Here is a 60,948-nt window from a genome sequence, read left to right as displayed (position 1 = left end):
ACATGTGGTCCTCAAATGCCCCCGACAGTGCAGCATCTCGTTCTTTCCAATAGACGCTGATTTTTCTTAGTGTGCTTTAAATTAATTCCATGCTTTTAATTGCTGTGAATGACCGATTAAATAAATAGTACATTAACCTAAATATCTAATGAAAGTGCACTTCTCAGCTTTATTCTATTGCTGCGGTGATTGTCTGTAATTTACCAAGACAATTGGGGGCCATGGAGTAATTGAAAATGTATGAATGTATGATGATGTCATTCTGCCTCGCACCTTTTTTACACCTACCTGGATACGTTATTCAAGATTGACTCACTCTCACAATAGAGTTTGCATGTTCTCCCCATGTCTGCATGAACTAGTTTCCTCTCACATCTCAAAGACATTAGATTCACTGATACTTTTGTGTAACCCTGTATGTCTGAGTGCATGTGTCGCTTTATCAGAGAATGTGGGCAAGTATGAAGTGCTGGTGGCAGAGTGTCAGAGCAAGGGATGGAAGGACAAGTGTCATCTAATAGAGGTAGGCTTCACAGGCCAGTCTCTTCACTGAACCCTGAAACTCCTTGACATGTCTGGACCTCACAACATAAGCCATCAAGAACCATCTTTAAGGTCCTGAAAAGGTTTCAAGGTGGCTTTGGATCAGAAGGGCTGAATCTTGATGTAGGATGCTATTTGCACAGAAGCACTGCCTTGATCATTCCGGGTGATGGTGTCTGATGATCAAAAACCCCAAACATTCTGAGACCTGAGTTCATCCCTGACAACTTGTTCAAGTTGCACTGCAAGGTGTATTACAAAATCAGAAAACTTCCAGGGTATCCCATATATTTGGTTCCTGTGTTGTACCCACCCAACTTAACCAGGACTGGTTCCTACACCCCACAATTCTGTTCTCTGGGGAGGGGGGTGGTTAATGGCAATAAGTTAATGATTAAAAGGTACAGGACATAGCAGATGGATAGAAATATCCAGGGATAACTTCAGCTTTCTTCCACCAACCCCAGGAATGCTTCTCACTGGATTAACAGATACAGGGGGTTCTCAGGTTACTACACAGTTCGATTCCTACAACAGCGATGTAACCCGAATTTTGGTGTATGTCGAAACACACCCTAGCCTAAGTCGCTTACCTATCTTAACACATTTGCAAAATCATAATCTAGAACATAAAAACAAAACTAAGCCAAAGAAAAAGGAAAAGGACATAAATATACTGTATTGTGCACTGTACTGTAGTAACAGAAAAAATGAGTGTAAAAAAAATCCTTACCTTTATTCTTTCTCACATCTCAATTTTTTGAAAAGTTTTTATGGGAGTGAGCGTTGAAAATTTGAAACGTTGTATGTCGAGACGTTGTAACCCAAGGACCCCCTGTACATTAAAACACATAATTATGAAAGTTTTTTCACTGTCCAAATACTTATGGACACCCAGCCCAGGGCTCCTTCATTGTGCCAACTACTTAGGGTCAAGTTTAGGTATAGAAGGTTGCTAGATTTGCTTAAAGAGGTCACATGGCACATTCCTTTGGTATGTATGTCAGCTTTTTTGTTTATTTTCTTGTCAGTTCCAAAAAAAAAAACATAACCAGACAGGTCTGTTCAGTTCTTAACATCTGTTCTCGTCACATCCTTTGTTTAGTAATTAAGAGATAACCCCATTATGCATGACATTTTTTTATGTGTGTCATTTACAGTACAACAAATATGGGCCCACTAGGGGGCAGATGTTTTCATCAGCAAACATGGGAAAAAAGGAAAGGACTGTTATGGATACTCATGCCCACAAGATGGAGATCTACTATAAATCAACACATTGACAATAATAGATAGATAGATAGATAGATAGATAGATAGATAGATAGATAGATAGATAGATAGATAGATAGATAGATAGATAGATAGATAGATAGATAGATACTTTATTAATCCCAATGGGAAATTCACATTCTTCAGCAGCAGCATACTGATACAATAAATTAAATTAAAGAATGATAATAAGAATAATTGAAAGTAAACAAAGTTTCTCGCAAGGTGACAAAAAAGCAGGAATTAAAAACATCTAAACAATGATTTATTCCTCAAGTTTTTCTGCTTTCCTTTGCTCTTTAATGGCTGTCACATTTTGGTGTTGGCCAAATATCTTATTATCTTATTTCAATCCATGAGTATCTCATTTTGGATGCTGCAGTTCAGCAGAGTGGTCAGCAGATGGACACATCTCCATCCTAGACTGAAGGATCCCTAAGGAAAGCTAATTCTGTTCCCATGGTACGCCCTCTCTGCTCCCACGTCTTCTCACAGGATATCAGGATGATTGTTTTATCAGGCTTGGCTAAATGTTTCTCTGCCCATGGATCAACCTGCTCTAGGTGGAATTTACACAATCACAGTATAGAATAAGCAGGAAAATGAAGAACAATAATAGAGCAAATAAATAATAATAAATAAATGAGTCGAAAATTGTGAAAGAAAAAATATAACAAAAAAAAAGAAAATTATACTGTATTACCAAAAGAACAAAAATGACTAATTGCAATAACTTACTTAATAGGTGTATAAATACTGGGTGATGAAAGAAGCAATCCAGTGGACAAACATGTATTTAAAGAGAAAATGAATTATTTTAAACAGAAAAAGTACCCATCAAAGGATATCCGAACAGCATAATAACAAGGAGTATTACTAGGATAATAAATACAAGAAAAAGAAATGCATACATAAAAAATGTTGAAAAATAGTAAGATACAAAGTAGGTCACATAGCAGTACCATTAATATAAAAATGACATACAGTAAATAATTTAAGTAAATGAACAGGGGGAAAAATTTTAATAGAATACCCAAATATATTTACCAAAAAAGGAAACAATGGGGGAAAAAATAATTTTCAATACCGTAAGATACACTTACAATACAGAATATGGAACAATCTATCCACATTCAAATAAAAGGGAAAAACAGAAGGAACGGAGTATTATGAAAACAATGAATGTAATAATGATTTGTTAGCAAACTGAATTGTCCAATTCATACTTAATTTTTAAAGTGGCACATCTTAAAATCCTTAAAAGAGCTTTCATTTCCACTTAATGACTGTTATGTATTATAAAGGACAACGTGCATGGGTGGGTGTCCCAGCTGGGATGTTGCACGGTTCCTTACCTGGACAGGAGGCCAGCCCATTTGAAGGTCAAGAGGGACAGACAGGGTGTACCAGCCAGGAGGCCAATGTGACAGACAAACTAGGGGCGACATACTCTCCCAATACATTAAATAGCAGCATCCCTGGGCAGCGCTACCTGTATGGACACCTTCAAGGTATGCTGGGAACTGTAGTCCCATGGTTCAGAGAGTGCTGTGAAGGATTGTAATCCCTACTCTTGGGAACTTCTGATTGACCTGGACGTGCTTCCATCAAGCTATGCCTTAGCATCAGAAGTATGCCCTGGTCTAAGGTAAAGGATGCTGCTCAACCTGATCCAGGCAAGTTGGAGTCGAAAGGAGCCTGACAATACTTGCCTTGGAGGAGTGGAGGAATAAGCGAGAGAGAAAGAGGGAGGAGAATAGAATATTTGTAAAGACATATAAAATCCTTATTGTGAGGTACTTTAGTTAATAAACTTGTTTTGTTTGAACCCGTGACTTGTGTAGTGTGGTTGTGTTTGAGACTTAGGGTGCTGTAACACCCCATGCTGGTCACAGTGTATTACATGAACATTGTGAATATTATCATTTATTTAATAATGGTGAGTTTGATCAGATGGTACAGTATAAGGATGAGACCAATTATAACATGCAGCTGATTTCATGCAATAGCATACTTTGTCCTGAAGAAGAGGTGTCTACCTCAAAATGCATTGGCCAGCATACCATATTGATTTGCTAAGATTCCAGTGAAAGCATTGCTATAAAACATGCCAAGTGATTTTCAAAACAATTTAAGATGTGCCAGTTTATAAGTTGAGGACAAATATTTTTAATACGTCTTTTTTCTTATTTTTTCCTTTTGAAATTTTTGGACTCATTTATCAACTTAATTTTTGCTCAATTATTGTTCTTAGTTTTTCTGCTTCTTCTATATTGTTGCAGTTGTCTGTATCTATAGTTAGCAGGTTCATTTTTATATTTTTTGGATTGCATGGTAATTTGTTTGGGTTACACAATCACACTATACAGTTTACGAAGGCAGCTGGCTTATCATAGTCTTCTGGAAAACCATTTGTTTTCAGTTCCATAATACTGTTTATTTATTAAATGGACCTCCATATATTATTTATAACAGCTATCATTTTAGTAAAATATTTATTATCAATTAAAGTCGTAGCATACATTCATCTGTCAAAAAATAGAATAGGAATGTTTAGCTAGATTAAAAAAATTAGCATTAGATATTTCTGTAGTAAACAAAACATGCTTGTTTTTATAAGTAGGTTCGTGCTTAGAATTGCTTCATCTTTGATATGGCATTCTACTTATTTTTTTGATCAAAGGTCTATTATTTTACTGCTCTGTTTTAACCATCCATCCAGTATTTCAAGTCAGGGTCTTTGGGAGCTGGAGATTATTTTGGCATCATCAGGCACATAGTGGGATCCAACCTTGGAGAGGGTTCTAGTCCATCACAGGGCTCATACATAATTATGGGTGTTTTAAATCCTAGAAGAGCTGCAGTAGTTGCAAATTTATACCCTTCTATTTTCTGAAAACAGAACATAGCACTGCCTTCTCATGGGGCCAGTGTCCTGGGTCTGAATCCCGCACAGTTGTCTGCCCATGTGGAGTTTGCATATTCTTCCCCCATGTGCTTGGGTTTTCCTCCTTACATCTCTGGAGATGTGCCAATTAGGAAAATCATTGAGTCTAAGTTACCTTGTGTGGATGTGCATTTAAGTGTGTCCAGTGATGCACTGGCACCCTGTTCAAGGCTGTTTCCTGCCTTGTTCCTGCTCAGTCCTAATGGTGACCCTGAATTGGATTAAGCAGGTTGGAGAATATTTTTTTTTTTTCTGAAATCACATTTTCTACTCCAAATTTACCAAGAATAATAGTTTCATCCCTGTTGAATCAGCCTCAGGGAGTACAGCTCTTTAGTAATCCACTAGAGGACACCCTTATTTTCTCACAATGGGCCAAATTAGATTCAACGGTCAACCTAAATGCATGTTTTCAGACTGTGGACAGAAACCAGAATCCCCAGAGGAAACCTCCACTAGCATGGAAGGAATTCACAAACACCACATGGAGAAGGAAGCCAATAACAGAATGAGAGTCTGAGTACTATGAAGTGTGGCAAAGATGCCTTCTGCTGTGCTGAAACCTTCCACTGCAACCTGTGTCTGTATTCAGTTCCTTTTTATATAGCATTCTTCCACTGATGATTACAGGGTGATGAATATATTTAAGTATTGTATGCAGTTAAAATCAATCACACTATACCGTATTAAACCATCCATTCATTAATTTTCTAAACCTCTTAACCTAACCACACATTAAATGACTTCTAGCCAGCAGTGATGTTAAACTTGACGACCACAGTTGATAATCTCATCGCCCAAGGAGGTTAGAATTCATGACTATATAAGATGCAACAAATTACATGACTCTATGACAGCTTTCCAGCACAGTTTCACATTTCCAAGGTATTGCAAGTTCGCCTGTTTTCCTGACAGCCAAAAATCTACTCATTGACTGCCAGTGCTGCACGAATGCTTTCCAGGTCTTGCAAGTTCAGCCACAGTCTTGACCTTTTTATGCCATTCTATGGTGTTACATAAAACACAAGACATCAGATAGACAAGCTTTTCTTCTGTTTTCAGAGTCCAAAACACACAATTTCCCTATTTCTTTTCATGCATTGTACTGACCAATCATTAGTGCTCAACTGTCGCACACACTGCCCCTGCCCTTATAACTTAAAGACAGTCAAAAAAACTGTTAGACTGAGTAACAGGGGATGTCTAACTATACGAATGGCCATCACAGGAATGCACTACAACAAATGAAGTCTGCAACTGAAAACTACACAAAAGAATCATATAGTGTGAGGAGGCCTTTAGTTAACTACAGGGTCCCGAGGGGATCTGAGGCTTATCCCAGCAATAACTGATGAGCTGAATGAGTCTTCTCTTATTTTGGTAGTTAGGTTGTTCTAGAAGGGCGGCGCGGTGGCGCAGTGGTAGCGCTGCTGCCTCGCAGTAAGGAGACCTGGGTTCGCTTCCCGGGTCCTCCCTGCGTGGAGTTTGCATGTTCTCCCCGTGTCTGCGTGGGTTTCCTCCAGATACTCCGGTTTCCTACCACAGTCCAAAGACATGCAGGTTAGGTGGATTGACAATTCCAAATTGCCTCTAGTGTGTGTGTGCACGTGTGTCCTGCAGTGGGTTGGTGCCCTTCCCAGGATTGGTTCCTGCCTTACGCCCTGTGTTGGCTAGGATTGGCTCCAGCAGACACCCGTGAGCCTGTGTTCGGATTCAGCGGGTTGGAAAATGGATGGATGGAGGTTGTTCTAGAATTTGGAGGACCTGTGGCCTTAATGCTACATTGATTTTGTTCATCCTGCATATCTTAAGGAGGTGCTCTAGCGTGTAAACTTCAGTTAGTTATGTATCATCCAAGGATTGGACCCAAGAGAAAAACATTGCTCAGGTGTCTCAGTGCATGGAAGTGTGGTCATGGATAGAGAGAGCACTTACCTTGAAGCAGTTCCCTGCTTCAAAAATCTATGGCCACTTACAGATCATGGAAGATCCTCACTTGGACTGGTTCATGGAGTTGTTGAAAGTGAGGCAGATGAAATAGTGGGGAAGGTCAGATCAATAACAGCAGCATTGGAGGTTGGCCAAGGAAGGAGACACAGGTTTCAGCTGCAGAAAAACAAATAGTACTTTTAAGGGTCACCTTCTGCCAGCATTGTCTGAATGACAGTTTGAGGTAAGGTAGTTTGACTCAATAATAATGGAGCTGGAGAATAGCAGTGTGTTTAATGTTGATTAACATGTGTAAGTATAAATTTCACTGTACACATGGCAACAATGACCCTGCAGACCTTATTGTCCTGGTGCATTGTGGTAGTGACAGGCAGAACGAGGTAGCAGAAGCAACAGTTCTAGTCCACAGTCTGTCTAACAAGATTATCAAGCTTGCCTGGTGTTTTTATTTGAACCTACAATGTTTCTTGGCCACAGTTCAAAGTTTGTAATCATAAGGAAATATTAGGTAAACAATGTTACATAGATCATCTAGCAATGTGAGGTCATGGGGAACAAGAATGAATGAAAACACAAAACTTCATCTGATTAAATAGAACACACAAATCAACTGCCTCAGTGTCCTGCTTACTCCTTAAAGCTTTCTCAAAACACTGCATTTTCAGTTTGTTTAAGGCTTGTATGAAAGACCATTCTCCCGCATTCAGGAGTCAGTTGCATTTAATGCATAGTGTTTACTTGGATATTTTAAGAAGCATATACTACAAAAAACAACATCTATGTAAATCTGAGTTAGCATCCCCCTTACAAAGGATACCAAATAAGATGTGCTTCCCATCCTGCTCAATGTATATTTATTTTTGAACTACATTTCTTCACACATGGGCATCACGGTGGCGCAGTGGTAGCGCTGTTGCCTCGCAATAAGGAGACCTGGGTTCGCTTTCCGGGTCTTCCCTGCGTGGAGTTTGCATGTTCTCCCCGTGTCTGTGTGGGTTTCTTCCGGGCGCTCCAGTTTCCTCCCCCAGTCCAAAGACTTGCAGGTTAGGTGCATTGGTGATCCTAAATTGTCCCTAGTGTGTGGGCTGGGGACATTCCATTTGTTTTTTCCTTTACAAATACTTGGGTAATAAATTTGTTCAGTTCATTTGCTTTTCCCTTATCATTTTAAATGATTTCTCATTTTGTATCCCTGAGGTTTACTTCTTTTCGTTTGTTTTGCTTTTCAGGTTCTCTTTTGACCTTTTCAAGATATTTATTTTTTGATCTCGTGCTGTAGTGTCCAGTATTCTTCAAGGTTGGAATTGATTTGTCTGTTTTTATTTTTCTTGTGCAGTTATCTTTGCAGTTTTCATTTTTTAGTAAAGCCTTTATTTATCACCTTTGGTAGATTTGTTTAGGTTTATTGGCTGTAGAAATATAGTTATTTTAAGCCTGGACCAGAAGTGACACAATCTGTAATTTACAGTTATTGAGTTTTTGCTTTCCCATTCTGTCTTTTCGAGATGCTTCTTAAATCCTGTAAATTTGGCTTCTCAAATTAATAAAAGCCTTCGTTTTGGTATACATTAGCTTGTTTTCAAAGATAATCACTAATTTTTCCATGGTATGTTCACTGTTATTTAAGGTATCAGTAACTTTTTTTTATTGTTTAAAAAGAAGGAATCCAGACAGGAGGTTCTGTGTGTTGGGCTTGAAACAGACTGGGTGAGAAAAGAAACATTTGCTATTGGCATGCTATTTTCATCAGTTTGGTAAGAAAGAGAGAGGGAGTGAGGTAAAACAAGCAACTTTATAGGTTTTCTGTCTAACCCCTACAGCCAATAGGGCGTCATGGTACTTAAAAGCTTTTGATACAAGCCAATTCCAAACAGCCATACTTCAGACAAATGGGGCAGAGAATACCTTCACACCTGCCACTAAAACCATATGTTAAGGTAAAGCTTGGCAGTTAGGCAGCCTGGCTTTCCTGTGAGGGTTGACTGAGAGACTTTTAGCAGAGAAACACTCGCCAAACTTGTTTGAGGTACTTCCCCCAACCCTGTCGTAAAATTACAAAGAGACTCATTCCTAAAAGGGGGATAAACATGAATGCTTCTCACTAATGTAACATTAATATTACATTGCTTTGCCTAAGTTACAAATAAAGAAATACAATATTTATCAACGGGCGGCACGGTGGCGCAGTGGGTAGCGCTGCTGCCTCGCAGTTGGGAGATCTGGGGACCTGGGTTCGATTCCCGGGTCCTCCCTGCGTGGAGTTTGCATGTTCTCCCCGTGTCTGCGTGGGTTTCCTCCGGGCGCTCCGGTTTCCTCCCACGTTCCAAAGACATGCAGGTTAGGTGGATTGGCGATTCTAAATTGGCCCTAGTGTGTGCTTGGTGTGTTTGTGTGTGTCCTGCGGTGGGTTGGCACCCTGCCCAGGATTGTTTCCTGCCTTGTGCCCTGTGTTGGCTGGGATTGGCTCCAGCAGATCCCCGTGACCCTGTGTTCGGATTCAGCGGGTTGGAAAATGGATGGATGGATGGAATATTTATCAACTTATTGAGTGCTTGTGTGTGGAAGGTCTGAAAGTGCTAGTGCAAGAATGAGTGAGTTAGAAAGAAAGTGCACCAGTTTAGGAGTTGGTTTGAATGAAACAGGACAAGCCAAAGAACAAAGGATGGAGGATGGTGCAGCAGGAAGGTTTAGAAGCTCAGACAGCAAGTCAGGAATTTACAGGGGTGTGAGGGTCCTAACAGCTCTGCTAGGCCCAGCAGTAACTAAAAGGCACACACAGTTAGGTTCCGTAATTCAAAACTTGACTGACCAGTTGTTTAAAAAGACATCCTATAAATCTCCCTGTAATAAAATGAGAAGAGTGAGCTGGTCTTGAGTAATGAACACAGGTCAATTTTAAGAGAGATGCTGGACTTAGCACTTGGATTTTGGAGAGGTTTTAACCCACACTTTCAGGTAGCAGTTACCATACAATAAAAAGGACATACAGGCAATGAAAAAAATAGAAGGATTAGTTCAGGAAGGCAGGAAAAGGAAAGTAGTTGTTTCTTTTTCAATTTCCTGATCTTTTGCAATAGTGGTACTTCTTTTGTAAGGTTTTATGAACTTTGGGTTGGTGCAGGTAATAAATAGTGAAGGCAATTAGCAGAGTAAAATCCATGCAGGAGATTGGGTTACAACTAGAGCATTGGAGTGGAGTGGCACTAGTGGTCAAGCTGTTCCAATGAATGCCCAGAAGCAAAGTTTGAGTGTTGGCACCAAGTCAACAACCAAGAAGATGAGATGGACAGAAACTGCTTTGTCACCTTCCATTTTGTAGACCTGCCTACATAGCAGAATGAATAAAGAAGCTAGGAAAAGACAACAAGCAAAGACTAAAGACAAAGACATGAAGAAGAACTGAAGAGATAGCAAGAAAAAGACACTTACTGGGGTTTAAGTGAGTAACAAGTCCACAAGTCGTGCAATAATAGGACTAGTCACAATAGCTATAGTTTGAAAGGAAAGGTTTGTTCATTACTGCAGCAAATTTGTATTTCAAGGGGTGGAAACTGAGCAAACCAGTTAGGAATGCCAAAATAAGGGAATTAATTTAGGGTTCATAATGTATAGATTCTGGGTATTAATTAATTAAGTGGGATAATTAATATAATTAATACTATTATTAAGGAAAAGATATACTAAGAAAATTGGTGAACTATTCAGAAGAGCAGGAGCAGCTGGTACATTTGCAAGTCATATGGGCTCCGATGTTTAGGTAAAGTTTAATTGGGAAATATGGAAGCCCTGCTGAGATTGTCGGCTGTGGTACAGGCACAGGACCAGTGGGCCAATTCTGAACCGAGTTATTTAGCACAAGTATGCATATGGTGAGCAAACAACTCTAGGGGTGGCCTACAGGGGGAATGATGAGAGTTGCATAGCTGTGATGTCCCATGGTGGTGATGCCAGCCTATACTGGTAAAGGTTGATGGCAGTCAAAGATTACACCAGGGTAGAAAAGAACAAGAGGCAACTAAGTCAACCCCAACTGTGTGAATTGGGGCCACACATGTTGGTTTGTGAACAGTTTATGCAATGGCACATGTGCTCTCACATAGGCAGCAGTGGTTGTACTGGCACCTGTGGTATGTTACCTTTGAAATTTTGATGTTAATTGTACAGCTGCATATGCTTAAATGGGTAGTTTGGGACAGGGGTCTAATTAGCAGTTAGACACAAAACCAGTACAGATTAAGAAAATAATTCACACAATAGACTTAAATTTCAGTGGGCTAGTTTAGTGGAAGGTGTGGACTTGACTCATTTTGAACCACCAGATCTGATGACATATGAAGACTGCAAAAAGCTAAAGAAACAGTTGAAGCAAGTCAGGGCAGATACAAGTCATTAGGAGCGCATCCAAGTTCTTCAGATTGTCTTTGAAATAAAGAAGATTTGTAATGGACAAATGGTCACGCACAACTTTTAACACTGGGAGAGCAAATACTGCAATTCAAAATACAAGTTATTCAACAGACTCTTCAAACAATTAAGACCGTTTAATTATAAAGACATTGTACAAAAGATTTATCGGGGTGGAGTGTTGTGATGTGAAATTTTGCATACAAGTTGATAAATATTTTGTATGTTTTTATTTGTAACTTAGGCAAAGCAATGTAATATTAGTGTTGCATTAGTGAGAAGCATTCATGTCAACCCCTAGGACTAAGTCAAGAAAGTGAATAATACGACAGGGTTGGGGGAAGTGCCTCAAACAAGTTTGGCAAATGTTTCTCTGCTGAAGTCTCTCTGTCAACCCCCACACAAACCCAGACTGCCTAACTGCCAAGCTTTACCTTAACATATGGCTTGGGGGCAGGTGTGAAGATGTTCTATCCCCCATTGGTCTGAAGTATGGCTGTTTGGAACTGGCTTGTATCAGAAGCCTTTAAGTACCATGATGTCCTATTGGCTTCTAGGGGTTGGACAGAAAATTTATAAATTTGCTCACTCCCTCACTCTTACCAAACTGATGAATGACCATCTCACACACCATGAGCTGAAAAGGACAACACAATGAAGAGCACAGCTCGGCAGCCATATTGAGACAGACATGTGGCCTGTTCTAAAGACAGCTGACCACCAATGATGCCTTAACTACAGCCATTTTAAGTAACTAACATTTATCAGGTTGTATGGTTGCCAATATTCAAATGTACTTTGCATATTGTTATTATTTTTGTTTTGAATATTATCAATAATACATTGTTTAAATTATAATTTAACTCCTGCTGGTCTTTTACTACACCTAATTGCCTAAGGTTATAGGTGTAGAAGGGAAGGTTGGGAGAAGTTATATACTATAATACCTTATAAACAGTGGCAAGTCTGTGCGATCTGAGGCATTCTGACAAAGTCTACATATTAATAATACAATAGGGGAAAGTAGAGTAAAATATTACTGTACCAAGGCAAAACAGTAGGCTACACAACTCCTTTCTGGCAATGAAGAACTCTACAGTCATGGCTAAAGGTTTTGAGAATGACACAAATATTAATTTCTACAAAGTTTGCCGCCTCAGTTTTTTTATGATGGCAATTTGCATATATTCCAGAATGTTATAAAGAGTGATCAGATAAATTGCAAAGTCCCTCTTTGCCATGAGAATGAACTTAATTCTAAAAAACCCACTTCCACTGCATTTCAGCCCTGCCACAAAAGGACCTGCTGACATCATTTCAGTGATCCTCTTGTTAACACAGGTGTGTTGACGAGGACATGGCTGGAGATCATTCTGATTCAGTTAGAATAGAGAGGTTCAGTTGTTGTAAAGAAGGTTTCAGAGCGCCCAAGAAAGTCCAGAAAGTGTCAGGGCTGTCTCCTAAAGTTGATTCAGCTGCAGGATCAGGGCAGCATCAGTGCAGAGCTTGCTCAGGGCATGGCAGCAGGCAGGTGTGAGTGCACAGTGAGGTGAAGACTTTTGAAGGATGGCCTGGTGTCAAGATAGGCAGCAAAGAAGTCACTGCTCTCCAACAAAACATCAGAGCCAGACTGATATTCTGCAAAAGGTACAGGGATTGGACTGTTGAAGACTGGGGTAAAGTAATTTTCTCTGATGAATCCCCTTTCATCCTGCCAACAGTAAAGCTTCTTGTGACCACTCATGTGTAGGGTTGCTTCTCAGCCAAGGGAGTGGGCTCACTCACAATGTTGTCTAAGAACACTGCTATGAATAAAGAATGGTACCAAAACATCCTCCAAGAGCAACTTCTCCCTCCCAGCCAAGAACAGTTTGGTGATGAAAAATGTCTTTTCCAGTAGGATAGAGTACCGTGCCATAAGGCAAAAGTGGTAACAACTAAGTGGCTCTGGGAACAAAACAAATAAATTTTGGGCCCATGGCCAGGAAACTCCCCAGACCTTAATCCCATTGAGAACTTGTGGTCAATTCTCAGGAGGCGGGTGGACAAACAAAAACCCACAAATTCTGACAAACTCCAAGCATTGAGTTTGCAAGAATGGGCTGCCATCAGACAGAATTTGGCCCAGAAGTTGATTGAAAGCATGCCAGTCTGAATTGCAGAGGTCCTGAAAAAGAAGGGCCAACACTGCAAATATTAACTCTTTGCATAAACTTAATGTAATTGCTTGAAACTTATGAAATCCTTGTAATTTATACTTCAGTATACCACAGAAGCATCTGACAAAAAGATCTAAAAACACTGAAGCAACAAACTTTGTGAAAAACAAATCCTTGTGTCATTCTCAAAACGTTTGTCCAGGACTGTAGAAATGATATCAAGAAGAAATTCTTCTGACTTCAATCTGTACATACATACATACCCACACCTACTTAATACAATTCAGTGTTGCTGTGAGGCAAAAGTTTATGGCAGCAGCACTAAGACAAGCGTATGAAGCAATCCTGAGCAGTGAGCCAGTTAATTGTAGGGCACACATTCACACTGGAGTATTCTAGAATCACCAGTACTCAACAAACAGGTTTGAGGAGAATGTGAAAACTCCAGACGGAGAGACTAGGCATGAAACAGCAGCACTAAGAACTGTGCCATCACGTTGCCGTCTGCCTTTATCAATAAAATATAAGAGTCACAAATCCTTCAAATCCTGAATACAAATCTTTTGTAAAATGAATTTGTTTAAAACAGGTATTTAGAAAACAGAATATCGGAAGAGAAAAAGTCAGAGTAGCAAAACTTTTAATACGTCATTAAATGTTCCATACAAAAAAGGATGTTATTACAACATTAAACTGGTAAAACAAAAATCTGGATTAGTTCTTTTTTTTGTTTTAAATGCAAATGGGTGCAATGTCAATATTAAAAAAATAAATAAATAAGAACAGTATGAATGTCAAAAAAAATAAACTCCTTCATAAAAATACTTCCAAGTCTGTCTTCTGAACAGTCATGCAGGTCATCAAGTTTTAATTAATGTGGCGCTGAGAAATTAACAGCCAAGTATTCTTTACAGACAAAAGATGTTAACATTTTCTCAAATGAAACTATGCCAACAGGAGTTACATTGTGTCTAATGTCATATAAATCATGCATTGCAGAACAACACAATTAAGACACAACAATAATCGTTTTATATTGATCTGTACATTGGTCACAATTGTACAGTGGAACCTCGGTTCACGAATGTATCGGTACACGTACAAATCGGTTTACGACCAAAAAGTTTGCCAAACTTTTGCCTCGGTTCACGACCACACACTCGGTATACGAACAAACCAGTTTCCCTTTCCGTTTGTGCATGCGCCAATGATTTCCGCACGTGTTGCATTGTTCTCGGTCAGACGTGCGTGCTTTCGCTGTTAACTCTTTGTGCTCTATTTTATTTCCCTTCCGGTTCGTACGCGCCAATTACTGTATTTAAGCACATGTTCAGCCTCTCCCTGTTCATTGTTCTCAGTCAGATGTGCATGCTTTACCTGTGAACTCTTTGTGCTTTACAGTATTTTGTGTGCTTTTGCAGTTAACCATGGCTTCTAAGCAAGTGAAGAGTGGTAATAAGAAAGTTTTGCAGAAAATTGAAATCGAAGAAAGAAATTATTGAAAAGTATGAGCGTGGTGTTTGAGTTACTGATCTTGCCACCGAGTACAAGAAGTCAAAATCTACGATTTCGACTATTCTAAAGCAGAAAGAATCTATTAAAGCAGCCGATGTTGCAAAAGGAGTTACAGCGTTAACCAGGCAGAGACCTCAAGTGCTGGAAGAGGTGGAAAAACTATTGCTAGTGTGGCTGAACGAGAAGCAACTTGCAGGGGATAGCGTAAGCGAGGCGATGTTATGCGAGAAAGCAAGGAAGATTCATGGCGATTTGCTGCAAAACTATCCTTCTACGAGTGGCGAAAGTGAGGAATTTAAAGCCAGAGAGGATGGTTTGAAAAGTTTTGCAAGAGAAGTGGCATTCATAGTGTGGTAAGGTATGGAGAGGCTGCTAGTTCCGACGCTGAAGCTGCGAAAGAATTTGTGATAAATTTCACAAAATTAGTGGAGGACGAAGGCTACATCCCGCAACAAGTCTTCAACTGCGACAAGACTGAATTGTTCTGGAAGAGGATGCCGAAGAGGACCTACATTATCCAGGAAGAGAAGGCTATGCCCGGCCATAAACCAATGAAGGACAGGTTAACCGTTTTGCTGTGTGCTAACGCTAGTGGCGACGTAAAAATCAAGCTGCTGCTTGTTTACCAATTTGAGAACCCTCGTGCTTTCAAGCAGCACAATGTAAACAAAGCCAGACTGCCTGTGATGTGGAGGGCAAACACGAAGGGGTGGGTCACAAGGACCTTGTTTTTGGAATGGCTGCACAAGGCTTTCGCTCCTGCCGTGAAGCGATATCTCGAAGAGAATAACCTGCCTAAAAAATGCCTTCTTCTGATGGACAATGCACCGGCACACCCTCCAAATTTGGTTGACGATATGGTCGAGTATGACTTTATTAAGATCATGTTCCTCCCTCCCAACAAGACTCCTCTTCTGCAGCCCATGGACCAGCAGGTTATTTCAAATTTTAAGAAGCTGTACACCAAAGGACTATTCGCCAGGTATTTCAATGTGACTGAGGAGACATCTTTGACCCTGAAAGAGTTCTGGAAGAACTATTTTAATATCGTTCATTGCATCGGCCTCATTGATAAAGCCTGGGAAGACGTCACACACCGGACCTTGATCTCGGCCTGGAAGAAATTTTGGTCTGAATGCATTCCTGAACAAGTTTTAGAAAGCTTTGAGCCTCCTGTTGTGGATGAGATTGTGTCCATGGGCAAGAGCATGGGTCTTGAAGTGGACAATGAGGACATCGAGGAGCTGGTCCTGGATCACAAGGAGGAACTGACGACGGAGGAACTTGCTGAACTCCAGCAGGAGCAGCTTAGGTTGTTTACCGAGGAGCAGTCCGCCGGGGAAGAAGAGGAATGGGCGGTTATAGAAAGTGATGCAATAAAAGCCATCATGGAAAAATGGAACGTGTGCCAGGATTTTTTCCAAAAAGAACCACCCTGACAAAGCGGTTACGAACAGAGTGATAAACATGATGAACGACAATGTCATCTCACATTTCCAAAAAATTTTAATGCGTAGGAAAAGGCAAGTCACATTAGACCGTTATTTCGTGAAGTCTGATCCACCAGCTAAACAGCTAAAAACACCAGAAACCCAAGAAATCACAGGGAAAACACATGAAGGAGAACATCCCTCCATCGCGGAGCCGGACTCTCCCTCAAAACTGTCACCTCCTCTCCACTCAGTTCCTCCTCACTTCCTTCATGTCAGAACTCGACTCATGCAAGGTGAGTTTTCTTGGTTTATGGTTAGTTTTTGTATTACGGATTTTTCAAATGTTAATTTTTCAGTTCGTAGTGTGAATTGTTGCAATGTTACCTTTCTTGGTTGTTTATTAAATTTCTGATTTTTCAAATGTTTTTTTCCCTGTGCTTAGAACTCATTAAAAAAAAAGTTTACACAGCGATCGGGTTGTAAGGCTATTAGCGTCAGCTCCTGCAATGTTACTTTCGTGGTGGTTTATGTTTGTTTTTAAATAAAGTTCGGATTTGTTCAAATGTTCCTTTTTTCCCTGTGCTTAAAACTCATTTAAAAAAAAAAAAAAAAAAAAAAAAATCGATCAGGTCATAAGGCTACAGTATAGCGCGAACTCTTGCAATGTTAGTTTTCTCTGTTATTCAATGTTTTTACATTGAGTTTACTATTACGTTGTGCATTCTATGGTTTAACTAACTATATTTGTGCTTAAAAACTTAAAAAATGTATGTATTTACATACAGTTCGTATGATCTGGAACGGATTAATTGTATTTACAGTACATACAATCCTATGGGGGAAATTGCTTCAATTCACGACCAAATCGGTTTACAACCAGAGTTTTGGAACTTATTATGGTCGTGAACCGAGGTTCCACTGTACCCTTTTTTAAACCTTCTCTTCGATGGCTCCCTGGGTAACATTCACTTTATAGGCATTATAAATCTAATTATCATCATCTAACAAGAGGTAAGTTTTGTTAAGTGCCACGCTAACTGCCATGTGCACGAGTGCTATCTGAAGTATACATTTCCCCTCTCCCCTTTTACATTAGCTGACCCTTTCAGATGCTTATACAGGCAAGTCACCAGGGGGGGAGGAGACAAAGTTTTCCATTCTGGTGACAAGTCAAGTCTAAGGCTATGTTCTGAATAGATCAGGGTATGTCTGTTAATTCACTAACTGCTGAGCCAATGCTGAAGTGATTTTTAAATTTGTGTTCATACAATGTTAGTGTGTGGACGTGTCCTCCATAGGTTTCTGCTATTCACAGCAAATACTGTAGGGAACAATGCCAATTCTGTAGTTAACCATTAGAACCTAAGAATAATAAAATGCTACTCCTTAAGATAAAGTGCCAAGGACTTGAGTCTTCATATCTTACCAGTTAGCGTACTTATCTCTATATTACTTATTAATCATCTTCTCATTCCTTACTGAATAAAACTTACTCAGCCATCTCATTTTTTTTTCTCTACTTAAACAGTTTTCATTCTATTAGGAATAATAACTTATTGAGCACCTTTGATTAAAAAAATTGTGATTCTTGGATAATTGTTTTTTTAATTTTCTGTTTCTCCAATTTCACAAATCATGTTGGAAATCAGTACTGGGTGAATTTGTCCTGCCTCTTGGCGCAAATGTGAGGTGTAATGGACTGAAGTTCATTCAAAGCACTTGTGATCTCTTCCTATTGCACGAACTGTTTTTGGTTCAGCAACTCTCATCAGACTCATCTGCCTTTAAGTCAACAGACATTTCCTATCTATAACCTTCTGTACCACTCTTAAGTGGAATATTCTGTGCTACCTCTGCAAAGAGGTTGTGGGTATGAGTGGCACAGATTACAAATACTTTAATAACGAAAATATGTAAAAAGTTTAGACCAGATACATTACTGTTCTGACTTTAAAATGTATATATAAACAGGGAACAGCAATTACTTTGATAAAAAAAATTAAGGCACCAGTAATAACTCCTAAAAATCATGGGGGAATAAAGGACAAAAGTCAGGATCCCATAAACCAAACAGAAACAACCCAAGAGTAAATGACATCCACCCAATAATTTGTAAATTAATGCATGTAAAACCACCAGAACCCTAAGATTTCTATCAAAGGAAAATTATTGTGTTTGGTGGTTAGGAGTCATTATTGTTTCACACTGCTGAAGACTTTTACAATACCAGAATTTTGGTTATTTATCTAACTAAATAATGGAGAGCAGAATGCAATCCAATTCCCTTTCTTTACTATCTAGTGATGTAATTTATGTGTGGCAAATTACTTTGTGCGATAGTCAAATGGTAACTGATGTTTGTGGCCACTTCTCACCAAGCATTATATCAGCACATGCAAACTGCAGAGTTTTTATACACCAATTCAATATGGTGTGGCCTACACTTTCCCTTTGGGGTTTACGACCCTTAAGATACCTTAACTTTTACAGTATTGATGTACTTTGATATCCCAGTGTGTAACAGGACAAAAATACAACACTCAGTTAACAGTGTCTTTTTTTCGTCTGAATGGGGACTTAAGTCTTTTCCAGACTGATGCATGTTTCCGATTCTTCCTCTCCAGCGCAAGGACAGCTTCTTTATCACGCTGACGGATCTGTCGTACAAGAGCAATGAACACATCATCTATGTAGTGCCGTAAAGCAGCTGAAGTCTCAAAGAAGGGACAGCTGAACTCCCTGGCCAGTCCTCGGCCCTCGTCTGTGGATACCTGTGGAGCATAGCAGCATATTAGTCACACAATTGTAACTACAGCAGCACAAAAAAAAAAAAAAATGTTGAGAGTTAAGCAATGGGAATATGCATCAATACCTAAAATATATCAACTCTACTGTACTTTCCACTGAATAAAATAGTTTCAGCATGATTTAGACATACTGCATACCAGTCTATGGTAATTATGCACCATAAAAGAACTTAAAATCATGAGTAAGCAACCTGCAAATATCTCCCATATGACAATAAAAAAAAATCTTGAGTTATAACTTTGTAAGCAGCCTTCAATAAATACACAAAGCTCACTTTTTACCATACTTAAACTTGTTTCTGGAGGTTAATTCACTTTCACAAGAAAACACAAATAATTTGAGATGAAAAATAATATTACAAATCATTACACCCTACAAAAAATGTACTGAAATTAAACAGAAAAGACGGGTTATGAAAAGTTACATGTTTCTTATATGTATTCGGTTGCGGCAAAGGTCAAGTTCATAATCAGTACAATTAAAAAATGAAGTGTACACAATTTAATGAACAAAATCTTAACGTGCTGTCTTTCACATTGCATGTTATATCACATCCACATGAAGATAATGGAAATAAATTGATCTTAACATCTAAATGCACGGTTTTTATTACATATAAAGCAGAAACGACTCTACAGGTTCACAATTTTAGAGGCAGTAGTCTCTCTCCACCCCTCTCCATCAGGTTTCAGGCTGTTAGCTATTCCAACTAATTTATGAAATTTTAATGATTAATTTGAGAATTCTTGGATTTCAAGTATATTATGCTTCAGCTTTCATGTTTCTCCATGGTGCCACAAAACGGTTCTACTTAATCCTGCATTAGCGAATATCTTACATATTACTGCCTCTACAGAAGACGAGAGAGGAAAATACACACCAACAATAGCAAAAGAGAACTGTGACCAGAGAAAAAGGGTATGTGACGTATTGCAGTTAAATGGATCATTTCAACATCACCCAAGTATTTGAGGCAAGATCAATACATGCAAGTTTTACGGTAGTTCACCTTTACCTAACTCATCCCGCACCCTTCTATCTGTCTCCCTTACCCCTTCTGCTGTAGTTGCCCACCTATCTGGTAATTCTTCAGAACTCTACCTTAAAGTCTTCCTTTTTCAACTTCCATCATTTCATCCTTGGCTCTGCCCTTGCTCGTCTCCTCTTCTTGATCTCCAGCATCATCCTACAGAACACCATCCTATACTGCCTAACTATGCTTTTCCCTGCCACCCTCTTGCATAGGATATAATCCACCTGTGTGCATCTTTCTCCACTGTTGTACATCAACCCTGTGTTCCTCCCTCTTTTTAAAATATGTATTCACCACAGCCATGTCCATCCTTTTTGCAAAACTCACTATCATCTGATCTTCAGCATTTTTTCTTACTTGACACCATACCTACTCATTACCTCCTCATCCCCTTGGCTCCCTTCACCAGCATGTCCATTGAAATCCGCTCCAATCACCACTCTCTTTCCCTTGGGATCACTATCCACCACTTCATCCAACTCACTCAAAAATGTTTCTCTCTCATCCATTGCATATGCACTGACAACAGTCATCATCATACCTTCAATTTCTAGCTTCATAATCATCACTCACTCCAACACTCACTTTTCACCTCCAAAACTCTTGACATACTGTTCCTTTAGGATAATCCCTACCCCCATTTCTCCTCCCATCCCCACCATGGTAGAACAATTTGACCTCTCCCCCACCCGATACACCTGGCCTTACTCCCATCTGGTCTCTTGCACGCACAATATATCAATCTTCCTTCTCTCCATCATATCGACTAACTCTCTCCCTTTACCGGTCATACTACCAACATTCAAAGTTCCTACCCCCACTTCCACTCTCTTAACTTTCCTCCTGCCTCCCCCCTCTTTTTCTCCTTCGGCCAATAGTAGCCCAATTTTCCCTAGCAACCCTGTTGGCTCGGAGTACTGGTGTTGGCTGTTGTTAACCTGGGCCTGAACCGATCCAGTATGGAAATCTGTATTGTTGCCTGCACATCTGGAAAATGCAGTTTATTGTAGAAATGTGCAAAGTGCTAAATATGGGCAAAAGAACAATTATAAATACAATATGGGAAACACCAGCAAGCTTGCTTGCACCAGCAGCAAGCAAGCTTGGAAAAGGAATTAGGGGTTTAGATTGACACAACATTATCAATGACTATTAAAGTAATTAAAAAGGCAAATAAAATGTTGGATTACATAACGAAAACTGAGCATAATGTCCCTTGTCTTAAATTCAACAAACTACTGTATATAATGCACTAGAGAAAGACCACATTTGTTCGTTGGAGATCAACCAAGTGCATCCCAGGCCTTAAGGACATGTCCTACTCTGACAGACTCAAGAGAATTAAACTTGTTTAGTCTTGACCAGAGGAGTCTGTGTGGGGACCTAATCCAGGTATTTAAAAATCATCAAAAGACACTGATAAAGTAGATCCAACAACATTCTTTCGGATTAACAATGAATCACATCCTTGAGGACAGTTAAGGGGAACTGTGTTTACAACTTGACCCAGGAAGCACTTCTTTAGGCAAAGAGTTGTGGTACTCTGGAGCAAACTACCAAGACATGTAGTTGAAGCAGAAACCTTGACAACCTTTAAGAAGAATCTGTACGAGATATTGGGACAGCTTAGCTATTTGCTAAACAAATGAGATTGATGGTTTCCTCTCATTTGTCAAATTTCTTATAGTTATTTAGAAATATAAGAAACATAAGTGAAGTGAATACCTTTAGAATCAGTCATTTTACTGCATTTAGAGGAAGCTACTAAATAGTGTTTTCACCTTGATTTTTGGTTTTATGTAGGTAAATAGCAAATTAGCAAAAGTCCCCCCACCCCCAAAAGAGATGTCATTTTATAACAAGTGTAAAATGTCAAAAAGAACAGTTGAATTGGTGTTTTCTAAACATTGCGTCACTTGCTAAAACAAGAAAAAAAAAAAAAGCACAAGATTTCCTTTACTCATCTTATTATGTCAATGGTGATTCACAAATTTTACACAGCAGTTGGCTTTTTCTACATATTTAGCTTTTTTTTTTTTTAAATTTTCACACTGCAAGGCAAAAATTCATGTTAATTTATGGCATTAAACAGCATTTGAGCTGATTTAATAAACACTTAACAATTCAATCTGGCCAACATCATAGACAGTGGTTAGTGCTGCTTTTGCTTCCAGAATCCATGGTTCGATTCTTTCAATAAACAGACTTTTTATTCTTGTCCCCGATGATGACCAGATAGCCTATAGCTACCGGGATCCATGTAATTAGAAAAGGCTGGGTGAAAGAACAGTTCAGCCAGGTTAATGTCCCAGTCTTTCCGCCACTGAACTATCACCCCTCCCACTACTTCAACAGGAAAACAAAAATAACACATTCTCATACCCACTTAACACTAGAATTACCAGAGTCTACAAAAAAACTCATAAATCCTGCCCACCTTAAATCCCTTCGCACCTCTCCGTCAGCCTATTTTGTCTTCTAAATTTGTCGATAAGTCCAAGCAGCCTGCTATACCATCTCCCCCACCACCTCAGAAAGGGCAAGTTCTCCTCCCAGTTCCTGCCTTGATTGATTATCTGGAAGTGAGCTACCCAGAACTGTAAGGGGAAATAATTTGATGCGTGTTTTGTGTCTACAATAATCAATGTAAACACATTGTTAAAACAGAAACATTTTTCATGTTTTAGTAATAAATAACAGAATGTAGACATGAACTGTATAATGTGTGAAGGCTGGCCAAATATCAAATAAACACGTTCACAAAAGGTGCAAGTACAATACGCCAGCTTCCGTGGTGTAGCAGTAAGATCCGCAGCCTTATAATCCAGAGGCCGTGAGTTCAAAACCAGCTCCCCGGCAAATTTACTGTTTTTAGTAGTGAGCTGCTCTTATTGTTAATATTACACAATAAAAACATATATTTGATTTGTGTCTGTAATAGCCGATGTAAATTTATAGGACTTGTAAAAGTTAGCGCTTTTTTTTCGCTTTTATTCTCTCAGTCACGATCATGATACAACAGCCCCCCAGATCTGACATGGTTACTTTTTATCTGAAACTGGGAATAACTTTAGATGTGAGTTGTTTTGAGACAATGGAACTGGAAATTCTCTGATCTGGATGGATAAAGGCTGACACACAAACGCTGGTGAATCTGCAAGCTTCATATCTGACATTATGGACCATAAGGTGCATACTAATTCGGCGTGAGCAGGAACACTCAATAAAACTGAATTTAAAAAAAAAATTCAAGTGATTTTGAGATACGAAGAAGGCAGATTCACCAGCATTTGTGTGTCAGCTTTTACCCATCCAGATCAGAGAATTTCCAGTTCCATTGTCTCAAAACATCACTTACATCTACAGTTATTCCCAGTTTCAGATAAAAAGTAACAGCGTCAGATCTGAGGTGGGGGGGTTTGTTGTATCGTGATTGTGACAGAGAATAAAAGTGAAATAAAAAGCGGTAACTTTTACAAGTACAGTGGAACCTCGGTTCATGAACGTCTCGGAACACATACAAATCGGTTTACGACCAAAAAGTTCGCCAAACTTTTGCATCTGTTCACGACCACACACTCGGTATACGAACAAGCCAGTTTCCCTTTCGGTTTGTAAGTGTTCAGTCTCTCCCTGTGCATTTACTGTGCAGCGAGCAAGAGAGAGAGCAAGACACACACACGAGAGAGAGAGAGAGAGAGAGGCACACAGGCACGCGCAAGAGAGAGAGACACACACACACAGACACACAGGCACACGAGAGAGAGAGAGAGAGAGGGCTGGACACAAGGTAGAGAAGGCAGTTAAAGAATGCACTGGGCTAGATTTTGTTTTCACTTCTGTTTACAGCAATCGGTTCGTAGCGTGCATTATTGCAATGTTACTTTTCTTGGTGGTTTATTAAATTATGGATTTTTTCAAATGTTCATTTTATTCCCTGTGCTTAAAACTCAAAAAAGTTTTTAGCCAGCGGGCTGGTAGCACTATAACATGGACTATTGCAGTGTTAGTTTTCTCTGTTGTTCAAAGTTTTCTCAGTGTTATTCAATGTTTTTACATTTAGTTTACTATTATGCTGTGCATTCTATTGTTTAATTAACTATATTTGTGCTTAAGAACTTAAAAAAAATTATTTACATACAGTTCGTATGGTCTGGAACGGATTAATTGTATTTACATACAATCCTATGGGGGAAATTACTTCAATTCATGACCAAATCGGGTTACGACCAGAATTTTGGAACGAATTATGGCCGTGAACCGAGGTTCCACTGTACTATAAATTTACACTGGCTGTTACAGACACAAATCAAATGTATGTTTTTATTGTATAATATTAACAACTAGCTGATTACCCAGTGGCTTCGCTCACTGAATGCAAGGGAAAAAAACTAAAATGTAGTATTTATAAAATAAGTTTGCTAATTACCAATGTTATTTTTGAACAAATAAAGAGCATTTACAATAAATAGAAATGAAATAAATATTAATTAAGTAGTAAAACATTTTGATAAAAGAATTTGAAGAAGATATAAGAAGCGTATAAATTATTGAACAATCAAACATTAACATTTAAGAAGTAAAGATACATTGAGTACTACTGCAGTGGTTTCAGGCAAACTACCTGCTTGACAACCTTGCACTATGTGCCTATGATTTAAGCAAAAAATTATTCTGAGAAATGTGGAAGCTGCCTTTCCGTGCTTAACGGGCAGAAGGTCCAAACAATTCCCAAGTCTAATACTCAACATGAAGAGGTCGGTACATCATTTTAGATGTAAACCCTCCATTTTCTTAAAAGAATTCATCACAAAAGCAACCTTGAATGTTGCGGGGTTTTAGTGACCCGAATTCATCTTAAGGGACAGTAAGTAGCCGTGCACCGCAATTTACCAAGAGTGTCCCTCTTCAATAGCGCTGATTACACTTATTCGCAAAGATTTCCACTGTCCCAGGAGCTGATGGGGCACTTGAAGTGTGAGAAACAGTGTGAGAAGAGAGGACGCTGCCAGAAACTGCGAAGATGTTGACCAGGAGGAAAAGCCCGACATTCCGCACCTCCCAGCGTCCACTTTATTCTTACGACCCCTCCCCGCTGAAGGCGGTCTCGTCTTCACATTGTTTACAGCTTGGCACAGTTAAAAAGTAGAAAGACGCAAAGCTGTTTTCTTCATCTCTTTTACTATCAAGGTGTACCACGTTCCTCTTAAGTTGAATGAGGAGCCCAGCACACAAAAATCTCCTACTCTTAGGAAAATTAATTCTATTAAGTACAGAACCCAACCCAACCTTAGCCCCAATTTGATATCCTCATCTGAAGTTATCTTTTATGAATTTAAACAAAGGAAATAATCACCCCAACAATTCTTTAAACAATCAAAAAAGAATATATTATAAATCAAACAAAACAATAAACACCCTTTAAATCCTTGTCAAATCTATAATAACTACACAAACCCTAATTAATATGCCACCCCCTTAAACGGCAAAACAGCAAAGAAAGAAAGCAAGCAAGGAAAAGAAACAGAAAATTACCCTATTTACAAACAGCACAAATATATTCACAGTACTTAAACCTACATTACATCTATATACAGATATAAATTAGACACACACACAATCCCCACACGTTCCCCAGTCTCTTTTATATTAACTTTAAAATAAGGTCTAAATTCACACAGCCTGGGAAATGTGCAATGAATCCAGTGATCAAGTCAGATACATTCTGCTGACTCGTATACAGTAATCCCTCCTCCATCGCGGGGGTTGCGTTCCAGAGCCACCCGCGAAATAAGAAAATCCACGAAGTAGAAACCAAATGTTTATATGGTTATTTTTATATTGTCATGCTTAGGTCACAGATTTGCACAGAAACACAGGAGGTTGAATAGAGACAGGAACTTTATTCAAACACTGCAAACAAACATTTGTCTCTTTTTCAAAAGTTTAAACTGTGCTCCATGACAAGACAGAGATGACAGTTCCGTCTCACAATTAAAAGAATGCAAACATATCTTCCTCTTCAAAGGAGTGCGCATTGGGAGCAGAGAATGTCAGAGAGAGAGAGAAAGAGAGTGGAAAAAGCAAACAAAAATCAATAGGGCTGTTTGGCTTTTAAGTATGCGAAGCACCGCCGGTACAATGTAAAGGTAGTCTTTCAGCATTTTTTTAGAGGAGCGTCCGTATCCTCTAGGTCAGTGTGCGAACAGCCCCTCTGCTCACACCCCCTCCATTAGGAGCAGAGAATGTCAGAGAGAGACAGAGAAAAACAAACAATCAAAAATCAATACGTGCCCTTCGAGCTTTTAAGTATGCGAAGCACCGTGCTGGAAGCATATCGCTTGACAAATCAGCCATATGTAAGCCCAGCAAGAAAGAGAGCAATGTGAAGGTAATCTTTCAGCGTATATTGAGGAGCGGCCGTATCCTCTAGGGGTGCGAACAGCCCCCGTGCTCACAATATATTTGAGGAGTTTTATTTAATACGTAATACGCGCTCTGGTTGGGTAGCTTCTCAGCCATCTGCCAATAGCATCCCTTGTATGAAATCAACTGGGCAAACCAACTGAGGAAGCATGTACCAGAAATTAAAAGACCCATTGTCCGCAGAAATCCGCGAACCAGCAAAAAATCCGCGATATATATTTAAATATGCTTACATATAAAATCCGCGATAGAGTGAAGCCGCGAAAGAGCGAGGGATTACTATAGATAGATAGATAGATAGATAGATAGATAGATAGATAGATAGATAGAGAGCAGCTCACTACTCAAAACGGTAAGCTTGGGCTTATCGGCAAATTTAGAATACAAAAGATGCTGACGAAAAGGTGCAAAGGGATTTAAGGTGGGCCGGATTTACAAGTTTTTTCGTTGGCTCTGGTAATTCTAGTGTTAATCCAAGCACGTCATTCTGCAGTAGCTTTTTTTAAACTGTTTCTCAAACTTGAATAGGAATTTTAATGTTTTATATTAGATTATTATGCTGTATTATATTATAGAATGTAAAGCAAATTAAAATTCAAACAGTGCACAAACAAACTGACATTGTATTAGTTTCATTCTTTCAATTTTAGATGCGTTTGCATATAATGCACAAACCACCTATTGCAATAGCCATGTCTGCCTGTCCGCATTAAACAACTGTTGAAATGTGGCACACTTATTCTTCAAGATTTGTCAAGACAGTTCAATTTTAGTCGAGATATCTCAAACAACTTTTATGAACCTGTTTATCTTAAAATGGAGAAGTATTGTAAGCGACTTCAACTACAAATCAGTTTACTGTTTCAATTCTACCTTGACAACATTTACAACAACTTGTATAATTTTGTAGATTTTCCTATTTTTCTCCTCTGACAGCTGCTAAAGATGGCAACCAGATCCCATGTTTATATATTATTATGTTGTATTATTTTATTACTGAATGTAAAGCAAATGTATAATTTACCAGCAGAGTGCCACATTTGCCCAATATCCATAATGGTCCATAGCTATAATAATGTTTGCCTTCCACTTCTGTTATTCTCCAACATTTGTCCTATTTCATAAAAATTACTCTGGCCTGACATGCTCAACCAAAGAAAGTTTATTTTTTATTTTTTAAATTAGATTAATTGGCAATTACAAAATATTACTGTGTGAGGGGTGTGTGTGCATGTGAGAGAGTATGGTCTTTGCGATGGACTAGACACTTGTCTACACCGGTTTTCAGCTTTTTGCTTAATCCTGGTGATAAAGTGTTTGGCCCCCACCCTCCTGAAATGTATTGAGAAAAGTTCTAGAACCCGCCCAGTGAATTCAGTCTATTGATAGCCACAGCGCTTGCACAGCTCTTCGAACGCAACCGAATGTTACACCATGCTTGCATTTTCTAATTGCTTATTCCAGTACAGAGTTGCAAGTGGCCAGACCCAGTTCTGGCAGCATCAGATGCTGGACACAAACCAGTTCTATACCAAAGTCTGTCTCAGTGCACAACCATACACTCAACAACATCCAAATATTTTCCTCATGAATACTGTATACATGGATCTTGCTTTACAGTGCAAATGACTACGGGGTTCTCTTGACCTACTGCTTATCCATTTATAACATTTACTTTTGTCTGTTGAGTATTTAAATCCTCTGGAATTATGTTCCGACACCAAGCCTAAGTGGAACATATTGTGCCTAGTTTGCACAGTATTCATGTTAAAATTGCGTCTGCACTTCTAAGATTTCTTTATATCCCTGTCCCAAATAGTCTCTTATAATAGTGTATTAAAGAATTTAATAACACGCTGAAACGTTTTAAAATTCTTTTTTTAATTTTGCACTGAACGGGTTAGTTATTTGAACATCTTCCGTAAATGGCCACAAGGCAGCAGGATAGAGATCACAAAAAATCCAGCTTACAAAAGCTATATTACTTGCCTGAGAAACATAATTGTGGTATATCCTTATACATAGTACAAAGCAATTTTTCCACCCCTCTGAAAAAAAAATTCTGTATAATTAATTTTCATTTCACCTTTCCTGGCAATGGTACAGGTCTTCCTACCCCCTGCAACATCTTCCAGTCCTTCTTGTCGAACACCCAGATGCTTTCAGGACAATCTGAAGTTATATTCCTTCTGCTGTACCCTAAATCCACCCTTTCATCCTTTCCCAGTGGACTGTGCTTTACACACACAAACACACACACCACCTCAGCTAGCTCTTCTTGATTCTGTAAAACACCAGTGCTACTTAAGATCCACCCATATTTCCGAGCTTCTCATCCAGTCGGAGAGAAAGAACCCAGCAACCCTGTGCATAAACCTCATTTTGGGTGCTTGTACTAGGTTTTCATTCTATCAGCCTCCCAGCTATTGACCATAGATTAGTACAGGGATGCAGTCTAAATGATAAACTGACAGCTCTCACTTCAGTTTGTTGTAACTACCATCACTGCACCAATTCGCCAGTCAACCTCAAGATTATCTCTACCTTTATTTGTAAGCAAGACTCCAAAGCACTTAAACTCCCCAACATCTGGGAGCCATGCCCCCTAGAAGTTCCTCAAAATGCCGTTTCTATCCCTTAACAAAATCTCCATTGGGGGTCAATATTTTACTACCTTTGCAGAGAAAAGCTTGAAAGATGTTACACCTGTTCTCCCTAAATAGTTTGCCAGAACTTTAAGAACATTTGAAAGTTATGACTTTACTAAACTCACACACAGGCTGCTGCTTCGACCACTGCAGCAGCTGCCACATTTTTGGCCATCCAGTGACCGTCAGCCAGAAAGTGTTATGCTGACATTGCACAGAAGCTTCAACCTGACAATTTCCCTTACAGCTGTTGCACACAAGCAAGTTCCATGTTGGCTTTGGCCATCCTCTTTGGTTAAATTCCTTGTCCAAATACATGGTAAAATATGTAACTGTGCAAATGAGCTGCTGAAACACATTCAGGTGCTCAGTGGAGAGTTATGGCTATTATGGAGGTAACCAAAGTCATTTATTTAGTACAACAGAGGTTCTAATTGAAGGATTTTTTTAATTGCTATGCCCTAACGATTACATTGACAGGTGCAAACACAGTTCTAATTCTTTCAAGATAAAATGGCAGAAGGTCACTTCTGCATCATTAGTGCTAACTGGCTACTTATCAAGGAGGCACCAGCAAGTAAAATTATAACAGGAACTAAAGCCAATGTAATTATTAACCCAAACAACCTATCAAAAAAAAAAGGTCCTTACAAAGAAATTGTGCATCAAACATGTCATTGTATGAATCAGTTATGAGGTTTCTGATTGGGTGGTACACAGTAGGGAAAAAAAAAACACACATGAAAACTGCTACACTTAATAAATCATCTTCAAACTAATACTTATCCATATCCTTTGATGGCTCATGCATCTTCTATATCACCCAGAATATTACTTCAAGTCTCCCTCAAATCGCTGCCACAAACTCTTCAGTATAAAAAAAAAAATAAAAAATCATTGCACACCTCAAATATGGATGATCTTTTTTCTCAATTCTTAACTGAAAAGTATGATGAAAAACATTACTGTGGTGTAACTGAACAGCTACTTTAAGAAACTAAAGTTGAACTCCTTTCCACCATACATTACAGACAGTGCATTCAACACTTCCCTTCATTAAATTAGTGATCCTTGTTTGCCCTAGCTGGGGGTGAGGGGGATCTAGTTGCTTCCTAAAATTAACTTTATTTTTTATAGTCAGAGCACTCACATTTCTCAAGCCACAAGCGCTTCGGTTAGTCTGTGCAGTTTGAGTATTTCTGTTTATTTGCACATGCACACATTAAATTGTGCTTTACTTAAAATACTATACTTTTAAGATTTAGAAACAACAATGACAGACAAACTTAAACATAAAAAATTAAGTGTTTTGCATAAACTGAACAGGTTATCTAGGAAGTTACTCGTGATAAATGTTTGCCTACTAATAGTCACCAATATAAAGCAATGACTATGCTTAATTGTTTGTATATATGAAGCAACTTCAAATCACATTGTTTTCACACAGTTTATTTTAGCCTGCAATCATCTGTTATTTTAGTTGTACAGGATTTGTTGTGGAATTTTAAATGTTTTGTTCACCCGTCTAAAACTAGAGTCACAAGATTAAAACAAAAATGCCATTTTACTTTTAGTATACTGTCAACAGTTAAACTTAATAAATTATGTACAAGGGAAGTCCATCTGTCTATCCACATTTTTTAACCATTTGAAAAAGCAAAAAATATCATTAATGGAAGTGTACTGCCTGCATGTCATCACTTGGCTATTTGTCGCCTTATAAACCATTGAGTGATATTTGCTATCACATTATGAAGCTTTAGGGAAAAAATGCCTGCTTTGCTCTAATAGACAATGAAACATATAGTATATGTAGAATTAGATGTTAAAAGTGATTTGTAAAGGAATACTGGAGAAAAACAGAACGTGACTGATCACTTAAAATGAACATGTTTACACCACACAGTTTCTTTCAGAATTTGCAAGTGTCAAGTTTTAGTTCCTGCGAGTATACTAATGAGTTTTATTTAGTCGAGTGGAGGTGAAAGCCAAATATAAAATCAGCAGTGGTTAACTTTGAATGAACTGTGGACCGTCTAGGTCAGATTCCTTTTTTGAATTCATGCAGCAGCCATTATACAACTACAAGGACTATGTTGCACTTATGTGCTAACTGCCATCTGAAAGTCATTTTCCCTGCCCTCACACAGGTTTTCACTTCATCTACCGCTGTACCTGCTGGCAGGTTGGTAACTTTCAGGAAAATATAGGGAATCCCCTTGCGAACACCGCATGGAAGACCTCTCTCTTCCGCTTGACAGCTTGCAACCCTGACAGGAAAATGTAGGTTTTGGCCACATCTTCTTGCAGCTGCTTCCTCTACTGAGATCTTGAACACACTCCAGAACTATTTTCCCAACCTCTACCAAGATGCAAAAGAAGCTCTTATTTTGGTAAATGTTTCACACACCAAGGGCCAGAATAGATGCATTAGTCATTCCCAGCAAACACTCACTACTCAGCTGTTCAGTTTACTCCTAATGTCCAGTAAAATACAACTTGTGATCACATGACACATTTATAGAGCCATTAACTGAACTTTAGCCTAAGGTACTCTGATACCAGGTGCAACAATGAGCATCCCTGCCTTCACACATTGTGTTATGGACAATTCAAGACTAAAAGAAATATCAACATTTTACCACTCGGATTTGGATACAGGCAAGCTGTTCCGTTCAATCACACACCCCCAGATACCTCCATCATTTTCAACATGAATGCTAAAATTACCCAGAAGCTCTCAGAATTTGGCATAAGCAATTAGGACTAAAGAAAGAGGTTTACGCTTTTAAAGTTCAAAACTTTTAAAACACAATAATCACAAAGGCTACACTACACCACTGTAGTTAACAAAGAAATATTGAACAGATTTTTGTGTCTTTATCAAATTACAAGGATGCCTGTTTGTTTTTGTTTAAAGGTTTTCAACTTTCAGTTTTAAACTCTGCATCTTCAGTGTATGAGTTGGGGTTGTAGCCCCAAGACTTTTTCAGCAGTGTTACAGATAGTACAGGTCTTTACCATTACCACTACTCTAATGTTTAATTCCTTAAAAGAGAACTTTCAGACAGAATTGTCACCAAAAAAAATGTATGGATAGAATGGGTGTCAATTTCTGCTCTCTATCAAAACAGGTGATTAAAACATTTTGTTCTTCACTATAAACTAAACAATATAAGTAACATATTAAAAAAACACTTTTAGGTGAACCATACCTTTAAATAAAGGAAAACACATAATTAACACAAATTCACATAGTTAAATATAAACGGACTCATTACTTAATTGTTCAAATGGGTTTTCACTTCATCTACCGCTGTACCTGCTGGCAGGTTGGTAACTTTCAGGAAAATATGGGGAATCCCCTTCCTGACAAAAAAATTTTAAGGCTTTAAAAAATTACTTCAAGTGTACAGAGTATCTTCTTCTATAATATGCTATCGTGGCTGTTCGTTTATCTGTCCAGGATTTTAAATCACCTGTAGCTCGCAAACTGTTTTGACCTATTGACCTGAAATTTGGTACATATATAGTAACGTGACGTCTACTATCCACTTTCGGAGTGATAATTGACCTCCAAGGTTATTCCTCTTTTTATTTTATTGTAGAATCAACTCTTGGCAGCGGCCAGCATGCGTATGGGCGCCGTTCTCATCCCTACCGCCTTCGCTGTTACTTCCCCTACCTCTTCATATCTTAAATCATTCTTGAGGTAGACTGAAGACTTAAGTGCCAGCTTAAGTGAAAAATTAAGGAAAACGTACTAAGTAACTGCAACACAAACACTGACTTAATCAGTTTTAACATGAAAAGATGCCGATGAAAGAAGAGAAGAAGCTGGCCGCTAGGGTGGAGAAAAGAAGAGCTGCTCAGGAAGCAGCAAGCGCATCAAGCTCTGAGTAAACGAATGCTAAACGTACAGAGAAAGAGGATGAAAACTATAAGTCAAGTGTACTCACTGCACGTTATCATGCAGTATAATTGTGCTTAGGCTCTGAGCTTACTTAAAGTAGTGTGTACGCTCATGCTTCAGCTACTGTGCTTATATCCTCACTGGTTGGCTTACTCAATCTATGATTCTACCTGCCTTGATTGTGTATTTGTGTAACAGGTAACAGTAAAGCTATTATCTGTATATGCAGTTTTTGTTCATAATAAAAATGAAAGACTCACCTGTCGAAGGTGAACAAGGTCAGATTTATTCCCCACCAACACCACAGGTGTGTCTACAGTTCTACGAACACGATGAATAAGTTGTTTGAACTCTCGAGCCTCATGAAAGCTGCATCGGTCAGTGATAGAATAAGAAATGATAAAACCTTCACCAGCACGCATATACTGGTCTCTCATTGCTGTAAATTCAGCCTGGAAGAAAGAAAAGTACTATTACCTAGACAATGACAATGTTAGGAGTAAGTAAAACAAATAGAACACTACCACAGAAACGCTGCAAGTGTGGCAAAGTCACAGACATATCAGTCTTTGGGGAAAAAGATTATATTATGCACTTGTCATCAAAAATTCACATTTTTGAACATATTAAACATCTTGTACTAACCTGCCCTGCAGTGTCTAGGATATCCAGGTTGGCTGGCTCATCATCAATTCGGATCTGAGTTTTGTATGCATCCTCTGAAAGTATGGATACAACAACATAAATCTTCTAGACTATCTGCAGTAGTATTGTCTTGCTATACTGTAAAGTGTTGTAAATTCCAATAATCTACCACCCCATATCAGAAAAAGTTGGGACAGCATGGAAAATGCAAATAAAAAAAATGCAGCGATTCTTAAGTTTACTTTGACTCATATTTTATTGCAGACAGTATGAACCCAAGATATTTTATGTTGTCTGATCAACTTCATTTAATTTGTTAATATACATCCAATACTGTAACATATTCCAAAAAAAAAGTTGGGACGGTAAAGCATTTGCCATTTTGTAATGTCTTAAGTGTTGTGGTAAAGAATGGCAACATTTTGGCACTGAGAATACCAAGCAATGAAGCGTTTCAATTGTCACTTTGTCCTATTCTTCCTGCAAAAACAGTCGTTCTCCACACATTCTGTATTAGAGACAACTCAGGACTGCAGGCAGGTCAGTCCCGCACTCATACCCTCTTCCTCCGCAGCAATGCCTTTGTAATGTGTGCAGAATGTGGTTTTACTTCGTCTTGTTGAAAAATGCACAGATGTCCCTGGAAAAGATATCATCTTGAAGGCAGCATATGTTGCTCTAAAATCTCCATGTACTTTTCTGCATTAATGCTGCCATCACAGAAGCATAACCCCATACCATTGCAGACTTTGGCTTTTCGACTTGTTGCTAATAAGTCTGGATGGTCCTTTTTTGTCTTTAGTTCGAAGCACATGCCTTCCATTTCTTCCAGAAAAGATCTGGAAAATTGATTCATTTGACCACAATACACATTTTCACTGTGTGACAGTTCATCCCAGATGCCTCCGAGCTCAGAAAACTGGACGTTACTTCTGAACATGATTAACATAAGGCTTCTTTATTGCACAGTAAAGTTTTAAGTGGCATTTGTTAATGTAACTCCGTATTGTAGTGCTTGGCAAAGGTTTGCCAAAGTAATTCCTTGCCCACATGGTTATATCAGCTATTGATGAGAGACAAACTCTTAATGCAGTGCTGCCTGAGGGATTGGAGATCACAGGTGTTCAGATTAGGTGTGCGCCTTGCCCTTTACGCTTTGAAATTCCTCTAGTCCTTGAATTGTTTAATGATATTATACACTTTGATTTTCATATTTCTCCCTCTATTTACAATATTTCTTTAAGGAACATCCATCCATCCATCCATTTTCCAACCCGCTGAATCCGAACACAGGGTCACGGGGGTCTGCTGGAGCCAATCCCAGCCAACACAGGGCACAAGGCAGGAACCAATCCTGGGCAGGGTGCCAACCCACCGCAGTTAAGGAACATTGCTTTTAAACATTTCAATGATTTACTCACACGTCTGTTGACAAACTGGAGATAATCTGTCCATCTTTGCGCTACAAAGACTCAGCCTTTTGTGGATACTAACTACTTTTGTACCAAGTCATGATTTCAATCACCTGTTTGAAATCGTATCATTATTTTTGCCTCATCACTGACCTTAATTTGCCCCCATCCCAACTTTTTTTGAAATGAGTTGCAGACATGAAATACAGGAATGGATGTATACAGTGATCCCTCGCTATATCGCGCTTCGCCTTTCGCGGCTTCACTCTATCGCAGATTTTATATGTAAGCATATTTAAATATATATCGCGGATTTTTTGCTGGTTCGCGGATTTCAGAGGACAATGGGTCTTTTAATTTCTGGTACATGCTTCCTCAGTTGGTTTGCCCAGTTGATTTCATACAAGGGACGCTATTGGCAGATGGCTGAGAAGCTACCCAACTTACTTTTCTCTGTGTCTCTTGCGCTGACTTTCTCTGATCCTGACGTAGGGGGTGTGAGCAGGGGGGCTGTTTGCACACCTAGACGATACGGATGCTTGTCTAAAAATGCTGAAAGATTATCTTCACGTTGCTACCTTCTGTGTGCAGCTGCTTAGTGAAGCGACATGCTGCACGGTGCTTCACATACTTAAAAGCTCAAAGGGCACGTATTGATTTTTCACTCTGTTTTTATCTGTCTCTCTCTCTCTCTCCCCCTGCTCCTGACGGAGGGGGTGTGAGCTGCCGCCTTCAACAGCTTTGTGCCGCGGTGCTTTGCATACTTAAGCCAAACAGCCCTATTGATTTGTTTGCTTTGCTCTCTGTTTCTGACAGCCTGTGCTCCTGACACGCACTCCTTTGAAGAGGAAGATATGTTTGCATTCTTTTAATTGTGAGACAGAACTGTCATCTCTGTCTTGTCATGGAGCACAGTTTAAACTTTTGAAAAAGAGACAAATGTTTGTTAGCAGTGTTTGAATAACATTCCTGTCTCTCTACAACCTCCTGTGTTTCTGCGCAAATCTGTGACCCAAGCATGACAATATAAAAATAACCATATAAACATATGGTTTCTACTTCGCGGATTTTCTTATTTCGCGGGTGGCTCTGGAACGCAACCCCCGCGATGGAGGAGGGATTACTGTATTAACAAATGAAATTAAGTCAACCAGACAAAACATGAAATATTTTGGGTTCAAACAGTCTGCAATTAAAGAAAAGTTGTCACATACATGTGCATGTGAGGCAGCTAAAGAGTCTAAATGAGAGTAATTTCACACCAGACCATGGGGTGGCAGAGTGCGCAGAACTTTTTTTCTCACTTTCCTGCAGACTGTTCACGGGAAATCCTGCCTGGCCCTGATGATGTCACATCCTTTCCCAATCATCCTGATGACATCACTCCCGGTGTGGAACCCATGAACAATGAGCCTTCCGGTTCAGGCCCTTTTGATGATGTCATGTCTGGGTCCGAGCCTATAGAAGAGGACCCTTCTGCTTCCAACCTGAATGACCTCAATTCCCTTGCTGGCCTTTGAAGCCGTCATATTTACCCTAACATATCAGTTCTGTTCCATACTGAGCACATTAGTGTGAACAATTTATCTTTTTGGAGACAGGAAATATTATACAGGTGGCTGGATGCCTCAAACCTTTTTATGACTCTTGCGTCTATTTTTTGTGACAAACCAAACTAAATTAAAGAATCATTGTATTTTTTTATTTGCATTTTCCATACTATCCCAACATTTCTGATTTGGGGTTGTAATATAATCCAGAAAACTAATACAATATTTACATGTGGTGATGTTTTCATGGAGTAGTTCAGTTTCTAAACTACAATACATAAATGCTTTGAGACAATGACAAAAAAAACTCATAAAAGATGCAAAAGGCTGTTACAAGCGGAGATCTTTCAGATATTTTTTTTTGTATAACCAATCAAAGAATTATTATATAACCTTTAATTTTAATCTCACCAATTGTGGGGTCATGGTCCTCTGGAAACCTGTGGCTGATGAACTGCATAATTATTGCTGTAAAAAAAGATAAATGGAACCATTGAAAGATTTGTCAAGATTGACCTCAATAAGTACATTAAAAAATAAATAATATTTCATATATATATATATATATATATATAGATATTAGTCACACACGTGTGTTTAGGAGACAGCTAAAGGGCTTAAATACATGTGATTCCATGCCAGACCAGGGGGTGGCGAAGTGCACTAATTTTCCCGCCCGGCTCTGGGGCAGCCACTGACATCACTTCTGGTTCCGGTATTAATGACATCACTTCCGCTACTGGCCTTTAAAGCTGCCATCTTGCTTCATGGAAATCAGTTCTGTTTTGGACTCTGTTGAATGAGCATGTCTCTGCTTTTTGATCAGTTTTGCAGCCGTAAACAATTATATGGATGGCTGCCCCAAACCTTCTCGATGTCTTTTGGTCGTTTTTCTGACAGTTGCATAGTCGGCAGGATTGAGAAAACCCAGAAGAGAACGAGACCTGACCTGAATCATGTCCAGGTGGGAGAGTACCTGGGCCGAGCTTTCGGGTGGGGAGTGCGTCTTGGATTTCGGAAAGAACCGATGCAGACTTCGCTCCCTTTGTCTATCTCTGGGTCACCTAAATTGAATAGGGAGAGTGTCGATGTGATACACAGACGTGGGCTGGTCTCTATGGGGGAAACAATGGGGACTTATTATGCTCTCTCGGAGGAGAGAGCTGTCCTTCCCACCGGGGCTAAGGTCCCAGAGGAAAGTGGACATTCCCCAGACCAGCAGGTGAGGAAAATACAAAACTGGAGGTTTGACTCTGAACGGTCTACCCAAGAACAACTGGACGTTCTCTGGGAAGAGATGGCAGGCTGGTTAAGGCCCGCTGAATGCACCACCTTCCAATTAATGAAAAAAGTGGCCTGTTTTTTATTTATAAATAGCCTGCCAGAGCATTTCACCCAGCCGGTCTGGTAAGAATTTTCAAAGCCTCAAAATTTGGGAGAGCGGAACGGTCCTTAAGTGGAAGCCGTAGAGATTACGTCCCTTTTAAACTGCCCTCTCGACATAAACCGGAGTTTGCACCGGAGTCCCCGATTCCGCGGACGCGGTCCTCGCTCGGAGGTGAGGCGGAATGTAAATGGAGAAAGAGGGATGGATTGTGTGCACTTTCGAACCCCTTGTTAATGGCTCATAAGGGAGAGGTCATTGTAAATGGTTACAAGGTAGAAGCCTTATTTGATTCCGGCAGCAACATTTCTATTATTGATACGTACTACCGCGACAGTGGTTAAAAACCAAAGACCAGAATTACCTGTGTACACGGAGACGTCCGCTCCTATAACTCCGCCCGATGTTTCATCTGCCACGGAGGATCACTCAAAAAACTCACTGTAGCGGTCCTTCCAAATCCACCGTGTGCTGTGATTCTCGGGCGGGACTGGTCTGACATTAAAAGCGGTGAAGTACTGATCTCGCCTTATTCGAAATTGGGCCTAGTAACAGACGGGAATCCACCGTCTCAGGTTGTCTCCACACCATGTACGCAGCCGGTGGAGAGAGGTATGGGAAACCACGAGGAGGATGGCGAACTTCCTGGGCCATCGCGGACTAATACGTCATCAGTCCGCACCTCGCCAGAGCGGGAGGATTCTCCGCCCCTTGAGGTCAACCCAGACCCTCTCTCAGATCTGAGCTTTCAATTCAGACAAACACCGGCATCATTTAAAAGGGAACAATGGAATTACGATTCCCTTAAGTTTGCTAAAAATGCAGTAGTCCTCGTCAACGGCCAACGCACCATTCAGCCCATGCCACAAGGACCCCACTTTATGATAGAAAATGACTTATTATATCGGGTCAGTGAGAATGAGGGGGGGGGGGGGGGGTTAGGGTGTGGAAGTTGTTGCTGATCCCACAAACTTTCCGGCGGCAAGTTTGTGAATTGGCACACGCCCATCTCCTAGGAGGCCACTTGGGCACCGAAAAAACTTTAGAGCATATTAAGTTCCGCTTCTATTGGCCGGGAATTAACGAGGAGGTTCGCCGCTTCTGTATTTCGTGCCCGGAATGTCAGCTGTGGCAAATTCCTAGGAGGGGCCGTGCTCCTCTCGTTCCCCTTCCCTTAATTGATGTTCCCTTTGAAAGGATAGGGGTCGACATAGTAGGACCCCTGGAACTCTCGGCCCGAGGACATAAATATATATTAGTCCTCATGGATTATGCGACCCGATATCCAGAAGCTATTCCGTTGCGCTCAGCTAATTCTAAAGCCATCGCACGGGAACTAATGGGAGTCTTTGCGCGAGTTGGGGTCCATAAAGAAGTCCTTACGGATCAAGGGACGCCGTTTACCTCACAGACGTTCAAGAAAATGGCCAAGTTACTGAAAATAAAGCACTTGAGAACCGCGGTGTATCATCCTCAAACCAATGGTTTAGTAGAGAGATTTAATCAGACTCTCAAAACAGATGCTAGACAAGGTGGTCAGCGGGGATGGGAGGAATTGGGATCAACTCCTCCCCCTCGTGCTCTTTGCCTACCGGGAAGTCCCTCAAGCCTCAACAGGGTTCTCACCCTTTGAATTATTATATGGACGACAACCCCGGGGCATATTGGACATTTTAAAAGAAGGTTGGGAAGGAGAGGCTCTTCCCTCGACTAATATTTTGGAATATATCGCGCAGTTACGCGATAGATTTGAGAAAATTCGGCACATATTAAAAAGTCACATGAAAGAGGCGCAAGCAGCACAGGGCCACTATTATGACCGTGGCACGACACTTCGGGAGTTCCAGCCGGGGGATCGAGTCATGTTATTGGTTCCCACCTCACACTCTAAACTATGTGCCCACTGGCAAGGGCCATACGAAGTTAAAGAGAGAAAGGGACTCGTCGACTATTTGGTGAAACAACCCAATCGTCGACCGAGTGAGTGGATATATCACGCAAATCTGCTGAAACCGTGGAAGGAAAGGGACCCTGATCCCACCTCCGGCCAGCCCCGCTCCTTCTTTGCTCAAAGTAACACCTTTAACTTCGGGTCTAATTTGAATAACCGACAGAGGCGAGAGCTAGAAACAGTTCTCGTCCGTCCCGGAGGTGGTGGAACGACCCTATCGACTTCCCAAGGCAAAGAAAGCGGAAGTGGAACTGGAAATCAAGCGCATGCTGGACCTAGGAGTCATAGAGGAAAGTCATAGTCCCTGGTCCAGCCCAATTGTCTTGGTTCCTAAGCCTAATGGGAGTTGGAAGTTTTGCAATGAATTCCGTCGGCTTAATCAGGTCTCACAATTTGATGCTTATCCAATGCCTCGAGTGGACTACTTCCTTGAAAGGCTTGGACAGGCACAATACCTGACCACACTTGACATGACCAAAGGGTACTGGCAGGTTCCTTTAACGGACTCCGCAAAGGGTAAAACCGCGTTTAGCAACCCTAGTGGGCACTGGCAGTATCGTGTCCTTCCATTCGGGTTACATGGGGCCCCTGCAACTTTCCAGCGTCTGGTGGACAAAGTGCTCCGCCCCCATAACACGTATAGTGCTGCCTACCTGGATGACGTCGTCATCTATTCCAGCACCTGGAAGGAACACCTACAGCACGTCGGAGCGGTATTGCGGGCGCTGGGTGAAGCCGGTCTTCGAATCAATCTAAGGAAATGTTTCTTTGGATTGGAGGAAGCCAAGTATTTGGGCTACCTGGTGGGTCGTGGTACGGTGAAGCCGCAGTGCTCTAAAATAGAAGCCATTTTGACATGGCCCCGTCCGTGAACCAAGCGGCAGGTCCAGGCATTTCTCGGATTGGCGGGGTACTACTGCCGGTTTGTACCATGTTTTTCGGAGAGAGCCATGCCCTTGACTAATTTAACAAAGAAGAGGGCTCCTAACACTGTGGTATGGACTGATATGACTGAGGCAGCCTTCAGTGACTTAAAAAGGGCCCCAACGTCGGCACCCGTTTTAAAGGCGCCTGACTTTCCACGGCCTTTTATCCTCCAAACGGACGCTTCGGACACAGGCCTAGGGGCAGTGCTGAGCCATAGTGTCGATGGTGCTGAACACCCCGTCATGTTCCTGAGCCGGAAACTGTTGGATCGGGAGACCAGATATGTGGCAGTGGAGAGGGAGGCTCTTGCGATTAAGTGGGCGATTACACAGTTGAAGTACTACCTCTTCGGTCGGGAGTTTACACTAGTCACGGACCATGCACCTTTACAGTGGATGGCCCTGCACAAGGAGTCTAACCCACGAGTCACGAGGTGGTTCCTCGATCTGCAACATTATAAGTTTTCGCTCATTCATCAGAAGGGTTCTCTACACGCCAATGCCGATGCTCTCTCCCGCGTTCACGACCTCTCGGTGCAGAACACCCGACCCGACAGGTCTGGGCTAAGGGGGGGGCCCTGTCACACACGTGTGTTTAGGAGACAGCTAAAGGGCTTAAATACATGTGACTCCACGCCAGACCAGGGGGTGGCGAAGTGCACTATTTTTCCCTCTCGATCTTTTGCAGACAATTCTAGGGAAATCCCACCCGGCTCTGGGGCAGCCACTGACGTCACTTCTGGTTTCGGTATTAATGACATTACTTCCACTACTGGCCTTTAAAGCTGCCATCTTGCTTCATGGAAATCAGTTCTGTTTTGGACTCTGTTGAATGAGCATGTCTCTGCTTTTTGATCAGTTTTGCAGCCGTAAACAATTATATGGGTGGCTGCCCCAAACCTTCTCGATGTCTTTTGGTCGTTTTTCTGACAAAATTATATATATATATATATATATATATATATATATATATATATATACACACACACACATACATACATATACATACATACACACACACAGCTACTACCATGTTAGAGCCAAGCAGTTGTTTCATTTATAGCACTTTAATGGGAAACTGCCAAATTTAATGACAGCTTACCATGCAGAAATCAAATAAGTAAAAATTCATCAGTAACTAAATAATACTAAAAAAATAATAAAGATACAGATCTTCTACCACTTTGAAACCTAAGCTAACCCCTTGTACCAAATTATAGCTCTGTGTTTTAGGATAAGCAGGATACATATCTTCTTCTCCTATTATGCAAGGTCGGAGTCTGTAGGTGGAGCCAAACATAGCTCTCATCTGACACAGGCCAGACTGCTGAGCAGTGCAACCTGCTTAAAATTCTGCACAGAATTAATTTGGTGTGGCACGTCTCCAACTGTAGACATAAATGTCCTTGCAGTATATTTTTTCCATCAAGTACATCAACAAGTACTGTGACTCTTAAAAATGGTATCAGAAAGAAATTATCTAGATTAAAAGCCATTTATTCAAGATCTTTTGAGTTTCCATCAAATCTCAAATTAGCCAGACTAGGGGCTCTGGAGATTAATACACCTAAACAAGTAAACAATATGAACTAGCATTAAGTCCAGCTCTAAACCAGGAACACCTGCTCCAGGTACAGTTCGTTCCCATGCAACCTGCTGTCTTTCCGCCCCCACTAGGGTCTTGATCCACTGTTGCTAGGCAATAGGTAGCTGCATAGCAACAGGCTTGGGGGAAATGACAGGAGAATTAGATGCTGCAAATCTTGCTGATTTTTTATAAGGAAAAAAATACCAAAGACTGCTAATAAATGAAACTCAAAAACACTTCCTATACAAAGCAGATTTAGCACAAAGGTAAAAAAAATTTAAGTGTAACCAGACACTTACCAAAAGTCCACTTTGGAACACACTTTACTCAGATTTAAAAATAAATATGGTGAACAAAGTAAGATCATCACAATATTAATGAGGATAGATAACTGAACTATACATCCACTACTTTTCTAAACCTGTCCCAAATCCCATTAAATCAGGGAAGCAGACCCTAACCTAGCAATGAGGGGCATTTGGAAGCAACCAACCCCAGGCAAGATCCCAGTCTACTGAAGGGCACAGTCATTCCCATGCTCATCCACACTCACTTGTACTATTCCAATTCAGATGTACAGGTTAACCTAGCATGCACATCAGTGGGATATGATAAAAGGAGCAGGCTGGTAATTAAATTCCAGTCCCTAAATACACTACTGTAAAAATCAGAAATTGTAAATTAAAAAAAAAAAGGAGTTGTCAAAAGTAAACCATTTGCTTTTTATGCATTTCAAGGTCTCTAACAGCCAAAGGATACAATATCACAGACAGTAGTAGGAGTATGAACATGCTGCAGACAAGATAATTATATAAATCATTTTAATAACATAAAATGTAACAGTCACACCAATGTACTGGGCTCCGATACCAGAACCTTTTCTTTATGTAGTTTTTACTACAAAGAGTACTTACCACTCTTCCCAACACCACCTTCTCCCAGCATGACTAGCTTGTATTCCCTGGACTGAGAGTGAGACCCCGAGTTTGTCTGTCGGCCAGCACTGGAAGAGCACGAATCCATTCCTTAGCCAAGGTGATGTCACAATGGACAGCCTATAGGTTCATGAAGAAAAGAGTATATTTCATGGAAAAAAATGCTTCTTCTTAGGTGAGATATGCAAGAGTGACTGCAATACAAATTTTCACACATGTATGTAATTTATGCCTCAGATACAAATATGTTAACTGGTTTTCACTTGGTATAAAGAAAGAGAAAGTAAGAACAAAAGAAGTATTGACTAAACCTGTGACTTAGTGGTTTCTACTCCTACTCCTTGACCACAAGGCCACTTCTCATCTTCTAGCCCAAATACTAACCAGCGCTCCCATGAGTAATGGATTGCAAGATGTTTGGGTTTCTTGGAGTAATGTAAACAGGTGCTGAACACTAACACCTCTCACATTTATGAATATTCACAATCTGTACAGCTCATGTTTTTATTTACATTTCAGATAAAAAGAAGCACTGATGTTTCTTTATTTTTACTGACTAATACCACTAGACGCACGGCTCCTTATCAAAAGTAAATAAGGACTAGGGAAATTAAGCAAAACCCAGAAGAAGAGCATGGACCAAGTATATAAGGGAAGAGCTGAGTAATGCTATTTAATGGAGGAGGATGAATGTTACTTCACTTGTCCTTTGTCAGCACACAGATCTATTATGCCCATGTGAAAATATAATCTGCTGCACACCCTTAACTACTGACAGGAGGATTTTGCAGATATTTACAGAAAACCACAAAAGACAGGATTTGCCTTTTAAAAACAAAATTAAGGACCTTAAGTTTAACATATTATGTAGGTGTATATTTCTGGCTGTTTTCTTTTGAAGCTGTGCAGAACAAAGCCACTGCTTTTCAAGCAAATAGCTGCATGTACATCACATGTCAGAGATTCTACTAATATCCAGCTGCTATGGGAGGGCATCTAAATTTAGACTTCCTCTTGCTAGTACATTTCAAAACTAAATGAACAACAAAATAAAAAAATAAATATACCAGAACAAAAAAGAGCTACTGTAAAATAATGCTGGAACTGATGAGGCTTGTTAATTGAGAGATCACTAATTATATAACTCAATGGAAACAAGCATTAAAGTTGAAAACAAAAAATTGGCTCTGCATAGAAACATTGCCAAAAAATATATAGAATTGCTATTGGAAATGCTTCCACACTTTATTTCCAAATGATTTTCATGAGATCTCATAAGGATTAAGCACCTTTAAAATGTTGCTTCTTTTTCTTATAAGAACTGCTGACTGCAAAAGATAACAGAAAACACTTTGTATAACTTGTGATAGGAATGCCAAAATATATATTTAGTGAGCAGTGCTTGCTGATGCTGCCTGATAGCTCCAGGTAACATAAATTCTGATCTTCACCCCATGTCTGTTTTTTTACTTGATACTCCATTTTTCCTTCCACATCCCAAAGGCATGCAGGTGAAATTAACCACACAACATGAATAGATATTCAGAGTACCATGCTGCTATTAACCTTGCTGTGAGGACTTGTTAAAGAATTGGGAGCACGACTGCACATCTCTAAATTTACACCAAAGAAGAACACAAGCGTTGTGGACTTTTTCTGTTCAGAAATCATTGATTTGCTCAATATTGTGACATTGCTCACCCTTGCTGAAGTATGAACAATATGTTCAAAATTAGTCAGACGATTGCTACTAATTGTATTCCCTAATTCTTCCCTTTCCTCATTATTGTCTTTGCTTTCATGCTTGCTGTGTCCGTCAGGCCTCCCTCACCAGTCTACTCAAGCATAAGAAACTTTCAAAGCTTTAGGGACTCCATTTACAGGGTTATTTTGGTAGAGGTTGCTATTGCTTACTGTAACTGCTACTTTTTTTTTATGATTGTTGTTTTTTCTTATTGAGGTCAAGTTAAAAATGTTATTTGAAGAAAAAAAAAAAAGCATGTACATAAAGTCTAACAGTTCACGCAATTGCATTCTATTATATATAATTTGCCAGTCTCCTCACTCACTCACGTCCGTCCGAAGCCAAATGCGCGGTCGCCTTCTGCGCACGTCGCTTTCTGCGCATGTCCGAAGCCGAATGCGCAATTGCCTTCTGTGCAGCTGCCCGAAAAACCTTACGAGACCAACATCGCGGCAGGCGGCGGATTTACGGCCGTGAAAATTCAAAAAGAAAGGCGACTTCGACCAACATCGTGGCAGGCGGCGGATTTACAGCCTCAAAAATTCAAAGAGAAAGGCGACTTCGACCAACATCGCGGCAGGCGCCGGATTTACGGCCGCAAAAATTCAAAGAGAAAGGCGACTTCGATTAATGCTCTAGAGGCCTGAAAGGCGATTTCGACTACAGCTCCAGGCCTAATTATGCATTCATTCAATACACCTATATCAGGTTTGTGGTGCTTATACTTATTACTTACTATTCCACTCGTGCCCGTTTCATCTTACGTTGTCGAAATGGGCTCTTTGTCTAGTTTTTGAATAAAATTAATTTTTACAAAAATATTTAATAAACAAATTCCAACTTTCAAATCAGTTAACTAAGTTTCTGAATGCACTTAAACTTTGTCACCTATACATTTTCTAACTTGTTATTTGACTCGCATTAAAGTTGAAGTCATATCCCTATAAACAAAAATGTGCCAGTTATACACAATAATAAAAACACTTGACTCAATTTATCCCACACAAAAAGAAATACAGTAATCCCTCCTCCATCGCGGGGGTTGCGTTCCAGAGCCACCCGCGAAATAAGAAAATCCGCGAAGTAGAAACCATATGTTTATATGGTTATTTTTATATTGTCATGCTTGGGTCACAGATTTGCGCAGAAACACAGGAGGTTGTAGAGAGACAGGAATGTTATTCAAACACTGCTAACAAACATTTGTCTCTTTTTCAAAAGTTTAAACTGTGCTCCATGACAAGACAGAGATGACAGTTCTGTCTCACAATTAAAAGAATGCAAACATATCTTCCTCTTCAAAGGAGTGCGTGTCAGGAGCACAGGCTGTCAGAAACAGAGAGCAAAGCAAACAAATCAATAGGGCTGTTTGGCTTAAGTATGCGAAGCACCGCGGCACAAAGCTGTTGAAGGCGGCAGCTCACACCCCCTCCGTCAGGAGCAGGGAGAGAGAGAGACAGAGAGAGAGACAGATAAAAACAAAGAGTGAAAAATCAATACGTGCCCTTTGAGCTTTTAAGTATATGATGCACCGTGCAGCATGTCGCTTCACTAAGCAGCTGCACACAGAAGGTAGCAACGTGAAGATAATCTTTCAGCATTTTTAGACGAGCGTCCGTATCGTCTAGGTGTGCGAACAGCCCCCCTGCTCACACCCCCTACGTCAGGATCAGAGAAAGTCAGCGCAAGAGACACAGAGAAAAGTAAGTTGGGTAGCTTCTCAGCCATCTGCCAATAGCGTCCCTTGTATGAAATCAACTGGGCAAACCAACTGAGGGAAGCATGTACCAGAAATTACAAGACCCATTGTCCTCAGAAATCCGCGAACCAGCAAAAAATCTGCGATATATATTTAAATATGCTTACATATAAAATCCGCGATAGAGTGAAGCCGCGAAAGGCGAAGCGCGATATAGCGAGGGATCACTGTAATTACGGAAAATAGTTTTAAGTATGTCAGTAGTCTCCACAGTAATCCTGCAAAACCTACATAACACTAACATTGGCACATTGTCTAAATTTAAGTCTGTGTGAGGCCTTATGAGGCGAGCCCTTATTGTTTGTAATACAGCTGTCAACCAATAACTAAGATTGGAATATTTTAAACTATCGTGTACGTTTAAAATTCTGAGCACTATATAAATGCACGTACATTTCCATGAGGTACATGAAAAATCAACAACTTGCTACTTTCACAATAATTATTAAAACTTTAATACGCAAGCAGTACATGTTGTATGATATTTAATTCTCAAATACAGAGAAACGATTTACATAATTAGCCACTTAGGATTCCCCCTATGATACCTTTTTTTGGTTTTAAGGACATTGGCCTTGTTTTCTTTGCCAAGTGGAGCCTCACTGTAAATCAGGTCATTTTTACACTTCACTTGGTGATGAACTGCAGCCAGTTAGAACAGGAGAAAAAAATGCATCACATTCAGCTGGAAATACTGCCAAGTGAATACCACAAAACAATTTTGCAAAAGTTTCTTTCTTCTCTTCATTCTCTTTAGTTACGATTAGCACCGAGTTTTCTAAATTTTGTATAAATCAGTCTTCAAGCCCTCGTCAGCTCCAACTGGACAGACAGTTTTAATTTGTAGTGTGCCAAAATACTTCATTTTTATATGACTGTGCTTAATAACTAGGTGGTTCATGTTAAGCTTTTCTCTGTAATACAGTAAAACCCAAATGCACCAAAATTAAATGTGCAACTTAAAAAATGGACAGAGCATTTACTACTTAAAGCTTGCTCCATTTGTGGAATCAAACAAAATCAAATAGTGTAAAATCAATACATTTTGTATGCAAGTACCAATATAATGTGCTGCTTCCACATTCCCTACAGATCCCACATCAGAAATAATAGAACTGCTATAGATATACCAAAAAATAAATCATGATACTTGTCCTCGTGATCAATACATTGTGATGAAAAATACTTTAATACTCTACTTAATGGAATTCCCCTCATGAGCTTCAGAAATAGTAAAAACTATTAATAGTGCTCTACTTCCTCCACTGACAATGAAAATTATTATACATTTAGCTCCTTCCAGGCAAACTTTTTTTTTTTGCAGTATAAGTGAGGAATCTTTTTTTTTTTCCACAAAATAATATCCTTTACAACACAAGTCTAGCAGGACCTGAAACTATGCATTATAAAAGGTGGCACAACCCACTAATTATTCTTTTACAGTGATGACTATGAACCAGCATACAGTACTAAGATACAAAGTTCTGTGTGGTCTATAAAAAATGAGCACTTTTAAGACACGCACACACCTCGGAAGAGCAATTACTGAATTTGCAAGCAAAATTATTTGTCATCCACAGGTTTGTTAGATTTTGCTTTGTGGAGGGGGAAGTTAAATGATTTAATAATCAGTAAATGGGATCATCTTGAGTACATGTTGACAAAGTAGCCTGAAAATAGCATAAAATAAATATTTGAAGCCAGCTCCTACTAATCATCTTTTGCTACTGGCAGTGGAAGCAACAAATTAGCAAAGGCTGAAAATGAATAGGAACCAGAATTATTGTAGTTTTTTTTCTTCAAATGCTATTTTAATTACAAAAACAGATTTGTGAAATTACGCAGATGTGTTAATAACCCCAAAAAAAAAAAAAGATAAATTATCTTCACAAATGTAGATGTTTCTTTTATTTGGCAAGATTTGTACTACTTTACATCTATTCATTGTGGTCTGCAGAAGGTGCTCCTGCCGCCCAAACTCGACACAGGCAGACATAGGACACAAATTCAGCACACACATTTTATTTATTTTTCCCCCATGGGAAAACACTTTCCCTCATTTCCCATCTGTTCAGCACAGTTAAAGCACAAACACAGCACAAAACACACTTCTCCTTTTCTTTCTTCTCGCTCTTTGCCCCCACTCCTCCTCCAGTAATCTTCACCTCCTCCCGACTCTGGCTCCTTTCATAGGGCACCTGGAAGTGCTCCAGGTGTCTGGTGATCTTCTTCTGGCAGCACTTCTAGGTGTGACGGAAGTGCTGCACCAAAGAGCTCAGCCATTCTTGCAATGCCCATGGAACCCAACATGGCTCTTCCAAACTCCAACTCCCAAAGAGCCCTGTGGGAGTCTGATGGGGCTGCCATCTATCACTCCAGGGGAGGTCATGCCCTGAATATACTCTCTTCCCAGGTTCTTCCACTACAGAGGCATCCCAGCCTGGTAAGGGCCCTGGCCATCCACCACACCATCCATCAATGACTTTGTAAATCTGCTTAGTTGCAAGTGTTTAAATATATTCTTTACAGTTATAAGACAATGTAAATGAAGCAACTTTCAAGGTTCCACAGCACATTGTCCATAGGGGAAAATAAAGTTATCAAATGGGCAGATTTAAAAGTGCTGAATCGTGCTGACCTCATTCTTTAGTGAGTAGGGGACTGGGTGAAACTACAAACCCTGGAAGTAAATTAGGTCTTGCACTATGCTGCCACAAGTTAGTCTGCAAGTCTACATGAAAGGATTTTCAATTATGTGAGTACATTCTGCAAAGCAAACAAAACACATGCTTAAAATGTCTCATTGCTTGCAGATGTTCGTGCCGATTGTCTTGTACATCTTCTGTAAGGCAGCAAAAGAATGAAACATCTTTGAAATAATCTCTACGTGTAATGCAATTCCTGCTCCTTCTAAACATACTGTACACAAAAAAAAACAAACACATGTACAGTCACTTGTTACACAGAGTCCAGAAAGGAGTCACTTATCAGTATGTTAGGGAGGTTCTTGGAGGAGTTCAGAGAGCTGAACAATGCAGAGAGTAAGATCCAACCTTCAGTCTTCAACAAAGCACTGGCATTTTATTTTATATAACACCCTTCTACATTGTGCACCACACCTAAACACTTCAAAACAAGTACAACTACTTGCTGGAGCACTGTCTGGATAAGTGACTCCAGGTCACAGTACGGAACTGAACCGAGAACCATGCCACAGTATTCAGAGTCCAGTCCTTTGGTCACTACACCCCTTATATATTTCTCTTTCTTGAGCTTCTGTAAAGTTCTAATTTCCCCCTTGGGGACAAATAAAGTACATCGGTGTACAAAAAAATGAAATATATTGCATTATACCTAAAAATAATTTGGATATACCTTGCAATATAATGCAAAATATCTGTACAACAACAATGTATCTTTTTTTGTATAGCCTAAAATCACACAGCCCTACCCCAGCCTTGACTCCCTAAAAAGACAAGGAAAAACTTGGGGTGAGAAACATTGTAAGGGGGGGTGGGGGGATCGGGGGGGGGGGGGGGAATGGAGGCAATGTTGGGAAAGGCAATTCAGATAGAGACCCCTTTCCAGGTATGTTGGAGGTGCAATGAGTGTCAAAAAATGGGGTAAATACGACACACAGAACAGGACACAAATAATCCTCTTCATGGACCTAGATGGTCAGTCTATCACTGTCACTACAATAGTAGTTCAAATATATATTTTTTGATTATTTTTCAAATTGAGTCAAGCATATCATGTTATATCATTTTCTAAGGCTGCTTAAATCTGAGCAGGGGCACAGGGGGCTGGAGCATATCCCAGCAAGTATAGGGTGCAAGGCAGGAACAATACCCTAGTAAGGGTACCAATACACACTCTCACTCACTCACACCCCTTACACCAGGGGTGTTCAACTCTGGTCCTAATGGACCGCAGTGGCTGCAGGATTTCATTCTAAACTTCTTCTTAATTCTTAATTAGTGAGCCATTTTTGCTGCCGATTAACTTGTTTTGCCTTAGTTTTAATTGACGTGACTCAGACCCCGTAGTGGTTTCTTTTTCCTTAATGAGCAGCCAAACAATAATGAGACATAAAATAAGCCACCACATGACCAGCTAACTTGAAAATAAAGAAAGGTGAAGGTCTCGGTCATGTTGACCTGCTCAGGTCACCAAAACATCTTGACGGTGATCTTAGAAAAAACAGAAAATCAACAGTCTGCTGTGGCAGAATGTGAGCAGCAACAAGTTATGATATTCAGTAACAGCTTTAATTAACAGCAAGAATTGTCTTCTCATTAAGAAACTGGTTGGAGTGAAATTGGCTGGAGTTTGACGTTCCTATTTAGCTAGTCACCTGTTGGCTTGTTTCATATCTCATTTCTGTTTGACTGCCATTTAATGAAAAAACGAATCAATTCAGAGGACTGAATCCTTAAAAAGAGGGCTATTAAAATGAAGGGAAAAGGAGTTAAATTAGCAGTGAAAACTGATCGCTGGTTAGGAAATGGGTTATAATGAAAACCTGCAGCCACTGCGGCCCACCAGGACCAAAGTTGGAAACCCCTGCCTTACACCATTAGGGTCACCAATCCATCTAACCTGCATGTCTTTGGACTGTGGCAGGGTACCCACACAAACACACAAAGAACATACAAATTCCACACAGAGAGAACCAGGAACACAAACCCTGGTCTCCTTACTGTGAGAAGGCAGCTCTACCACAGCGCCCACCATGTCATCTTAATCAAACACACATGTTTATTACAATATATTAAGAGAAATATCTGTAAGTGCATTGTGTAGAAGACATGCAATATACTCTTTGTTCAGTTCTGTGTTTCTGAAAGATCATTTATGGCTTATGTTTTTTGCCTGAAAAATATTAAAACACTGGCTTCCAAATTAATCCAAATTATCGGTGTCAGTACGTGTAGGATGTCATGTAATCCCCGTTAGAGCATGTATGGTAAGCTTGATGTTTTTTGACGTTAAGAAAAATTGTTTAAAAAGTTACAGTGCTACCAATTTTTTTTAAGTGTATGTCTTTTCAATATCATTTGCTAGAGATGAATAAATCACCTGTTAGGAAAATAAATCGAACTATAAAAACATTTGGAGTATTAGAGCATCTGTTCATAAGCAAAGTTCTTAAGCAAATTTTCTACTGGTGGAAAATATTTACATACTAAAAGATATTGTATAATTAGAATTGACAGTATATTTAAAAATATATTGTAATATATATATGCTTTATAGTATATTCCTAATATTTTAAAATGTACTGAGAAATATTTTTATAATTTCAGAAAATATTGCAATTTACAAAAATGACAATATTGTATGTATTTCACAGTGCATTTTAGCATACTTTAATATATTGTAATACATGTATCTTTGAAAGTGTACTGTAACATTTTAAAATATACAACCAATTCCAATGAAGTTGAAGTTGGTAGAGTTTTAACTTGCACTTGTAGATGTAGCAACGAACTGTGTTAACCGACAATGGTTTTCTGAAGTATTCCTGAGCCCACATGGTAATATCCTTTACAGAATGATGTTGGTTTTTAATGCAGTGCTGCCTGAGGGATCGAAGGTCACGGGCATCCAGTGTTGGTATTCGGCCTTGCCACTTACATGCAGAGATTTCTCCAGATTCTCTGAATCTTTTGATATTATGAACAGCAGATGATGAAATCCCTAGATTCCTTGCAATTGTACGTTGAGAAACGTTGTTCTTAAACTGCTGGACTATTTGCCCACACAGTTGTTCACAAAGTGGTGAACCTCGCCCCATCCTTGCTTGTGAACGACTGAGCCTTTTGGGGATGCTCCTTTTATACCCAATCATGACAAACACCTGTTTCCAATTAACCTGTTCATCTGTGGAATGTTCAAAACAGGTGTTTTTTGAACATTCCTCAACTTTCCCAGTCTTTTGCTGCCCCTGTCCCAGATTTTCTGGAACGTGTTGCAGGCATCAAATTCAAAATGAGTGAAGATTTGCAAAACAACAATAAAGTTTATCAGTTTGAACATTCGATATCTTGTCTTCGTAGTGTATTCAATTGAATATAGGTTGAAAAGGATTTGCAAATCATTATATTCTGTTTTTATTTACGTTTTACACAACGTCCCAACTTCATTGGAATTGGGGTTGTATTCATGATTGTAGCAATATTTGGCATACAGTAATCCCTCGCTGTATCGCGCTTTGACTTTCGCGGCTTCACTCTATCGCGGATTTTATATGTAAGCATATCTAAATATATAACTCGGATTTTTTGCTGCTTCGCGGGTTTCTGTGGACAATGGGTCTTTTTACTTCTGGTACATGCTTCCTCAGTTGGTTTGCCCAGTTGATTTCATACAAGGGACGCTATTGGGGGATGGCTGAGAAGCTACCCAATCAGAGCACGCAGTTAAGTTCCTGTGTGCTGATTGGCACAGCGATGGAGCACCGAATTCAATTCTGCTGCGTTAACCAGGAAGTCTCGTCTCGCTCATTCAACATCAACGTTTTTCGCTGTGTAAAGAGTTAACTTTTGTGCTCTTTTTTGTTTATCTTTGTGCATAGTCAAGCCCTTCATTATGGCTCCAAAACGATCTGCTCCTACTACTGCTTCAGGGGCCGTGCCCAAGCTTAAACGGAAGATGCTAACGATTGCCGAAAAGGTAAAAGTTTTGGATATGTTGAAGGCAGGGAACAGCTACACCGCTGTAGGACGCCATTATGGCATCAATGAGTCCACAATTCTTTTTATTTAAAAAGGAGGAAAAGCATATAAGATCTACGGCCGCAGTGTCCTTTAACCAGGGCGCAAAACGAGTTGTAAGTGGATGTAATAAGGTGGTAGTCCGGATGGAATCTGTTTTAGGGATTTGGATTGAAGACTGCCGGAAGAAGAACAACGGTGGTGCTACACAGTCGCCCGAAGAGGCTCCTTTAGAACAGCTGTAACGCTCTCCTTTGTTGTGCAGTAAAATTAAACTCATCGTTATCGGACAAGTCGTCGTGTCATTGTTGGTGAGTAACCATAATTAAGTTTCTACGTACAGTACTTATTACATGTAAATAATTTAGTGTCACTGTACACACATTTTACTGTATACAATTTTTCTTGCATTGTACGTATTTGTTGCTGGTGGCCTGTCTGTCATAATGGCTGTAACTTATGTGATATCGGAGACACTCGATATCTTTAAAATAATATTTAGGTTTTACTGTATATAAACAGTGCGTTTACATACGTACATAATTTCAACGAATCTTACCTAATATCTAAGAGAATACAAAGGGTTTATGCTGTATAATTGGGCGGGAAATGTTTATAAGGGCTTAAAATACAGTGATCCCTCGCTATATCGCGCTTCGCCTTTCGCGGCTTCACTCCATCGCGGATTTTATATGTAAGCATATTTAAATATATATCGCGGATTTTTCGCTGCTTCGCGGGTTTCTGCGGACAATGGGTCTTTTAATTTCTGGTGCATGCTTCCTCAGTTGGTTTGCCCAGTTGATTTCATACAAGGGACGCTATTGGCAGATGGCTGAGAAGCTATCCAGCTTACTTTCTCTCTCTCTCTCTCTCTCTCTAATGCGCTGACGTAGGGGGGTGTGAGCAGGGGGGCTGTGTGCAGCTGCTTCCTGAAAGGACATGCTGCACGGAGCTTCGCATACTTAAAAGCTCAAAGGGCACGTATTGATTTTTTTTATCTGTCTCTCTATCTCTATCTCTCTCTCTCTCTTCCTGCTCCTGACAGAGGGGGTGCGAGCTGCCGCCTTCAACAGCTTTGTACCGGCGGTGCTTCGCATACTTAAAAGCCAAAAAGCCCTATTGATTTTTTTTTTGACTGCTTGCTTTGCACTCCTTTGAAAAGGAAGATATGTTTGCATTCTTTTAATTGTGAGACAGAACTGTCATCTCTGTCTTGTCATGGAGCACAGTTTTTAAACTTTGAAAAAGAGACAAATGTTTGTTTGCAGTGTTTGAATAACGTTCCTGTCTGTCTACAACCTCCTGTGTTTCTGCGCAAATCTGTGACCCAAGCATGACATTCTAAAAATAACCATATAAACATATGGTTTCTACTTCGCGGATTTTCCTATTTCGCGGGTGGCTCTGGAACGCAACCCCCGCGATGGAGGAGGGATTACTGTATATAAAAATAACCATATGATCATATGGTTTTTACTTCACGGATTTTCACCTTTTGCGGGGTGTTCTGGAACGCAACCCCTGCGATCGAGGAGGGATTACTGTATGTATATATAAATATAATTTAGAGAGCGGCACGGTAGGTAGCGCTGCTGCCTCACAGTAAGGAGACCCGGGTTTGCTTCCTGGGTCCTCCCTGCGTGGAGTTTGCATGTTCTCCCCATCTCTGCGTGGGTTTCCTCTGGGTGCTCCGGTTTCCCCCCCACAGTCCAAAGACTTGCAGGTTAGGTGGATTGACAATTCTAAATTGTCCATAGTGTGTGCTTGGTGTGTGTGTGTGTCCTGCGGTGGGCTGGCACCCTGCCTTGTGCCCTGTGTTAGCTGGGATTGGCTCCAGCAGACCCCCCCATGACCCTGTATTTAGGATATAGCGGGTTGGGTAATGGATGGATGGATATAATCTATAGAATATATACATACACACATACATACAGTACAGCTGTGAGTACACGAGACCAGCAATTTGAGCTCTTACGAGATTGTAACTAAATGCACTGTGCCATTGTGACATTCTTTTCAGATAATAAAATTTATAAAGCTGTTGAGTCAATAAAGTTATTTTAACAGTCATATCCTAAATCTCTTTTTCCATACGAACAAATGTAAACCTACTTTTGCCCACCCATATATATATATATATATATATATATATATATATATATATTTATATATATATATATATATATATATATAAAGTGTATTTAACTTTTGTAAGGGTCCACGCATCAGTATCTATTCCTAAATATGTTCTGGATTTCTCTTAGGTTTGGGGGAAAACGGATGACGTCCTCAGCCTTTAAGCAGATACAAAACTGTGCTATTAACGCCCTTACGACTTCTTACGATTACTTTATAAATTAGACGACGTACTGCAATTTGCGTGTACGTAGAAGCATATAGTATGTACACATACAGCACAGTATGTGTTACTGTGATATAAGGGAGGCACTCCCTGGTACGACTGCTGCCAAGAGAACAGCTGTTACCATATCCCCTGCTGTGTGTACCCAGAGAGACGGATGAGCGGCTGAGTCATCGCGGGTTTGAGACGCCAGTTTCGGCGCTAGGTAACAAAGGGAGAGCCGAGGCCTACGAACGCATGCAGGCCAGTGGAGTCTTTCTACTTCTTTACTGGTTCACATCTAATTGCTGTCATAAGGTAGAGAACTACAAAAAGAGTGAAAAAATAAACTTCGAGTAACTAGTTTCTAGCTGAATTTATTATTTTGAGTCATTTATTTTAACAGAATACTTCAAAACCGTCTTAGTTGTAACGTGTTTAAACCGGCTGTAAATTATCCGATTTTTTTCCTCTTTCCTGAAAGAATACTTGGCATCGAGAAACCTGGGAAAACCTACCTCCAACATTCGAACGAACTAAGGGATTGTTTTATACTCCTAAATTCATTTTCTGAGCATTGCTTTGGATGGATTAGTCATCAAGAGCAATGCCATCATCAAAAAAGTATTTACACGGAAAATGCGGTTTACTTATCAGACTGTCATAATAATAGACTTCAGATTATTGCATTTTTGTACTATACTTAAAAGAAGGGAAAGCGTTGGCGACCTTATGAGTTAAACATTTCGATTATTTTAAAAACATGCCGACATCTTTCAAGTTGAAATAACTTGAGGCGCCCTAAAATGCTAAGTATTAATAGCGATTAAAAGTAGAATAAATACCGAACAGTGCCCATATCGTCCATTAATAACACACTACCCTCTCAAAAAGTTAAAAAAGTTTTAGTAATTTACAGAGTGAATGGACAGTTTTGCTTATTTTCCATTTAAACAAATCTAAGTCGTTTGAAGAAAAAGGAACTAACAGACCAGAAAGGAATATCATAGTTTGATCTTCCGTCCCTTCAGAAAAATCTTAACTCACCTCGATCAGCAGAGACTCGTCTTCATCTTATTTTTAACACTGGAACAATAACTTCAAAACAGCAAATTTGAAAGCAGCCGATCGCTGCAAGCGGGATTCCATCCTCAGGTCCTAGCGTCCGCCAGTTACACGCGCGCATGTTTTTCCTCTCCGCCCCCTTGGCGGCAGACATATGCGTCTTTGCAGGGGCTGTACGGCGCAATGGGTGTGTTTCACACTCCCTTTGACAAACCAGAAGCTTGCCCACAGTGAAGGCGCGTCAACTTCCGCAAAAAGCAGCTGACAGCTGAATAGCTCCGAAGAAGCTGATGTTAATGCAAAAAATAGCCTGCAATGCACTTTTACCAGTTATGTTCTTCCACCCCATGCCATTGACTCAAAGGAGCTGCATTTTATTATAACATTAACGATACTTCTTTAAAGTCAGCACTTCCTACTCATGGTCTATTTTTTCAATATTATATGATTTGAAAAGCCATTGTATGATTTCCTTCATAATTTAATGTCCAGTCATCTTTCCATTCTCTAAATTTCACTTGCTCCTATTTGCAATTATTTATTTAAATTGTGACATTTTAAATCTTAATTGCTGATGGACAAAATAATGTGACTGAAAGCCCCTCCATTCCATTTCTGTTCTAACACTGAAATATGGAGAACAGAAACAGTGACGTGAGTGCAGCTCCCATGAAGACAGCAGGCATAAGAAATAAAGAGAATTTAACAGCTTATGTTCACTTTTGAGCAATATTCCCTGTTTGGGTATTGGACCAAGAAAATCTTCTATCACGACCTGTGCACCCATGACTGACTCTCACCCTGTCTGGTACCCATTGCTGGTGCTAGGCTATTTTGTGCCCTAGGCCAAGCTTATTAGTGTGCCAACCAACTGTTCGGTAGCTAACCCATGCGGCTGGGTCACCCCCCCCTTATGATCTGCACCCAAGCTGAACGCCAAATTTGCCTTCATAGTGGTACCTGCCCTGCTGGCACCTTTCAGGCTCCTTTTCCATCTATCTGTGTCTGGCCACATTTTACTTGAACTTTGCCAGTCTACCCTAATCAGAAGTGCTGGGCTTTCAGCACCAACATATTGACATATTCAATAAGATGGCCATCCAATATGTCTCTCTGGGCATTAAAAAGACCATAAAAAATAAAACGTTAACATGTAGGCATCTTTTGGAATCCTTCAGTATAAAGTTAACCTTGCTTCCTTACATTTCTGATGAAAGATAAAACTGATAATAATAGCAATGCAGACTTTCCAGGCTGCATCTTTAGCAATTAAAATACAGGCTTTGATTGCTTTCCGTCCCTTGGGAACAATAATGCAAGCCTTTAACACTAAATGCGTTAAGGATTAAAACACAAGCAGCATCAAATGTAGAGTGGATTCAAAAAACATTCAGACCCCTTAACAATCTGCATGCTTTATTGTGTTGTATCAGATTTATCCATTTAAAATTAAATCTATGTTTGCTCTGTACTCAGTAACCTACAGTATAATGGAAGAGTGAAACATGTTTTCAGAAAGGTTTACAATTTTATTAAAAATCAAAAACTGAAATCTCTCCTTTATATAATGTCAGACACGTGCACATGGGAGACAGTTTAATTCCTTGAATGTTTATGTTTCTTCACCAGACCAGAGGTTGGCACTGTGTTCTAAATCTTTTTCCTCTTTCTCACTGCAGACTAACAGAAGAGCTTGCCTCTTAGAGACATCACTTCCGTTTCCAGTCCTGTCAACTCTGCCTCCTAAAGACGTCACTTCCACTTCCAATCACGGTGAACTCACCTCTTCCTGTCACCTGACTATATGATGGCCACATTTTCATTATATACCTCTTTTCTGTTTTAGACTCCCCTCTCTAAAGATGTATTGTGATTTGTTTGCTCAGTTTTTCCTGTACTGACAAGTATATGGGGTGGCTACCCCAAACTTTTTTCTGTGGTTACTCTGTTTATTTTACAATAAATATTTGGACACTTTGCTGTGGTACTCCAGATTGTGGTCAGTCGCATCCTGTTTGATTTAATTATTCTTGAGATTTGTCTAAGACTTGAGTGGAGTCCACCTGGGGCAAATTGAATTGATTGGACATCATTTAGAGGCGCACACATGTGAGTATATAAGGTCCCGCAATTCACACTGCATGTCAAAAACCATGCCATGAAATCCAAGGAAATCTTTGCAGACCTCCATGATAAAATTGTGGTGAGGATTAGATCAGGGTAAGAGGATTAAATCATTTCTAAAGCTTTAGGGGTTCCCAGGAGCACATTGGTCTCGATAATTGTGAAATGGAAGACCTCTGGAACCACCAAGACTCTTCCTAGAGTTGGATGTCTAAACAAACTAAATAACTGGGCGAGTAGGGCTTTAATCAGGAATGTTGCGGAGAACCTAATGATCACTCTAACAGTGCTTCAAAAGTCCTCATCTAAGATGAGAGAACCCATTGGAAGGATTACCATCTCAGCAGCACTTCTTCAATCAAGCTTATATAGTGGAGTGGTTAACTCTCACTTGGAATTTTCCAAACAACATTTAAAGGACTATGAGAGCAAGAGGAAAAATTATCTGGTCTGATGAACCCAATTGCAAATTTATTAAAAATCAAAAACTGACCCCTCTCATTCATATAAGTGTTCTGACCCTTAATTCAGTACTTTGAAGAAGACTCTTTGGCAACGATTACTGCTTCAAGTCTTCTTGGGTAAGTCTCTACAAGCTTTGCAGATTGGGCAGTTTATCCCAAACTTCGCCCTCAAGATCCCCCTCAAGCTCCATTAGATTGGGTGGGAAGTGCCTGTAAACTGCCATGTTCAGGTCTGACCACAGATGGTCTACAGGGTTTAAGTCTAGGCTTTGGTTGGGCCACTCAAGGACAGTCAGAGACTTGTCCTGAAGCCACTCCAGTGTTGTCTTGTATTTATGCTTTGGATCATTTTCATGTTGAAAGCCTCAGTCTGAGGTAACACACACTCTGGAGCAGTCTTTCTTCAAGGACCCCTCAGTATTTGGCTGCATTAATCCTCCCCTCAATTCTGACCAGTCTCCCTGTCCCTGCCTCTGAGCACATCCCTCATAGCATGATGTTGCCATCACTAGGTGTTAAGGAAGTGATGAGCAGTGCCTGGACTTTGCCAGACTTAGTGCTTGGAGCGCTGCCTACAGGGTTTAATTTTTGTCTTGTCAGACCAGAGAGTCTTTTTCCTTATGCTTTCAAGGTCTTTTAAATGCTGTTAAGTACATTCCAAGAGTAAGTTAGATACTTTACCACAAAAACCTGAGTGATGGAGTGCTGCTGAGATGGTTGTCCTTCTGACAGGTCCCATCTCAGTAGAGGACTTTTGAAGCTCTGTTAGAATGACCATTACCTTCTTGGTCACCTTCCTGACTGAGATCCTTCTTGCCAGGTTACTCAGTTTGACCAGATGGCCACCTCTAGGAAGAGTGCCCATGTTTCCAAATGTCTTCCATTTCACAATTATTGAGGCTGCTGTGCTCCTGGGAACATTTAAAGTTTTAGAAATGGTTTTATAATCCTGCTCTGATCAAAGCCTCACCACAGTTTTATCATTAAGGTCTACAAATTGTCCCTTGGATTTCACAGCTTGATTTTGTCCTGACATACAGTGTTAATTGTGGGACCTTACATACACAGGTTGATGTTTTTCTAAATGATTTCCAATCAATTCAGTTTGTCAGATGTGGACTCCAATCACGTACTAAGCACATCTCAAGGATAATTAAAGCAAACAAGATCACAATTTGGAGTCCCGCATCAAAGGGTCTGAAAACTAATTTAAATGATAGAGTTCAGTTTTTGATTTTTAATAAATTTACATGCAGGTTAGGTGGATTGGCAATTCTAAATTGGCCC

The 60,948-nt window shown here is 39.9% G+C and overlaps 1 protein-coding gene across 1 annotated transcript; it reads right to left on the bottom strand.

Annotated features, from left to right (window-relative positions):
- Positions 1 to 13,898: 13,898 nt before the first annotated feature.
- On the bottom strand, positions 13,899 to 57,193 carry rit1 (Ras-like without CAAX 1). The gene is made up of 6 exons (XM_028795119.2): positions 57,056 to 57,193; positions 43,422 to 43,562; positions 37,070 to 37,126; positions 33,697 to 33,770; positions 33,312 to 33,503; positions 13,899 to 18,994 (listed from the first exon to the last, which is right to left on the bottom strand). Exons 2-6 carry the CDS (start codon positions 43,528 to 43,530, stop codon positions 18,764 to 18,766), a joined length of 663 nt encoding a protein of 220 aa, XP_028650952.1. The 5' UTR covers positions 43,531 to 43,562; positions 57,056 to 57,193; the 3' UTR covers positions 13,899 to 18,763.
- Positions 57,194 to 60,948: the final 3,755 nt, after the last annotated feature.

Source organism: Erpetoichthys calabaricus, chromosome 2 (genome assembly GCF_900747795.2).
Source record: "Erpetoichthys calabaricus chromosome 2, fErpCal1.3, whole genome shotgun sequence".
NCBI classification, from domain to species: domain Eukaryota; kingdom Metazoa; phylum Chordata; class Cladistia; order Polypteriformes; family Polypteridae; genus Erpetoichthys; species Erpetoichthys calabaricus.
The sequence above is the reverse complement of the archived record's forward strand: the minus strand, read 5'-3'. Positions and strand labels throughout refer to the sequence as shown.

What these genes read in the sequence shown, in the direction of transcription:
- rit1 (XM_028795119.2), bottom strand. Translation starts at nt 43,530, where the DNA reads ATGGATTCGTGCTCTTCCAGTGCTGGCCGACAGACAAACTCGGGGTCT. An exon ending in AGGTGGTGTTGGGAAGAGTG is followed by an intron (nt 37,127 to 43,421) that starts GTAAGTACTCTT and finishes CTTTTTTTACAG; the next exon opens with CAATAATTATGCAGTTCATC. An exon ending in GGACCATGACCCCACAATTG is followed by an intron (nt 33,771 to 37,069) that starts GTGAGATTAAAA and finishes CCATACTTTCAG; the next exon opens with AGGATGCATACAAAACTCAG.